The sequence below is a fragment of the Musca autumnalis genome, unplaced genomic scaffold, assembly GCF_047663935.1.
Source record: "Musca autumnalis isolate F117 unplaced genomic scaffold, ASM4766393v1 scaffold_4, whole genome shotgun sequence".
Lineage (NCBI taxonomy): Eukaryota > Metazoa > Arthropoda > Insecta > Diptera > Muscidae > Musca > Musca autumnalis.
The window spans coordinates 207,492,051-207,564,139 of NW_027411977.1; the positions used below are offsets into that span (position 1 = coordinate 207,492,051).

General features: G+C 38.1%; 1 protein-coding gene across 2 annotated transcripts; it reads right to left on the minus strand.

Annotated features, from left to right (window-relative positions):
• Window positions 1-5,577: 5,577 nt before the first annotated feature.
• Ent3 (equilibrative nucleoside transporter 3) lies at window positions 5,578-58,945 on the minus strand. Of its 2 annotated transcripts, none has more exons than XM_073983022.1 (5): window positions 58,198-58,945; window positions 51,226-52,147; window positions 20,147-20,430; window positions 19,724-20,010; window positions 5,578-8,091 (listed from the first exon to the last, which is right to left on the minus strand). In XM_073983022.1, exons 2-5 carry the CDS (start codon window positions 51,396-51,398, stop codon window positions 6,796-6,798), a joined length of 2,040 nt encoding a protein of 679 aa, XP_073839123.1. In that variant the 5' UTR covers window positions 51,399-52,147; window positions 58,198-58,945; the 3' UTR covers window positions 5,578-6,795. The 2 variants fall into 2 exon arrangements, with proteins under 2 accessions (XP_073839123.1, XP_073839124.1); XM_073983023.1 differs by having other exon boundaries at window positions 58,366-58,901.
• Between the last annotated feature and the right edge of the window lie 13,144 nt (window positions 58,946-72,089).

The following is a 72,089-nucleotide window of genomic DNA, read 5'->3' on the forward strand; positions in this document are numbered from 1 at the left end:
AAACACGCTATATAAGTCCGATTTCAATGATATTTGGAATGTGTGACTGAATTCGGTCTGGAAATAAATGTGCCAAATTATATCAAAATCGGTTAAGATCTTGATATAGCTCCGATTTATATTTTACATATTTACTGTGGTGTAGGGTATCATATAGTCGGCCCCGACCGACTTTGATCCTTTCCTTACTGGTTTTTTTTTTGTTTTGTCATTAACGTAGTTAGAAAGTTAGAAAACAAGTAAAAAGTTGTTATGTTCGGCCGGGCCGAACTTTTTATACCCTCCACCATAAAATAGTCTTAATTAAAATGGAATAATTAGGGTCCTTTCACAATTTTAGGTGGAACAACTTTTCGACAATGGATAGTCTCCTACTGCCTCCCACTATTACATAAATTACACTGTGAACACAAATGTTGGGGCAGAGATAATTCCTTTTGGAGATGAAAGCCCTTGGTGTGTGTATATGAAAAACCCCGAAGGACAGATGCTCCGTGAGTCGAACTTCCGCGTTATGGCGTGATTAAGTTTTTGCAAGAGACCCTGTAAGCCATCATGAATTAGCATTATATATTTGTTTGTTGTTTTTGTAAAGCACTTAAGCAACAGTGAACAAAGATATAACGCTAATTCCTGATGGCCCACAGGGTCTCTAACAAAAATCTCATCATGCCATAACGCGGAGTTCGACTCACGGCAGATCTGTCCTTCGGGGTTCATAATATACTCACCAAGGCCTTTCTTCCCCAAGAGGAATTTTCCGTGCCCCAGACTTTCACCTCCATTTTGGTGCACATTGTTATCTAATCTAAAAAAATGTGTTCAGATGGGTGAAAGGTACCACCTACGGGGCTATATCAAAGAGTCAACCAATCTTTAAATTTTTTGGCAGAAAAGTTTTATAGCTGCAGGGAACTTCAAGAGTCAAATTGAGGGCAGTTTCATCAAAACAATATAGACCCTCAAAAATGGACCCATGTTGACGAATTTTAGTGAAGAAATTTCGTGACCACTGAAAATTCCCGAATATTGGGAGGTACAAATATGGGGGGATATACCAAAACATGGACCTATGTTTATTGACGATTATCTTTGAATAGACAGCTAGTTCGGTTAAAAATTGCAGCTAAAATTCCAAAATACCGAAAATCGGGAGATACCGTTATATGGGGGCTATACCAAAACATGGACCTATGTTGACGATGTTTGGTGGAGATGTTTCATGACCACTGAGAACCTCAAATGGCATATTACAGCTAGTTCGGTAAAAAATTTTAGCTAAAATTCTCAAAATACCGAAAATCGGGAGGTACCTATATATGGGGCTATACAACAACATGGAGCTATGTTGACGATGTTTCGTGGAGATGTTTCATGACCACTGAGAACCTCAAATGGCAAATTACAGCTAGTTCGGTTAAAAATTTTAGCTAAAATTCTCAAAATACCGAAAATCGGGAGGTACCTATAAATGGGGCTATACAAAAACATGGACCTATGTTGACGATGTTTCGTGGAGATGTTTCATGACCACTGAGAACCTCAAATGTCAAATTACAGCTATTTTGGTTAAAAATTGTAACTAAAATGCTCAAAATACCGAAAATCGGGAGTTACGGTTATAAGGGGGCCATACCAAACCATGGATCTATGTTGTCGATGTTTTGTGGAGATGTTTCATGACCACTGAGAACCTCAAATGTCAAATTGCAGATAGTTCGATTACAAACTGTGGCTATAATTCTCAAAATACCGACAATCGGGAGGTATCGTTATATGGGGGCTATACCAAACCATGGACCTATGTTGACTTTGTTTCGTGGAAATGTTTCATGACCACTGAGAACCTCAAATGTCATATTACAGCTAGTTCGGTTAAAAATTGTAACTAAAATGCTCAAAATACCGAAAATCGGAAGGTACGGTTATAAGGGGGCCATACCAAAACATGAACCTATGTTGACGATGTTTTGTGGAGATGTTTTATGACCACTGAGAACCTCAAATGGCAAATTACAGCTAGTTCGGTTGAAAATTGTAGCTAAAATTCTCAAAATACCGAAAATCGGGAGGTACCGATATATGGGGGCTATACCAAAACATGGACCTATGTTGACGATGTTTGGTGGAGATGTTTCATGACCACTGAGAACCTCAAATGTCAAATTACAGCTAGTTCGGTTAAAAATTGTATCTTAAATGCTCAAAATACCGAAAATCGGGAGGTACGGTTATAAGGGGGCCATTCCAAAACATGGACCTATGTTGACGATGTTTTGTGGAGATGTTTCATGACCAGTGAGAACCTCAAATGTTAAATTGCAGATAGTTCGGTTAAAAATTGTGGCTAAAATTCTCAAAATACCGAAAATCGGGAGATACCGTTATATGGGGACTATACCAAAACATGGACCTATGCCCATATCCTTTGGGATATAAGTTTGTTGATCACTAGGAACCCTAAGTGCCAAATTATACCTAATTCGGTCCGCAAATGTGGCGAATAACGTCAAAATTCCTCAAATCGGGAGGTACCGTTATATGGGGGCTATACCAAAGAGTAGACCGATATAGCCCATCTACGAACTTGACCTGCCTATGGAAAAAAGACCCTCGGGTGCAAAATTTCAGCACTCTATCTCAATTATTGCGGACGCTAGAGTGATTACAACAGACGGACAGACGGACATAGCTAGATCGTCTTAGAATTTTATCCTGATCAAGAATATATACTGTATATACTTTATAGGGTCGCAAATGATTAGTTCGATGTGTTACAAACGGAATGACAAACTTAATATACCCTCCATACTATGGTGGAGGGTATAATAAGCACGGTAATGAGTGGCACGGTAATGATGGAAATGTGATTATTCTTGGATTTAAATGTGGAAATCTTCCAAATTTGTTACAAAATATAATATAATTCAATGAAGGCTTAAGAAATGAGTCCACCATTACCATAAATTTGGAAATTATAATATAAATAACGGAAAAAAATTCTCAGCACAGGAATGACAAACTTTCGGGAACATGCCCAAAGAACACTACAACAGTTCTCAAACAACTGGCAATATTTTTCACTTCTGTCGATTATCTTTAAAACTAACGGAAATTTTCGTTACATTGACAGATTGCATATAAACAAAAAACCGGTTTAAAGCATTTTTTTCTTATTAAACACATTGACACACGGGAATGACAAAAAATAGGGACCCGACTAAAATGTCTCAAAATCATTATTTAAACAAGTAAGAACAGACTATAGTCGGACGGGGCCGACCATGTGATACCCTATACCACTATCCCTGTGCACTAGCTTTCCGGGCTAGCTGTTATAAGATGTGCATTAGAAATTTTACCAATTTTCACACAAAAGTTTTGATCAATTTAACCCGCTAAATATTATCCGATCATACCGTTGACTTGCACGCTACTTCTTCATCTCAAACCAAAACTACGTTTAAAATTTCGCGCCGATCGGACTATTATTGCGACCTACAGAGCGGCTACAAAATCGAGCAAAAATTTTGTTTTTGGTCCATTTCATCCCTTTAACATTTCACGATCATCGCCAAAAACTAATCAGTTCTATTCTGGTCCAAACCCGACCTCCATACTAAATTTCGTGACAATCGGTCCATAATTGCGGCCTCTAGCTTGATTACAATTTTTAATGGACGGACAGACGGACGGACGGACGGACGGACACACATCGCTAAATCGCTTTATCTCGTCGAGATATGAAGTTTGGTATACCACATGAGGGGTCTACGACGAATATTTCGCGGCGTTACATGAATTTTTGGGAAAACAAACTTATTATACCCTTTTCCACATTGTGGTATAGGGTATAAAAATAAAATTATATTTATGAAATTAAAATAGACTTTATTTTTGCCTTATTAAGGCGAAGGTTATTTATAGTGAATTTTTATTTGTGAACATTGAAAAATGGGATTACCAAGCAGGACTATAGGAAAAGTTTGGAGTTTCAATTAACTGGCATAATTTTGCATATGCATTTATCTAATGAAGTGCGATATATATACTAGTTACCAAGCTTTGCCTTTGTCTGCCCCAAAAACAACATCCTAATACGCCTGAAGATCGGCTTAACCACCCGTGAAACGTAGCGTAATGGTTGGATGCGTGGGACTTCGGTAGACTCCTAATTTTTCAATGTATCTCTTAGGTCATGAAAGCTCAACTCGAAAGAGAATTAATTAATTAAATAAAATAGACTTTGTTCATTCTTCTAGAATAACTCGACGTACTATATTTATATAATACATTTTGAAATATTAATGAATATCAGTGTTTTTTGAGCACAAAACGACTGGAGACACGCACGGTAATGAGTATTTGCGCCTTGCGACCAATTTTTTTCACATAAATATGTAGAAAATTTTATTTTGATGTTCGAGCCTCGTTAAAGGACATTTTATCTTACTTATTCCGTTTCTAAGAATTAAATTTGTTTCAATATTTTTAACCTTAAATGCGTCGGTACACAGAAACAAGTCTCTTCGCAATATTCACCCATAAACGTTAATTATCTCCAACTTTAATTCTTCAGTCGTCGACGTCACGAGAGTAATCGCAATGATCCTATGCGATTCGATTGTCTCCTGTCAAATCGATAAATACTTATTCGATGAGTCATTAGAATATGAGTTCCTTGGCATCCGACCCCATGTTGGGCGCCATATTCATGAACTTTAAAAAAAAAATGCTTTCAAATATAAATCATTGCGAATTTGGAAAAAAACATATTTGACATTTAATGATCAATTTATATATTTTTGTTGGATATACATATGTATGTGTGTAGCGATTTTTGCTATCTTTGGTTTTGATTTGTTTTGGTTTTTTTTTTTGTAATTTTAATATTATAATAATTTGTTTTATTCTGCATAACATTGCTCTTATGGCCTAGAAAAAATACATTATAGATCAAACGCATTTGAAAACGAAATTCAAACATATTTCTAAAAGTTATATATTTACACACAGCAGTTGTTTTGACGGGGCTGGCTCCCGATTCTTGTTCTACGAAAATGTGAAGTGAAACATTAAAAAAAAGAATAAGAAAAGGCTTAATGGAAAGGGCTTTTAAGAAAATATCGTCACCATAAATGCCCAAAGACTGTTTTATGGAATATTAATCTTATGAAGGCGAGTATATGGGATATTATCGATCATATACGAAGGGGAATTAGTAGTGAAACCAAAACCGCTGAAGTGCTTAGTTTTGAGATCCTCCATATCAACAAAATCTGCAATATTATCCCATTTTCCGAAATGCCATTTCTTGAATAGCATCGTTGTTTTTGAACGTAGAAGCTTGAAATTTTGCCAGAGCATGTGTTTTAGCTTTATGTATCAGATTACGTCATAAAACGAATTTCAATTTTCATGTCGGTTACGTCTTCGGGCATTTATGGTGACGATATATTTCACTTCACTTTTTCAGAGAACAACAGCCTAGGGGCTTGGGTATGTCTTTATGAGGATCTTAGTGAACCCCTTGTGGCCCATATAATTTGTAAAGGTAGCACTGATGCAATTTCACTGTTGAATCAGCTGATTTTTGTAAAGGGAGGTTCACACTATTAGTTTTGAATGACACTTTGATCGATTTCTGACTCTGATTCTCCAACAACGAAAATATTCGTGAATATTTGACAAACATGAATGGTCACGCTGTCAAGCAAGCAGCGTTTGAACAATGAGTGAAGCATTCGACTTTGAAGCAACAACCACATGAAAATGTAATAAGTGATGCCAAGCTTTTTGAGAAAAACAATGAGCGTTAATCTGATTGACGCGGGTTATTTAAATATAATTTAACTTGTTGTGCGTCAACTCGTGACATGAAATGACACTCAATGGAGCCATTTTGGTATAGTATGTACCCACCGCTTAAATAGGGACATCTGGGGCACAATTCTGTTTCTATGAAAATGTGAAATAAAAACTTTTATAAAGGAAAAAACTGTAAAATGAAAACAATTAAAAAGAAAATACCTTTCATTTTAAATTTTCATAGAATGCGAATCCAGACCCTGAAGGCATAATTTATTGTGAAGAAGCCTGCGAAGAAATGAATTTTGGCAATCGAATATATGAAAGTCGTCCCCTCTGGGCATAAATTATTGACTTACATTGACTGTTAGGCATTTCTTCCTGATTTCGAGATTCATTCAAAGCATTCAGAACTACCTTAACAAATTTAATCAGCCACTTTACAAAACCTTAAACGCCAGTTACACTGGAGCTCATTGTCATGATTAATTGCTTTATCTTGATTTATTTAACTCTAAAATCTATGGAAATATAAATCAAGATAGAGCAATGCTCATGACAGATAATCTACGCTAATGAAAACGTAGCCTTATTTGCAAAAAAACTTAAAATTACAGTTTATTATTTGGATTTCTTTTAATAATATTTATTTTACCGTGTATCTCTGGTTTAAGACATGGACATTATACAACTAAGATTCTATATAAGTAGGTATAACTAACTCTCTCACGCTCTCTCTTTCTCATTCAATCACTCACTCACTCTCAGTCACGCAGGCATTCTAAGATTACAAAATTTTCTATTACATGTTCTCAAAAATAATAACAAACAAGTTCTCAATTGCACATTCACACTCTCTCTCACACAGAATCACACTCACTCAATCACTCCTTCTTTCTCTCTCTCTCTCTCTCTCAACATCTTTGTCTTTCTGGGCTTACAAATTAGTGTGGAAAACAAATCTAATAACAAAGCTCTAAATCAAATCTAAACCTTATTCATTAACTCCAAGGGTGTCTGAGGATCGCCTGTACTTGTACCGCCACCATTCATCAACTCCGAACTGAGATCATTTATCGTTGTCACCAGGGTATTAACAACGGTGTTCACCACATCGGGAATTGTGGCCACGGTGGCTGCCACTGTTGACAGCACTGCCAAAGTGGCCGTGGATGTGGTTGCCGCCACCACACTGGGAGCAGCTGTGGTAATCGGACCAATTGCCGCCACTGATGTTGAAGTACTCGCATTCAAAATCGCCAATAATGTTGAAGTTTCCACAGATGTAGTACTGGGTGTCGTGCTGGTGCTGACTATTCCTCCCGCCGCTGCTGGTGTCATTGTGGAAGTCAATATTGCCGAGGCAATAGCTGTGGCATTATTAAGCAGCGATGAACTAGTGGTGGTTGTGGTATAGTGTGGAAACGGCGCATGATCCATAATGTAAGGATACTTCGGGCATGGATTGGTGAGTTGTGCCCCCAGCATAGATTCAAAAACATAGCCAATAAATGAACCCACCGTGAGACCCACATTATACGACAAAGTCATCATATTACCCGTCACCTCGCGTAACGTTGCATTTACCTTGGCCGGAGCCAACATCATGGGAAGACTACCAGCCAAACCATTGCTCACCCCCAAGGCAATGGTAAAAATAAAGGCCGCCGTTTCTCCAGATATAACCGGTTGATGACGTGGAGCACAACACAGCAGCAGCAAGGGGACCAATACAATCCGCAATCCCGACATCAAAATCAATTGCCGCCTTGACCAGGGATATGGCACCCCAGCCAATGTCTTACCAATCAAATCGGAAGTATTAAAGGTAAACATCAACAACACCGGCATCCAGGTACCCAAACTGCATGACACAATTTCCGATTCTATGCCGGGGTACAGAGACAAGGTTACGCAATAGGCCAAGGCAATGCAAACCATGTAAGGATAAATAGATTGGGCCACCTGCCATCTTGAAGCAAAGCCGGTTTTTAAATCACTCAGTTTTCCGGGGGTACATGTGCCTGGAGTCAAAACATGTTCCACCTTAAAAGCAACTGTGGTAGGTGTTGCTGGTTCCTGGGGTGTTGTAGGTATATCGGGTAAATTATTCAGACCCTCTATGACACTTTCTCCGGCAGATGGATTCGACAATTCGTAAACAGGATTGCTAAAACTCAAGGCGGCCGGTGTGGTTTTATTCGGTATCGGTACTGTTGGACTGCTGGGTTCCAATGTCAGGACGCCGTATTTCGCTGTAGGTGTGGATCCATCAATTTCATTCTGCAAAAAAATTAAAGAATATATTAGAACACATTTATGGAAAAATTTCTAACCCCCACAATAAAAACCGACAATGCCCGATTCCCACCGATACTATATTCTGATGAACAAGGCACCAACGGCGTGTCAGAATCTAAGGATACCTAAAACGACGCAAAAGCGGCACCGAGAACAAAGAAAGACAAAACATACCGGAATCAGATTGCAGAGATTCTACCGGGCTGAATGTCAAAATTCCACAGACAATGGATAGCCAATTGTGAGGCCTAGTCGAAGAAAAGTTGCATCCGAAAGCCGTTTTTACAGTGTTTTATTTAACTTGAAACCTATTATCCTCAGTCGGGAAAGTATACTTCTATCGTAAACGGGGAAGTAAGGAATGCAATACCTAGCGGAATATGATTGTCGTGCCACATTCTAAATTTAAATATTTTGAATTTGAGTGAGTTTGACAGTGTCAGAATATGCCAAATGGAGGACGGTACAATATGCGGGGAATTTTAAAGTATTTCTAGGGTTTCTCTTCCATAGAAGACCCCTTCAAAGGTCTTCTATTCCATAAAGGAACTCTTCAGAGCTTTTCTATTCCACAGATAACTTTTTCAGAGGTCGTCTTTACTATAGAAAATCTCAGCAGAGGTCATATTTTCCAACCCCTTTCATAGGTCTTTTATTCCAAAGAGGACCTCATCAGAGGTCTTCTATTCCATAGACGACCCCTTGAGAATCCTCTATTATTCCATAGAAGTCATTTGTAGAGGTCTTCCATTCAATAGAGGACCTCTTCACGGGGTCTTCTATTTCATAGAGCAGATATTCTACTGGGTCGAATGTCAAAAATTCTGTACCGACAAGGAAGAGTCGAGGCCACATGCAGCAATATAATTCAGGAACAGCATTTGAGAGAATTGTTATAGAAGTAGCTGAAGCGAACCCAATAAAAGACCGGAGAATCATTTATGTTTTAGTGGCCACGACGGAAGTTCATGAAGGACCAGGCATAGCCAAATAGAAAACAGCAAGATGCTCCGTAGTAAATTATTAATACTTCCTCCACTTCCTCGGAAGCGACAAAGAGGAAGAACAGACCTCTGATAAACCATCACAGAAGAAAAAGAAGAGTTTTTCATCTGCCAAATGTCCCTCGTCAGACCCCATGCAAGTATCCTTTGGCAGGGGGGGATAAAGTGATCTCGGACATGAAGAGAATGAGCCCGACCACGGAATCTAATGGAATGACAGGGGGCTGGGAAAGGAAATTACGGATTTCCAGAAGAAGGAGATAACCAAGGTAGCCAATAAGCAGTACAGGTATGAGTTGTGTTATGCGGTGATCAACAGAGTACGTAAAAATACTTTAAATAAAATTTCCAATCGTTTCGTTTCGTATTTTCCATAGGAACAATACAAAACGAAACATAACCCTCGTTGGCCGAGCTCGCTGTTTAGTTTCGTTTTGTTTACATTCGTGAGTACGAACAAAACGAAAAGCGAAAAGTACTCAACTCCACAACAACAGATAGAAAACTAATTAGTACTTAACACATGTGAATAAATGAAAAACGTTTGGTGGTTGATAAAATTCACTGTGGTATGCTGATGCTAACTTATAGGGTTGTTAAGCAATCACATGTGTGTGTGTGTCTGACCATAACGCACGGCAAACGTTTCCTAAAAATACTTGTCGTTTCGGTGGTGAATGAAACAACTTGGCAAAGCATAGCCGAAGTTACATTTCACCAATCGTACGGTTTCCATCTTTTTACGTTGAAAAGTTTGTGTTTTTGTTTTGGTTGTGAGAATGAAACGATTCAGAGAAGCTGAAAAGTTTGTGGCGTTGTGTGATTGGTACGGGAATCGTTTTGTTTCTTTCCGTTCATTGGTGATCAACACCAGTATAGGACATGGTAGGCTATCCAAAGATCATCAGAAAGCCATCTAAAACGACAAACTGTTGTAATACATCAATAAAAATAATCGGCTCTGAGCTTAAGGGGGACCTCTTAGTGTAGCATTTGGACCCGCATTCGAACGCGGTCGCTCTCAGGAAGGTAGTCAGCAGTAGTATAGCAACACCTTTGGAAGCTGGGAACCAGCAGCTCGTCAGGAAGGACGACTCAATGGAGATTGGCTGCAAACTCGAGACGGAGTGCACACTAGAGATCTTTGGGAAACAAAATGCGGCTTTGCAAGTAAAGAGATGGGTAGCCTTTAACAGGGTGTAGAAAGAAGATGTCACACACACATTCAAAACAAAACAGCTAGGAGATTAAACCACCGAGCAACATACGAGAGGGAGCCGCCTTCCCAATGAGGTAATCTACAATATTCAAACTTCAAAAAATCTGCAACCTGGGCTGGATGAGTCCAGGTGAGTGGAGTTAGCTGAGCAGCTAAGCAAATGCAGCGCGTCGTGTGCAGGACATGTTTTGGGTATCATGCCATCAATTGGGACCCAATATGAATTAAGGCGGCGTCATCGTCCGGATCTTAACTGGGCTAAAATCTCTTGTATCTGCCCCAAGATCTGATGTTCTTCTGCTGTCTCCGAGTCAAAATTCACAATGTACCGCTGAATTGGCTGCGTAAATGCAACAGTATGAATGCTATTCAAGCCCGGCTGATAGGTTCGTTGATTTAGAGGTTCTCACTTATAACTTTTGGTCTCTCTCTCTCTTTCCAGATCATTAACATCTCTCCTAAAGTGCCTGGGTGGGAGAAGCCTGTCCTGTTGCAGTCCTCAAGGCGGAATTCTTCCACTGCGTAGCGCTAACATGTGTATCCCACACTAGAGCCGCATAGCTCACAACAACCTGACCTATTTTTTTTATAAGAGGTCAACAAGGTTTCTTTGCTGGAAAGTCACTTCAGAACCTTATTCCTAATTCTGATCTAGTCGCAAATCGCTGTGACTTGCGCGGAGGTTTAGCATGTATAAACGTTAGACCCAATATTTCAACCGTCAATGTGGTCAAAAATGTGGCAGTGGATTTACCGGCGGATATTTTCATGTTCCTCAGATGGCAGTAGACCCGACGTCAAGATTATACAATCATCCGCATACATTACCACCTCTAAAATATACAGCTTGAACTGTTCCGGAGATATCACCGCTCGCCCATGTTTTCGGTACACGTATATTTTGGTTGATGGGCAGTCGAAAATCGACAAAAACTCTCAAACTCCCTGACCTCTTCGGGTCAGTCACTATCGTTGAAAGTAACAGCCGTTCTATCATCCTTTTCTCGGATTCGAGAGTGCTTTAACAATTGCCCACAATTTAACTAATCCTTCAGGTACGTCCCCCACAAAAGTTCGAAAATGTTCGGAAAATTTGTGCCCACGATAACTATTGAAGGGAGTAACCGATTTGGTACATACTTTGCACATCGTGAAATGTGTACCAGACTTAGATAAGGTTTCAATATGGACTCAATCGGTCCACTCCTTCTGGTACCTCCCACACAAAATTTCGGAAAAGTTCAGTTTAAGGCCTGCTCTCGAATCGCTTTGATTTTTGTTGTAGCAACTTATATTTACTGCCCCCCATACGACGGTGCAAGTTTCATCAGGGGCAAGTCCATACTTCCTGAGAAAAAAACCTGAAAGGTGTAAAGAAACCCTATGACACCGTGTGTAGTGGTTGGAGCGTGCCCTTCGTAATATTTTGTGCAAACTTAGTTTAAATTCGAAGAAAAGCCATATTGGTCCACTCATACAGGTACCTCTCCCACAAAATTGTGCGCACAATAACTTTTGAAAGGAGTGATCGATTTGATCAATACTGTACACATCCTACCATATCTACCAGACATAGATCAGGTTTAAATAGGGACTATATTTGTCCACTCCTTCGGCTACCTACCACACAAAATTTCGGATAAGTTCACTTTAAGACCTTCTCTCGAGTCACTTTGATTTTTGTTGCATCCATTACGGCGGTAAAAGTTTTTTCAGGGCAAGTCCATATTTCTTGAGAGAACAACCCGAAAGGTGCAAAAACCCGTATGGCACCATATGTAGTGGCTGGAGATAACTCCCGAACTGAATAACCGATTTGGTCCAAAATTTGGCCGTCGTCATATTTTGTCCAAATTTAGTTTCGGTTCGAAGATGGACAATGCCGGTCCACAACTTCCGGTAATTTCAATTCGATCATGGGCTATACCGGTCCACAAATTCCGGTACTTCCACCCAGTATTTAAAAAATGTCACTCAAATGGTATGCACGATATCTCTTCAACGGGGCAACCAAGTTGGTCCACCCTTGGGATCTCCTAATATTTTGTCCAAATTTAGTTTAACTTCTAAGTTCAAAGGCAAGTTCAAATGTCCAAAACGGGCCACAATATTCTGAAAAGACCCTAAATACATTCGATCTGTCCTCAGATGAAAGTTTCATAGGCTGAGGGTATATCTGTGTCGGCAAAGCCGACTGAAACTTTTTTAGTTGTTTTTTCTTCCATTGACTTTTGCCATTAGCCATAGATTTTCGCATTGTTTATAGACTACCCTTAAGAAATTACTTCATGTCTGGACAAATGTCCTTCAAAACGCAGCAGAAAAGAAAAAAATCAACTCTTTTTAGCAATTCCAAAATGTGACGTGCATGAATGTGTCATTGTTTGCACTTTGGTCCTATCCACCTTGTAAGAGAAGCAGATTACAATTATCCGTAAAAGCTTTTTCTTTATACACATTCACATTCATTCACCCTCTCACATCTTCTTGAAAGGAACAAAGAAGATTACATACAAGACCACAACAAAATTCCTGCACTAGCAAAATAAAAAAAACGTCGACTGTTTAGAACACCCCCAAGGACTAAACATTAAACAACTACAACAACAATCAACCGACACCATTCACTCACTCATATGCAGAAGAAAACTGCCAAAGACAGCAAAAGCAACCAAAGCTAAACTGTTGATGTCCTTTTGTCGTTGAATACGCATTTGGCATTCTGTTTGTATTTGAAGAAGAAGAAGGGGAAGAAGGTGAAGAATTTTTAAAAGGATTTTGAGAACAAGTGCGAGATTTTCAAAACAAAAATTCTTTTTGAGTTATTTTAGAAGGAAATGAAGGAACAAAATGCGCGGAAACACACATGAAGAAAATAGTGAGAGAACTTCAGGTTGTGATATCCTCTTCATTGTTAAACTTGAAGTCGATTTTTCGGTATACTCCAGTGTGAATTTACGTGCAGTTTCGGTTTCATTGTTGTTTATGCGTTTACAGCCAGACCGTATAAACCAGGACGAGCCTGACATTTTACATCCATCCACTTTGATGGCGATAGCACTGAGAGAGTTCTTCAAAATTTACTAGGTTTTAATGGGACAGAGGCAGGTGCAGCATTAGCCAAGAAGTCATTTCAGTAAGATTTCGCTTAACTTCTTCAGGTTCCAGAATTTAAGTTCTTTTTTTCTTGTTGTTGTTTTTTTTTTTTTCTTCCATTGACCTTTGCCATTAGCTATAGAATTTCGCATGGTTTATAGACTGCCCTTAAGAAATTACTTCATGTTTGGACAAATGTCCTTCAAAACGAAGCAAACCGAAAAAAATCAACTCTTTTTCGCAACTGACCTGCCAGCGGATCAGTGAATGTAAAGTTACGTGTTTCAATATGTCATAATTGAGATCTTACTGGTCTTGATCTTAATGTCCATAAAGGTGGAGAAAGTGTATATTTCTTCAGCCCGCTGTTGGCCAGACTCTGCTGCAGAATACCCTTCCAAAATTAACTGTATTTACTATGGCATGAGTATATGCGAAATAAGCCGCGACAGAGGTTTTATATGATTCTCATCTTAACGGATATAACTTTTCAGCATGCACCATTGCATGGAAGCAGCTATACCATGCGTAAAACGCACCTTTGGGGTTACTTAGATAGCTCCTAGAGAGCGGTTACTCTCCACAGTACTTCTAGGTTTATACGGCAAGCACCAATTCGAAGATCCACCGTGTGGGCTTTACTTCCCTTTTGACAGGGGGAAGAGGTCCATCATTTACTAGAAAAATGTCTACGATCAGACTTCGAAATCGCAGCTACTACCAATTTTAGTTCCACACAAATCGGGACAGATCGTCCAGTATGCGTACGGATAGGTACGAGCAGTGAATAAGGAGAATAACAAAAACCGGGTCTATTCACATTTTCAGTTCTAGAACTGGCGACCGGCAACCTATATATATGTGAAAATGTCCCCCAACAGGTTCGTAAAGATCTGTGATGGTGTCGAGAGTTGAGATCCACCAAGTCTCTACCTTCTGTACAGACAACTGGTTGAATCTCGTTGATATCTGGCACACGCTACGAGTAGCGGACGTTCCGCTAGGAAGATCTTCCGTTTAATGTAAGTCCTTTGGTGAGGTACTCTATTTAGTAGAAGTCATTTAGGAAAGCCTTCGGTTCAATCGAATTGAGGTCTCCTGTCTAATAGATGTCCCCTCCCTAGAGGGAGGTTCAATTCGGTGCAATAGAAGACTTCTAGAAAGGTTTATGTTTTAATAGTCCTTCTATGACATAGAAGTTCTTAAGGCAGGTCTTTGGTTCAACAGAATTTCCATTATATTCTATAGAATTGCTTTAGGGAGGTCTTCGGTTCGATAGAATGCCTTTAGGAAAAGATTTGGCATATTTTTAATGAAGAGAAGTCCTATATTGTGGCCTTCGGTTCAATAGAAGCCCTCCAGGAAGATCTTTGGTTTAGTCGAAATTCCGTATTGGATATATTTTAATCCATACAAGTCCTCTATGATGGTCTTCAATTCAATAGAAGTCCCCTATAGATGACTTCGTTTCAATAGAAGTTCTCTAGGACGGTCTTGGATTCAATAGACGTAATGTAGGATGTCTTCTACTCCATAGAAGCCCTTTAGTAAAGTTTCTTACTCCATAGAAATTTTATAGAGACCTTTTACGCTAGGAAAATCTTCAGTTTAGTGTAAGTCCTTTGGAGAGGTTCCCTATTCAGTAAAAGTCATCTAGAAAAGTCTTCGGTTCAATAGAAGTGAGGTCTTCGGTCCAAAGAAGTCTTCTAGTGAGGTCTTCAGTGTAATATATGTCCTCTAGGGAATTCTTCGGCAGTATTCGGTTCAAGAGAAGTCTTCTAAGAAGTTTTTGGTTTCAATAGAAGTCCTCTAAATGTATAGCGTTCAATAGAATTCCTCTAGGAGGTCTTCGTTCAGTAATAGTCCTTCAAGGGATCTTCTTTTCCATAGAAGTTCTTTAGACAGGCCTTCGTTTCAATAAAATTCTTCTAGGAATTCTTCGGCTCAATAGGACTCCCCAAGGGAAATCTTCTATTCCATAGAATTCATTTGAGGATTCTTAGGTTAAATATTAAGCCTTTAGGGAAAGATGCGGTTCAATAGAGTTCTTTGAGATATAGCTTAATCGATAGAAATCATCCATGAACGTATTCGGTTTAATAGAAATCCTTTAGGGAGTTCTTCGGTCTAAAGAAGTCTTCTAGTGAGGTCTTCGGTCTAATGTCTTCTATGGAGGCTTTCAGTTCAATAGAAATCCTCCTAGGAAGGGTTTGGTTTCAATAGAAGTCCTTGAAGGAGGTCTCCCATACTACTGAAGTTCTTTAGGCAGGTCTTCGGTTCAATAGAATTCCCCTAGGAAGTCTTCGGCTCAATAGAACTCCCCAAACGAGATCTTCTATTCCATAAAATTCCTTCAGGGAGGTCTTCGGTCTTCGATAGAAAGCATTAAGGGAAAGATTTGAGAAATTTTTTGATCAATAGAAGTCCTCTATGATGTACTTCGTTTTAACAGAAGTCTTTGGTTCAACAGAAGAAGTCCTCTATTGAGTTTCCTACCCGAGCGAGATCTTCTATTCCCTTAAAGGAGGTCTTCGGTTCGATGGAAATCTTTTAGGAAAAGATTTGGAATATTTTTCAATCAATAGAAGTCCTCTATAATGGTCTTCGGTTCAATAGAAGTCCTCTATGATGGTCATCGGTTCAATAGAAGTCTTCTAGGGTGGTCTTCTGGTCAATCGAAGTTCCTTAGGTGATATATTTTATTCCATATTCCCAGAAATGTCCTTAGTTCAATAGAAGTCATTAAGGGAAGTCTTCGGTTCAATAGAAGTCATTTAGGGAGGCCTTCTACTCCATAGAAGTCCTCTATTGAGGACTTTCGTTTAGTAGAAATTCTCTAGGGACATCTTCTGTTCCCTCAAGAGAAGTCATCTACGGAGGTCTTCTATTCCAAATAAGTCTTCCAGAGATGTCATCTTCTCCAAACAAGAGAGGTCTTATACTGAAATAAGTCATCTAGGGAGGTACTATATTCCAAACAAGTCCTCCAGAGAGGTCTTCTACTCCAAAGAAATCCTTTAGAGATGTCTTCTACTTCAAAGATTTTCCTTTTGGGAGATCTTCGGCTCAATAGAAAGCCTTTAGGGAGGTCTTCGCTGCAATCGAAGTTTCGTAGGGAATATATTTTAATCCAAAGAAGTTCTCTATGATGGTCTTCGGTTTAATAGAAGTCCCCCATAAAGAGGTCTTTGTTTCAATAGAAGTCCTCTGGGACGGTCTTGGGTTCAATTCGAGTCTTTTAAGGAGTTGTTTGGTTCAGTAGAAGCCATTTAGGGGGTCTTCTACTCCATAGAAGTTTTCTAGTGAGATTTTTTAACTCCATAGAAGTCCTCTAGGGATGTCATTCGTTTAGAAGAAGTTCTCTAGGGACATATTCTGTTCCAATAAAGTCATCTAGGTACGTCTTCTATTCTAAACAAGTCTTCCAGACAGGACTTCTACTCCAAAGAAGCCCTCTATGGAAGATTTCTAGTCAAAATAGGTCCTCTAGGGTGGTCTTCTATTCTAAAGAAGTCTTATAGAGAAGCCTTCTACTTCAAAGAATTCATTTGGGGAAGTCTTCCTTTCCAAAAAAAGTCCTCTAGAGAGGTCTGCTATTTCAAAGAAGTCCTCTAGGGGTTATCCTATTTCAAAGCTGTCCTCTTTTGTAGATCTTTAAAGTTCAAAGAAGTCCTGTAGAGAGGCGTTCTATTCCAAATAAGTTCTGCAGAGAAGTCCTCTAGGCAGCTCTTCGGTTCAATTCAAGGCATTTAGGGGGTCTTCGGTTCAGTAGAAGTCATTTAGGGTGGTTTTTACTCCATAGAAATCCTCTAGAGAGGTCTTTCGTTTAGTAAAAGTTCTCTAGGGATATCTTCTGTTCAATGAAGTCCTCTAGGGATGTCATCAATTCCAAGGAAGTCATCTAGGGACATTTTCTATTCCAAACAAGTCTTCCAGAGAGGTCTCCCACTACAAAGAAGCCCTATAGTGAGGTCTTCTACCCCAACGATTTAATCTATGGAAGATTTCTATTCAAAATAGGTCCACTAGGGAGGTCTTCTATTCTAAAGAAGTCTTATAGAGAAATCTTCTACTTCAAAGGAGTCATTTGCGGAAGTCCTTCCCAAATAAGTCCTCTAGGGAGGTCTGCTATTTCAAAGAAGTCCTCTGGGGGTTATCCTATTCCATTCTAAAGAAGTCTTCTATTCTAAAGAAGTCTTATAGAGAAATCTTCTACTTCAAATAAGTCCTCTAGGAAGGTCTGCTATTTCAAAGAAGTCCTCTGGGGGTTATCCTATTCCAAAGCTGTCCTCTTTTGTAGATCTTTAAACTTCAAAGAAGTCCTGTAGAGAGGCCTTCTATTCCAAATAAGTTCTGCAGCGAAGGCCTCTAGGCAGCTCTTCGGTTCAATATAAGGCATTTAGCGGGTCTTCGGTTCAGTAGAAGTTATTTAGGGAGGTTTTTTACTCCATAGAAATCCTCTAGTGAGGTCTTTCGTTTAGTAAAAGTTCTCTAGGGATATCTTCTGTTCAATGAAGTCGTCTAGGGATGTCTTCAAATCCAAAGAAGTCCTCTGGGGAGGCGCTCTGTTCCAAATAAGTCTTCCAGAGATGTAATCTACTCCAAAATAGTCCTATAGTGAGGTCTTCTAATTCAAAGATTTCCTCTATGGCAGTTTTCTGTTGAAAATAACTCCTCTAGGGAGGTCTTCTATTCCAAAGCAGTCTTTCGGAGAAGGCGTCTACTTCAAATAAGAAGGCGTCCTTTCCAAACAAATCCACTAGGGAAGTCTGCCATTACAAAGAAGTCCTCTAGGGATTCATCTATTTCAATTAGAGTTGTACTTTTTAGCTCCTTTAGGTGATCGCTCTTTTTAGTTCAGCTCTTTTAAGTGAACTAGGTCGGTCTTTTAGTTCAATCGTTGGCGCAAACACATGTATTCCAAATAAGTCCTCTAGCGAGGTATTTTCCCCGTGAAGTCTTCTAGGTAGATCTTCAGTTCCAAAACTGGTATCTAGGAAAGTCTTCTCTCCCAAAGAAGTCCTCCAAAGGATCTTCTCCTTTAAACAATTCCTCAAGGGAGGTGTTTCGTTTAGAAAACTGACTGTAACAAAAAATATGGACCAGCCAGCAGCTCAAGCTCCTGCGTTACACAGCCACGAACTCTTTGTTGTGGACGGGGACGACATCTCGGAAGAGATTATTCCGAACGACATTTCGAAAAAATTTATCACTGATAGAAGAGGGCTAAGCTATGGACACCACAGTTATCCATGATTTCACCTCGAGTCAGGATTCTTTATCCCACAAGGATATTGAGCTGAACTGTTCCAATGATAGATCCGAGAAGACCTTTTTTCTTAGGCAAAAATGCATTGGAGGAGGAAGATGGTAAGACAGACTTATCCCTCAAAAATACGGATGCGTTGCAAATCAGCTCCGATCTCCAAAAATACAAAGTAAATGAAACAATGGAAAAATGAATATCGACGGGCGATGACTTTCTACAGAAATACATCGAAAAGGACCCAAAAATATCACTGAACAGCAATTTCACCTGATGAGATCGCACCTTTAGTTTGTTAGTATATTCGAAAGGAACTATCCTCATCTTGCTACAAGAGAACTTTCTATCAGCAAAATTTCCAAATCAAGAGCGAGGAGTGACCTTGCAAACGCAAACATGCGAAATTGGTCGGTAATACTTCCGACCCCCAAAAATGGCAAAGAAAAAAATCACTGGACAAAAAATCGTATCGTACGGTTCCACAAATATTACTGAATAGGAACTTCAGATGATAAGATAGCACTTCAAGTTTGTGAAGAAGTTCGAAAGAATATAAGTGGAAACTCCTGATCTACTGGCAGGATGGGTTCGAAGATAATGACACAATCGCAACCTCAAAAGTGAATCGGAAGGTGAAGGTACAGTCTCAACCTGTGAAGTTGTTAAAACCATACCCTCTCAACGCACAAGAGGAGACCATGAACAATGCGGCTGGGTCATAGTCTTCCAAAATGGTTGCGATGAAGCCGAGACGGTTTCGCTGGTCTCCTCTGCCATCTCCCTTAGAAAACACCGTACCAGACGACTAGTAGAGGTGAGACAGATGCTGGGCGTAGAAAACCAACAAACAAAGTTATAAAGGTGAACAATTCGAATATTGATGGGTCTGGGACAGCGTCGACTTCATCAGTAAACCAATATGAAACCACGACTAGTAGATAGATCTATGCTGTTTGGTCTATGCAACTCCAGGTTTACCTCATATCTATAAAAATATTAGAATCCCAAAAAACAACATCTCATACTTACCAAACGATCCTCATCCGGTCGCAGGACAATCTTGGCACACGCCTTCATGTGATAGCGTACAAACGGTGAATTGATGGTGGCCAAATGCAACAAATAACTGAATAAAATATACAATGTCGAAGTAAAGAAAAAAATCACTGTTGACACGCGGTCATTTTGTATCAACAGCTTTGTACCGACACGATTGGAAGACACCAAGAAACCGGCCAAACTTTCACCAGTCATCACCGCCTGAGTATAGCGTTTTGGAAACATGCTGGCAAAACCATAAAAACTTGATTGTTGTACTGCAATAAAAAAGAGAAAGGAAGAAGAACAAGAACAGGAAGAACATCAATTAATAACTTCACAGACACAATGTGGGCAAGCGACGCCCACCTTAAATGACACCACAACGCCACAATTATCTTTCACAAAACTTACCTGTACACCCAATCGCCACCAATGATACAGCTGCCAAATTGACCGTATAGGCTGTGTTGGCGGCAAACATATGCCAGGCCACCTCACACACGGCCACAAATACCAGCGTGGTAAACGAAACAATATAGCCGAACATGACGCGCACACGAAACGGTGCCAACGAAAGGAAAACATTATTTAGCAGGACAGTGCCAAATGCTACCACAATATACGTCATTGACATATCCAAAGCCACCGAGCGACCAGGAAAACGTGCCTGCCAATAGTCTGCAGCGATTATGAAACTGTAAGGACAAGAAGAAAAAAAGAAATACGAAATAAATAAATAATAAAAACAACAAGAATTGTATTGAATTTTTCATAATTGGCACCATGGCATTGGGCATGATTTATTATCCTAATCTGAATTGTGTAAAAATACATATACATTTCATAATTTTAACAGATATCCCAGCCTTTCCTTTTAATACGGCACCTAAGCTAGATTTCGGGCATTTCCTACATGAACTATTTCAGAGTTAGCTCAAGGTAGTTCATTTTAGTTGCCCACAAGGTATTATCGACAGAGAGTAAAGGGCTTAACTATATTGCGGACCCCAATCTAGCATATTACCAGGCTCTGCCTGCAGGTCTTCTTTTAAAGTGAAGATCTCCAAAGAACACATCTTTGTAACTGAAGACCTCCATAGAGGACTTATTTTTTTATTTATTTATTTATTTATTTATTTCGTCTATGGAATTCATTTCCTTACAGACTAAGAATATACAATAAATAATAACTTAAAATATATTAACAAATTATTTCAAAAGTCGTAATAACATTTGCTTAAATGCTTCTCTTGATACATTAAAGTCTACTGTTGAAAAACGATTTAAGGTATTAAAATTTTGCAAGGCTCCAATAAGTGGGCTATTAATTATATAATTTTGCCGAAAATGATCTATTGCAAACATATTGTATGCACGAAGATTGCGACTAGGAACGTTGAATGCTAATTTTGCCAGTATATCTGGACAATCAACATTATTATTTAATATGTCATACACATACATCATGGACTGCAACTTGCGCCTTTTTTCCAGAGTATCCATGCCGATAAGCAAACATCTTGACTCATATGTTGGAATAGGATTAGTAAAATTTAATGAACATAGCGCCATTTTCAAGAATTTTTTCTGAATCCTTTCTATTCTGTAAACATTGATCGCAGTATGTGGATTCCAAATCATCGCACAATATTCTAACCTTGATCTAACCATTGAGGTAAAAAGAGTTTTCAAAGTATAGGGGTCTTTGAATTCTCTGCCATGCCTTCTAATAAACGCCAACATAGAATAAGCTTTGGGAATTATCTTGTCAATATGAGGTGTGAAACATAACTTGTAATCAAAGATTACCCCTAAATCTTCAATTTCATTTACCTTTTGAATTTCTGTCGAAGTTAGACGAAAAGTATTATGCATTGGATCTCGTTTTCTGTGAAAAGTCACATGAAAGCATTTCTTTAAGTTTAATTGTAAATGATTGAGCTGACACCAATTCGTTAGCCTGCATAAATCAGATTGCAATCTGACCGAGTCCTCTAACGTTTTTGTACGTTGAAAAATTTTTAGGTCATCGGCATATAATAAAAAGTTGCTGTATAAAAAGCAGTCCTTAATATCATTTACGAAAATGTTGAAAAGCAGTGGCCCCAATACGCTTCCTTGGGGAACACCTGAAAACAAGAAATAAGGTTTAGATTCTGCCGATCCAATTCGAACTATACATTTTCTGCTTTGGAGATAAGAAGTTAACCATTTATGAATATTTGAATGAAATCCAAAAGCATATAATTTTTTTAATAAAATCGTATGCGATATTTTATCGAATGCTTTGGAAAAATCAGTATATATTGTTTCCACTTGAAAACCAGAAGCAAATGATGATAGACAAAAATCGGTAAACATAAATAAATTCGATGCGGTAGATCTACCTTTATGAAAACCATGTTGTTGGGGAAGCATAATCGATTTAATAGAAAAGTACAACTTTTCATGAACAATGTTTTCAAATATTTTGGATATAACACTCAATTTAGATATCGAACGATATGCATTCACAAACTCTTTCCGTCCTCCTTTAAAAATGGGATCAATGAAAGTCAACTTCCAACGGTCGGCAAAAACACCATCACTCAATGATTTATTGAACATGTATTTCAAAGGCAAAGAAATTGAAGAAAAACATTTTTTAATTAGGTTTGAGGAAATTCCATCGATATCCCTGGATTTCGAATCCTTTATATTATGAATGGCGTGAACAACATCATCACAGGAAAGCACTAGATCACCAAAATTAATAGCTGTTGAAATATTATTTACAATGTATTGAGAAGTCAAGGACAAATCAGACATTTCAAAATTGGATTTAAAGTATAATGCAAATAACTCGGCAATATCAGATGCGTTGCTTGCAACTTTATCTTCATACATCATAGTTGAAGGAATGTCCAGAGTCTGTTTCTTTGATTTTATATAATTCCAAAAACATTTAGAGTTGCCTTTAACTTGACTTTCAATTTTTAGCAAGTACTGCTTATAGAGAAATTTATTGAGAAAGTTAAATTCTTTCAAACATTGTTGATAAGTATGAAATGCTTCAGGACATGGTGCCGCTATATAACATTTATGTAATTTGTTCCTTTTATTTTTCAATCGACGCAATCCTCTTGTATACCATGGATGACTTTTTGGTTTGACAGCTATAATTGGAATGAATTCCTTGCAGGCTTCATTAAAATATCTAAGAAAAACGTCGTAGCAAATATTTATGTCACTGATATTAAGAATTCTTACCCAATCGACATTCAATAGAGCAGAGTTTAATGCATCAAAATTACCATGTTTTAGATCATACATATCTAATGAAACATTTTTGCAATCATTCAAAAAAACGTACATTTCAATTTCAACAATTATAGGTGAATGATAAACATTACTAGGTGAAAAGGAGTCAAAGCATTCAAATATACGATATTTCAAATCTTTGTGAATAAATATTAAATCCAATAAACGGTTCAATTTGTTAAACACACAATTAATTTGAATTAAATCCATATCTAACATACTATCAATAAGATTAATTTCAAATTCCTTATTAACATTCGTGGGTATCAAATCACCATCACATTTAGACCATACAATATTTTTCAAATTGAAATCACCAAAAATACAAAACTTCATTGCAGCATCGGAATTTTCATATAAAAACAAAAGATTATTTATATGCATTGCATATAAGTTCACATCACTGTTTGGAGGAATGTAAGATGCAGTAATACACAATTTTACTTTATCTAGTGGAATAATGACAACCAATTGGTCTAATAACGGATTTAATGTAATATTTGAATAATGAAATGCATTAAATTTCTTTTTAACCGCTATTAAAACACCACCTCCTCGCGAACAGCCAGTCACTTCTGCATTTCTGTCCTTTCGAAATACAGAAAAAATCGACAAATCAAAGAATTCTTCATCGTAGAAATCTGGAGTTAACCATGTTTCCACAATAACATAAACATCATAATCTTGTTGGGATGAAAACATAAACAGATTTTCAAATTTTGAGCGCATACCACCAACATTTTGATAAAATACTCTCAAACCACAAGACACATTTATAGCATAGCCGACCAAGAAGAGCGAGCGCTTAAATTGTTTATGTGTGGGTAAAATTACACTGACAGAACAGGGTGATGATTTTCATATTGAGTGTGAAATGAAAAATATATTGTTGGCGCGTTCGCTTTGTATGACTTAAATTAAAAATAATATAAATAACTTCATAATTTGAAAAGTATTTTTCTTCATATGTTAATTTTTTTGAGAGAAAAAACAAATTGTATATAAAAATGATTTTTTAAGACTTTCTAAGCATACATAAATTTTTTATTGTTGCATTGCAGACGAGGCATTCTGCGTCATTAAAAATATTAATACAAAACAAAAATCATTTTCAAATTCTTCCCTCCACATATTTGCTGTACAACTGCAAAATCTTTTCGGTGTACTCAAAAATAAACAAATAAAGCGGCATCAACCTGCTTGCATGAAATTCAGTACAAGACTGAAGTAAAAAAATCAAAACATTTGCTCTCTTACTTTGCGTTCGGGTCGCGTGTGTGTGATTTGCCGAAAAACTTCGTAACCAAATCAATACCCACGAACGGGTTCGATTTATAGTTTGGGTAAAGCCGCTGCTCTCCTTTCGAAAAAAACAAACGGTCTTATCTTAACATCAATAGGCCAGAGAGATGGTTTTGTCAGAGCTTCATAGAAAGCTGAAGGCACACCAATTTTAAAATTAACGTGTTTGAGAGTACTGATATCTACATCTTTCTTCACCAGCACGTTGCATTCAATATGTTGTCTATCAATTTCAGCATTCTTCTCAATATGAGCAATAATTTGTTCAGCCGTAACACATGTTTGAAACGAAGAAATGTGTACATACTTCTTTCTGGCTACAACAGGAAGATTAATCGTGTCATTCTCTCCTACAGCAATCACACGATTTCGTCTTTTTCGGCTTCGAACACTAGTCCAATCACGTATGTTTGATCGAACCTCCGATGGTGCAGTGGGGTATGATAGGGAAGAAGAGGCATCACAATCAGCATGTTGATGTAGCGAAGCAGTAGAAGGCAAAGCATTAGAATTTAAGGCATTAGAAATGCCGATATGTTGTTTTTGCTGTTGCTTGTTTTGATTTTCAAGGCCTTTGACTAGGTCATCGAACTTCTTTGTTAAACCACTCACATCTCCCATTAACTGCATGAGCACACTCTCCTTCATTTCCCTTATGTTCTGGGATAAAGAAGAGAGGACTGAAAACATTCCCTCAGAAACATGTAAACAATCGTCGCAGTTAAAAACGATGTTTTTATTTTCAATAAATGTAGCTCCACATTTTTCACTGTCAATGTTTGCACACAAAAAATGATATTTTGCCTTACAAATATGGCAAGAAATATAGTTGGATTTGGCAGAGTTAAAGCACTTCGCACAGAGTGTTTTTGGTGGAGTCGACATTATGCACGTCTTAATGGTTTAACAATCAGCGGCCAAGTATATATCAGTTACCAAGTATTTTTAAAGTGGATTGTTGATAAAAATTATTTTTCGTTTTAGAAATATTAATTTAATTTAAAATAAAGTAGTGTTTTATAAAAAAATTACGAATTTCAATTTGGAAAGCAAGACTTTCAATGATGACTTCTTTGAAGTAGAAGACTTTTTTGGAAGACTTCTTTGGAATAGAAGACATTCTTAGGTGACGTCTTTGGAGCTGACCTCCCTAGAGGACTTCATTGGGACGAAAAATCTTCCTAGAGGATTTCTATGGAGTAAAAATCATCACTAAGGACTTATATTGAACCGAAGACCTTCATAGAGAACTTCTATTGATTCAAGTATATCCCAAAACGATTCTATTGAAAGGATTTCTATTGAATCGAAGAATTCCCAAAGAATTCAATGGAATAGAAAATCTTCCTTGGGGAGTCCTATTGAACCGGAGACTTCCTAGAGGAATTCTATTGAACGGAAGACCTGCCAAAAGAACTACTATGGAATAGAAGACATTGATTGAAAGAAATACGGAAGATATATGACTTATGACTTTGGATGCCACCGTGGTGCAATGGTATGCACACCCGCCTTGCACGCTGAAGGTCGTAGTTTCGATTCCACGGCCAAGCAACATCAAACAATTTTCAACGGTGGCAAAATACCCCTTAGTAATGTTGGCAACATTTTCCTAAGTATTTCAGCCATGTAAAACTTCTCTACAAGTGGTGTCTTAAGACACGCCGTTCGGATTCGGCGATAAACAGTAGGTCCCATATCGTTGAGCTAATATGAATCGGGGTGCACTCATTGATATGAGAGAAGTCTCCCCATTCCCATCTGGTATGCTTGTGGAACAATTATTTGACTTATGTATATTGAATCCAAAAGCTTTCTAGAAAACTTCTATTGAACGGAATACTGCCCTAGAGGATTTCTATTGAACCGAAAAGGACATCTATTAGACTGAAGACATCACTTCAATTGGACCGAAGACCTCACTACGATTGAACCGTAGACTTTCCTAGATGACTTCTATTGATTAGAGTACTCCACCAAGGACTTACACTATGCCGAAGCCCTTCATAGAGTACTTCTGTTGACCAGAAGGCCTTCCTAGATGACTTCTTCTGAATAGAGTCCTCCAAAGGACTTACACTAAACCGAAGATCTTCCTAGAGGAAAGTCTGTTACAGAAAACGAGCTTAACGACCCCGCGGATACGACGATAACTCGATTACGAGATTCTACCAGACGATCTTTTTTTGGTAAGGTAGGTGGTGTAGAGAATTGGAAGATCCCAACACTCCACACTGTTTGGGACTCTTTCACACATATATAGGTTGCCGTTTGCCAGTTTCAGAGTGGAAGAGATGAATAGGTCTTGCTTCCAACAGTGAAAAAGCTACTTCCATTGTAGTTATTAGACTGATCCATCAGTGTAACACTGGTGTTATATTCTCCCTATTCACTCTCTATGCACTCTGGACGACCAGTCCGGATTTGTATAGAACTAAAACTGTTGGTAGTGCCGATTACAAAGTCTGATCGGAGACTTTTTTACTGAGAAGGACAGACCTCATCCCCCAAGCCCATACTGTGAAGCTTCGAATTGGTGCATGCGATGTAGACCTGATAGTTTTATGGTGAGCAACCGCTCTTTGGGAGCTCTCTAAAGGTACTTCGCAAAGGTACATTGGCCTACACATGGTATCACTACACCCGTTGAATGGTGCACCATGCATAAGGCTTTCGAGACGAGAAGCATGTACGTTATCGTTCTTTTCTGAAGGGTATTCTACAAATAAATCCAGCAGTGCTTCACAGTAGGGGCTTTCTGATCTGCATCTTACTCCAGGAAACCCATATAATTGCTCTTCGAATTGTTGCCTGTGGGATAGACGTAGAACATCTGTGTGGGCAGCCACACTTTAGGAGCTGTCTAAATAATCCCAAGAGGGTACTGGCCGATGCATGGTAAAGCTACTCCCATGCAATAGTGCAACATGGTCCATCAAATCGAGAATGATGTAAAATCTTTTGGATTCATGTGCAGTCTGCTTTCACAAATACCAATGTCATTCCGTCCTTATAGGCATTAAGATCAAGACAGGTAAGATCTTAGTGATAAATTTTCCCAAATGTTGTTTAGGATATTCTCTTCCGGGTTGTCGTCTCCGCCCACAATTACAGTCCAGGGCTGTGTCACGCAATGGCTTGAGCTGTTGGCTACAGTAGTAAGATATTTGCTGTCATTGTTTGGAGGAGAACATCTCCTTGGAGGACTTCTTTGTAATAGAAGACATGCCTAGTTAGCCTTTTTGGAACTGAAGACCTTCTTAGGGGTCTACGCTGGAAAAGAAGACCTCCTTTGAGGACTTATTTTGAATAGAAGACTTCCATAGAGAAAATCTTTATAATAGAAGACCTCCTTATAGGACTTCTTTGGAGTGGAAAACCCCTTTGGAAGATTACCTTGGAGGACTTCTTTGAAATAGAAGACATCCCTAGATAGCCCTTTTGGAACTGAAGACCTCCCTGGGGGTCTACACGGGAAAAGAAGACTTCCCGAAGTACTTATACTTCCATAGAGGAAATCTTTGGAGTAGAAGACCTCCCATAGGACTTCCTTGGGGGAGAAGACCTTTCTGGAGGACTTCTTTGGAGTAGAAAACCTTCCAAGATTACTTCATTGGAATATAAGTATTTCCTAGAGGATTTACTTGGTATAGAGGACCTCCCTAGATGACTTCTTTGGAATTGAAGACATCCCTAGAGGACTTCTATGGAGTAAAAGACCTCCACATATGACTTTAATTGAACAGAAGACATCCCTAGAGGACTTCTATTGAACCAAAGACCTCTCCAAAGTACTTATTTTGAATAGAAGACTTCCACAGAGGAAATTTTTGAAGTAGAAGACCTCCCTATTATACTCCTTTGGGGTACAAAACCTCTCTGAAAGACTTGTTCGGAATGGAATACTTTCCAAGATGACTTCATTGCAATATAAGACTTTCCTAGAGGACTTGACTATTGCATTAAGAGAGTAATCTGGTGGTTTTAAGACCTCCCTATAGGACTCCTTTGGGATAGAAAACCTCTGCGATATAAGACATTCCTAGAGGACTTGACTATTGCATTAAGAGAGTAATCTGGTGGTTTTAACAGCTTCCTAACCTTCACAGGTTGCGAGGGATTATGCGATGGCCTTGATATCTCCTCAAACTACCCAGGTGGCGATTGTGTTATTACCTTCAAATGCGTCCTGACAGCAGGTTTTTACAGAACAGCAGGTTTTTACAGTCGTCACCTCCATAGGAGTCTCGTCAGGGGGTCACTCCTACTCTTGATGTGGAAATTTCAGTGATAGAAATTTCTCTTGCAGCAAGATGAGGGTGGTTTCTTTCTACTTTACTCACAAATCAGAGGTGCGATCTCATCAGGTGAAATTCCTGTTCAGTGATATTTTTTGAGGCTGGAGCTTCCATCTTCCTCCTCCAATGCTTTCTGACTAAGGAGCAATGGGTTGTCGGATCTATCATTGGAACTGGTCAGTTCAACATCCTTTCCGACCGTTTTGGTATAAAGTATATGAAAACATGGATAAGTGTAGTGCCCATCAGTATAACCTCTTCAGTTAGTGATAATTTTTTCAAATGTCGTTCGGGATAACTTCTTCCGAAATATCGTCCCCGTCCGCAACTGCAGCCCGTGGTTGCGTCATGCAGGAGCTTGAGCTGCTGGCTACAATATTAGGATATTCGCTGTCAATTTCCGTTTTTTATTGCAGTCAGAGGAATTTTTTAGAGGAGAAGATCTCTCTGAAGATCTCCTTTGTAATAGAAGACTTCCCTAGAGGTGAAAACATGGATAACTGTATTGCCCATTGGTTCAACCTCTTCAGTCCGCGATAATTTTTTCAAATGTCGTTCAGGATAACTTCTTCCGAAATATCGTCCCCGTCCGCAACTGCAGCCCGTGGTTGCGTCATGCAGGAGCTTGAGCTGCTGGCTACAATATTAGGATATTCGCTGTCAATTTCCGTTGTTTATTACAGTCAGAGGAATTTTTTGGAGAAGAAGATTTCTCTGAAGAACTTCTTTGGAATAGAAGACTTCCCTAGTTAGCCATTTTGGAACTGAAAACCTCCCTGGAGGTCTTCACTGGAAAATAAGATTTCGCTAGAGGACTTAATTATAATAGAAGGACTCCCTTCAGGACTTCTTTCGTATTGAAGATCTCCAAAAAAAGAGACCCTTGGAACTGAAGACCTGCCTAGGAGACTTCTCTAGGCTTTTTTGAAGTAGAAGACTTCTCTGCAAAACTTAATTGGAAGAGAAGACCTCCCGAGAGGAATTCTTTGGAATAGAAGACCTCCCTAGGGTAACTCTTAGGAATGAAATACTTCTCTAGACGACTTCTTTGAAGTATAAGACTTCCCAGGAAGACTTGTTTGGAATAGAGGACATTCCTAGATGACTGCTTGGAAACTGAAGACCTCCCTAGAGTACTTCATTGGAACAGAGGATTTATTTGGAATATAACGCCTCCCCAGAGGACTTCTTTAGAACAGAAGATGTCCCTAAAGGACTTCTACTAAACGAAAGACCTCCCTAGAGGATTTCTATGGAGTAAAACAAAATTCACTAGAGGACTTCTATGGATTGTGACTTCTATTGAACCGAAAACCTAACAAGAGGACTTCTTTTGAACCGGAGATATTTATAGAGGACTTCTATTGATTAAAATGCATCCCAAATGAACTCTGTTGAAGGAAGACTACCCTAGAAGAATTCTTTGAAGAGAAAGACTTCTCTGGAAAACATCATTGAAATAGAAAATCTGCGTAGAGGATTTCTTTCGAATGTCAGACCTCTCTAAAGGACTTCTTTAGAATAGAAGACATCTCTAGAGGATTTATTTGGAGTAGAAGACCTCTTTGGAAGAGTTGTTTGGATAGAAGACCTTCCTAGATGATTTTTTTGGAACTGTTGACCTCCCTGGAGGACTTCATTGGAATAGACGACTTAATTGGAATTGAAGACCACCCCAGAGGACTTCATTGGAACAAAATATATCCCTAGAGGACTTCTACTGAACGAAAGACCTCCCTAGAGGATTTCTATGGAGTAAAAAACCTCCCTAAATGACTTCTACTGAACCGAAGACCCCCTAAATGCCTTGAATTGAACTGAAGAGCGCCCTAGAGGACTTTGCTGCAGGACTTGTTTGGAATAGAAGGCCTCCCTACAGGACTTCTTTGAAGTATAAAGACCTCCAAAATAGGACAGCTTTGGAATAGGATAACCCCTAGAGCACTTCTTTGAAATAGCAGACCTCCCTAGAGGGATTATTTGGAAAGGAAGACTTCCCCAAATTACTCCTTTGAAGTAGAAGATTTCTCTATAAGACTTCCTTAGAACAAAGAACTCTATTGAAGGAAGACTACCCTAGAAGAATTCTTTGAAGTGAAAAACTTCTCTGGAAGACTTCATTCGAATAGAAAATCTGCCTAGAGTATTTCTTTCGAATGTCAGACCTATCTAAAGGACTTCTATGGAATAGAAGACATCAATAGCGGATTTCTTTGGAGTAAAACTATTTCTATGGAGTAACAATCCTCACAAGATAACGTCTATGAAGTGTGCCTTCTATTGAACCGAAGACCTCCCTAAATGACTTCTATTAAACCAGAAACCTTCATAGAGGACTTTGGACTAGAGGACTATGGATAAAAATAAACTCCCAAAAGGACTCTATTAAACCGTATCTTTCCCTAAAGGCTTTCTATTGAACCGAAATGTCCCCGAAGGAATTCAATGGAATTGAAGATCTTCCTTGGGTATTTCTATCGATCCGGAGACTTCATAGAAGAATTATATTGAACCGAAGGACTGCCTAAAGAACTTCTATGGAATAGAAGACCTCCTTGAAGGCCTTCTATTGAAGGAAAGACTTCCTAGAGAACTTCTATTGAAACCAAAAGCTTCCTGGAAACTTCTATGGAACCGAACAATATCCTAGGAGATTTCTAATGAACTGAAAACCGCCATAGAGGACTTCTATTGAACCGAAGAGCTCTATTGGGATTTCAATTGTAGCGAAGACCATCACAGAGGACTTCTATGGATTAAAATATATCGCATATAGAACTTCGATTGAACCGAAGACCTCCCTAGAAGTATTCTATTGAATTCAATGCCTAAAGGCTTGCTATTGAACCGAAGAATCCCCAGAGAAATTCAATGGTATAGAAGATTTTCCTTGGGGAATTCTATTGAGCTGGAGACTTCTTTGAGGAATTCTATTGAATTGAAGACCTGCCTAAAGAGCTTCTATAGAATACAAGACTTCCTTGAAGGCCTTCTATTGAACGAAAGACCTCCTAGAGGACTTCTATCGAAACCAAAAGATTCCTAGAAAATTTCTATTGAACCAAATATAGAACCAAAGACATCCCTAGAGGACATCTATTAGACTGAAAACCTCACTAGAAAACTTATATTGGCCCGATGACCTCATTTCGATGGAACCGAAGGCTTTCCTAGATGACGTCTACTAGATAAATTACCCCCACCAAAGGACTTACACTAAACGGAATACATTCATATAGATCTTCTACGAGGGGGAAGGCTCGATACCTTTCTGACCTCATAATGAAAATGCAAATATTTACCATCGAAAATAGTTTTATTGTTTTTCAAGGTATGCTTCAGAATGATTTATATACATTTGCATGCGCTCAAACCAATCGTTGAAGCACTTTTTCCACTCCGAATGAGACACCTCCAGACCATTGTTTATGAACGCATCAACAGCAAAATCTGGCGACGTAAATCGTTGGCCACAACTTTTTTCTTGATTTGGGGGAATCAAAAGAAGTCATTGAGTTCCACGTCAGGGCTGTACGGCAAATGGCCAATCAATTCCACGTTTTGTCCCGTCATTTTCCTTGGGAAGTTATATTGAGCTGGAGACTTCCTATTGAATCGAAGAGCTGCCTAAAGAACTTCTATATAATGCAAGACCTTCTTGAAGGCCTTCTATTGAACATAAGTCCTCCTAGGGACTTATATGGAAACCAAAAGATTCTTAGACAATTTCTATTGAACCGAAGACTTCCCTAGAGGACAACTATTAGACTGAAAACCTCACTAGAAAACTTCTACTGGCCCGATGACCTCATTTCGATTGAGCCGAAGGCTTTCCTAGATGATGTCTACTAAATAGATTACCCCCACCAAAGGACTTGCACTAAATCGAATACATTCATAGAGGTCTTCAACGAGGGTAGCTCGATAATTTTTTGGTCCAATAATGAAAATGCAAATATTTACCATCGAAAATAGTTTTATTGTTTTTCAAAGTATTCATCAGAATGATTTATACACGTTTGCACGCGCTCAAACTAATCGTCGAAGCACTTTTTCCACTCCGAATGATACACCTCCAGAACATGATTTATGAACGCATCAACAGCAAAATCTGGCGACGTAAATCGTTGGCCACAACTTTTTTCTTGATTTGGGGGAATCAAAAGAAGTCATTGAGTGCCAAGTCAGGGCTGTACGGCAAATGACCAATCAATTCCACGTTTTGTTCCGTCAAAAAGACAGTGTTTTGAATCGAAGTGTGAGTTCTGATTCGTCTTCTCTTGTTCGTTTTTCGAATGTCTCCGAAGTCTTCAGGCAAACAAATTGCCGTGTATCATTCAGACTTTACCGTCCTACGTTCCTCAAGCCTTATAGTTGCCACATGATCAGTTTAGCCGAACATACTGGCGACCATTTGCTTCGAAGTGTTTTTTCCATAAACAACGTTCTTTGGTACCTTCGGTACCTCCAGATTTTCGGCATTTTGAAGGTTGTGGCCAAAATGGCAAAAATTTGGTATATAATCTACGTTGGGGGTACAAAACTTTCCACCTGAAATTTTTCGGTATAGGTCCACGTCCTCGTATAGCCCCCATAGAACGGTACCTCCCGATTTTCGGCATTTTGAAGGTTGTGTCCTCTTTATCTCACCGAAATGTCTAAAATTTGGTATTTAGTCCTCGTAAGTGGTACAAAACTTTCTATCTGAAATTTTTCAGTATGGGTCCACGCTTTCATATATCCCCCATAGAACGGTACCTACCGATTTTCGGTATTTTGAAGGTTTTGTCCTCTTTATCTCACCGAAATGTCTGAAATGTGTTTTTTAGTCTTCGTTAGGGGTATAAAACTGTTCGCCTGAAATTTGTCGGTATAGGTCCACACCTTGAAATAGCCACCATAGAACGGTACCTCCCGATTTTTGGAATTTAGAAGGTTGTGGGCTCTATATCCCAACAAAATGTCTAAAATTCGGTTTTTAGTCTTCTTTGGGGGTAAAAAATGTCCACCCGAAAATGGTGGTATAGGTCCACACCTTCAGATAGACCCCATAGAACGATATATACATCGATTTTCGGAATTTTGAAGGTTGTGGCCTCAATATCCCACCAAAATGTCTGAAATTTGGTATTAAGTCTTCCTTGGGGGTATAAAAGTTTCCACCTGAAATTTGTCGGTATATGTCCACGTCCTCATATAGCCCCCATAGAACGATACATCCCGATTTTCGGTATTTTAAACGTTGTGGCGTCAATATCCCACCGAAATGACTGAAATTTCGTATTAAGTCTTCGTTGGGGTATAAAAGTTTCCATCTGAAATTTGTCGATATAGGTCCACGTCCTTATACAGCCCCCATAGAACGATACATACCGATTTTCGAAATGTCTGAAATTTGGTATTTAGTCTTCAAGGAGGTACAAAATTTCTGACCTGAACTTTTTCGATATAGGTCCATCCTTTATATAGCCCCCATAGAACGGCATCTCCCGATTTGAAGGTTGTGGCCCCAATATCCCACAGAAATGGCTGAAATTTCGTATTTAATTTTCGTTGTGTGGAACGGTACTTCCTGATTTTCGGTATTTTTAAGGTTGTAGCTTGCTTTTCCATTGATTTTTTTTTTTTTAATTTCCCATAACAATATTTTATTTATATAACAAATTAAATGTATAATAAGCCATAATAATAACAATGTTTCACATGATCTTACTTCTTTAAACAATCTAAATGTTCACTTTTAAGTTGACTTTTATTCTATCACGACGTAAAGACAAGGTCGGCGCTATATCTTAGTTCCCAATTGCGTTCAGCAAACTATCTGTCTTCTATTGCCAGTAAATCGTTTTGTCGTCTATGTTTAGCAGTCATACTTCAAGTTAATTAATTGCGCAAAGCAACTACTCACGTTGTTGCTTTTTAAAATACTTGATGCTATTTTGATAACGTTTTTGTTGTTCGTCCACCAAATCTCCACAATGAAATTTTCTACAATTTTTTGCTACTACACCAACTCCTCCTATATGAACAGGCTTGGGTCGGGGCGTTGGACGATGCTTTTGATGATGCTTTCTATTATGATTGTGAGCTAATATCTCTGGAGAATATATTTGTATAGTCAGCAAGAGGATGAGAAGAAACAGCTTCCAAGTATGAACCCACATCATGACGGCCTTTTATAAACGAACTGCTAATAATTACAAAATAATAATGGACTTTTATATGTTTGGACGTAGCTACTAGATTTGTAGATTATTTTTATACACATTTTATTTTAATATTCTGAATTCTGATTCATATCACATAGCAACCAGTAAAACATTTTGCGGTTTTCTTTTATAGAAACAAATGTTTCAATTTATACAATATTTTATTTAAATATCATGTGATCTAAATAAAAGAAATCATCATAGCATATATTCACCACCTAGGTATTTTGAGGTTTTATTTAAGAAAAAATATTTTAATTTTATACTTTGATAATTTCATAATGTTATATCATCATTGTAATTTAGGGATTAAATACCAAGCAATTTCGGTGGGATATTGGGCCCACAACCTTCAAAATTCTAAAAATCGGGTGGTAGCGTTCTATAAAGGCTATATGAAAGTGTGAACCTATAAGTTTTATCCCCATGGAAGACTAAATACCAAATTTCTGCCATTTCGGTGTGATATTGACTGCAGAACCTTTAAAATACCGAAAATCAATAGGTACCGCTCTATGGGAACTATACGAAGGCGTGGACTTATACCAACAAATTTCAAGTTGAAAATTGTATACCCCCAACGAAGTCTAATTAACAAATTTCAGACATTTCGGTGGGGTATTGAGGCCACAACCTTCAAAATACCGAACATTTAGAGGTAAAGTTTTATGAGGGATATTTGAAGGCGTGAGCATAAACCGACAAATTTCACTTGGAAAGTTTTGTAAACCCAGCTTAGATTAAATAAAAAATTTCAGCCATTTCGGTGGGATATTACCGTCACAACCGAAAATCGGGAGTTACCGTTCTGTGGGGACTATATGAAGGCGTGGCTCTATACCTACAAATTGCTGGAATGTTTAGTACCCCCAACGAAGATTTAATATGAAATTTCAGCCATTTCAGTGTGATAAAGGGGCCACAGCCATTTCGGTAGGGTATTGAGGCCATAACCTTCAAAATACCGAAAATCGGGAGGTATCGTTCTATGGGGGCTATATGAAGGCGTGGACCTATACCGACAAATTTCTGTAGGAAAGTATTTTACCCCCAACGAAGATTAAATACAAAATTTCAGTCATTTCGGTGGGATATTACCGCCACAACCTTCAAAATACCGAAAATCCGGAGTTACAGTTCTGTGGGGACTATATGACAAAGTTCAGGTGGAAAGTTGTACATCCCCAACCAGACTAAATACTAAATGTCAGGCATTTCGGTACTATATTCAGGTAACAACCTTCAAAATGCCGAAAATCTAAACCGTTCTGTGGGGGCTATTGGAAGGCGTGGACCTATACCGACAAATTGCTGGTGGAAAGTTTTGTACCCCCAAGGGAGATTTAATATGAAATTTGAGCCATTTCAGTGTGATAAAGGGCCACAGCCATTTCGGTGGGGTATTGAAGCCACAACCTTCAAAATACCGAAAATCGGGAGGTATCGCTCTATGGGGGCTATATGAGGATGTGGACCTATACCGACAAATTTCAGGTGGAAAGTGTTGTTCAGCCGTATCGGTGGGATATTGAGGCCACAACCTTCAAAATTCAGAAAATCGGAAAGTATAGTTCTATGGGGGCTATATGAGGACGAGTACCAATACCGACAAATTTCAGGTGGAAAGTTTTGTACCCCCCCCCCCCCCCCCCCAAAGATGATTAAATTCCAAATTTCAGCCTTTCCGGTGTGAACAACAATGAACTGGTAAAATTTTCTCATCATATTGGACAATAAATGTTGCCGTTAGGGCAATTTCGTGAAAAGTCAAGCTTTAAGGCCCCGGTGCACAGTGCACACTGGTCCCAAAAATCGATATCAACAAATGGAAGTTTTAGTACAAGGTTTTCTGATTGCTTTTACATAAAAATTTTTACACATTATTCGCATAAAATGTGCTGGAAATAACATTTCTTATAATACTTTTTTGTGGATTTTTTTCCAAGTCTTTAAAGTTGAATTGAGTTTTACTAACTTCGCCATCCTTTGTCACTCTCCAATTTTTTGAAGAATTTTCGAAATAGTGTCATGTTTACAAAATAATTGGTTCCAGCTGCATATATTTACATTTCCGTGTGTGACATTAAAAATACTGACGATGTCTCTGGTAGTTTCAGTGAATATGCCGTATTACTGTATTTACGGTTTTTGACCATTGGGAACCCCAAATACCAAAGTACAGCCAATTAGGACCGAAAATATAGATAAAAGTTTTAAAATACGTGAAATCGGGTGGTACCGCTACATTGGGGCTATAGGAAAAACTGGACCCATATTGATGATTTTTTGGCTAAAGTATTTTTTACTTATTTTTAGCATATACTGAAAAAATCAGATTGATCCGATGATTATAAATATTTTGTCGTACCTTCCCATACAAGTGGGACCACTGTGCAGTGATGGCACTTACATGTAAAGGTATGACAAAAATACTTCTAGATACTATATCGAACTGAAATGTTTATCAATGGGTCCCAATGGTCTAAAAAACACTCTAACAAAAACATTGTATTCCTATTTCCAAGTTTTCGCGTGGTTCCCATGTAACGAATCATCCCGAATTGAATTATATTACTGTTACCAACACATTGTTCAATCGAATTTGCTGTAATCAGGTACCAGGAGTATACACCCATATGATTAATATCTCGATTTATTTCGGCAGATGTTAACCAAATATTCAAACCCAATGGGTTTTTATACCCTCCACCATAGTATGGAGGGTATATTAAGTTTGTCATTCTGTTTGTAACACATCGAACTAATCATTTGCGACCCTATAAAGTATATATATTCTTGATCAGGATAAAATTCTAAGACGATCTAGCCATGTCCGTCTGTCCGTCTGTTGTAATCACTCTAGCGTCCGCAATAATTGAGATAGAGTGCTGAGGGTCTTTTTTCCATAGGCAAGTCAAGTTCGAAGATGGGCTATATAGGTCCACTCTTTGGTATAGCCCCCATATAACGGTACCTCCGGATTTCAGGTATTTTGACGTTCTTCGCCACATTTGCAGACCGAATTAGCTATAATTTGGCACTTAGGGTTCCTAGTGATCAACAAACTTATATCCCAAAGGATATGGGCATAGGTCCATTTTTCGGCATAGTCCCCATATAACGGTACCTCCCGATTTTCGGTATTTTGAGAATTTTAGCTACAGTTTTTAACCGAAATATCTGTAATTTGACATTTGAAGTTCTCAGTGGTCATAAAACATCTCCAACGAAACATCGTCAACATAGGTCCATGTTTTGGTATAGCCCCCATATAACGGTATCTCCCGATTTTCGGTATTTTGAGAATTTTAGCTGCAATTTTTAACCGAACTAGCTGTAATGATCGGTATTTTGAGAATTTAGCTACAATTTTGTCTATTCAAAAATAATCGTCAATATAGGTCCATGTTTTGGTATATCCCCCCATATAACTGTACCTCCCGATTTTCGGGTATTTTCAGTGGTCACTAAATTTCTTCACTAAAATTCGTCAACATTGGCCCATTTTTGAGGGTCTACATTGTTTTGATGAAACTACCCTCAATTTGACTCTTGAAGTTCCCTGCAGCCATAAAAATTTTCCGCCAAAAAATTTAAACATAGGTTGACTCTTGGATATAGCCCCGTAGGTGGTACCGTTCACCTAGCTGAACACATTTTTATACCCTACACCACTATGTATAAAGGGGTATTATGTGTTAGTGCATTTGTATGTAACATACAAAAGGAAGCGAGATAGACCCATAGTTCCTTCTAGGGATATACATAGAATCACTTTCTGAGTCGATTTATGCATGTCCGTCCGTCCGTCCGTCCGTCCGTCCGTCCGTTCGCAACATACAGGTCGCATTTGTTGACCGATTTCGCTGAAAATTAGGGAATACAATTTTTTTAAGAGGAAGATCAAGTTCGAAGATTCGATATATCGGTCCACGTTTTGGTATAGCCCCCATATAACGGTACCCCCCGATTTACGGTATTTTGACGTTTTCAGCTACATTTTCAAACCGATTTGGCTATAATTTGACATTTAGGGTTCTTAAGTGTCAATAAACATATATAACAAAACTTTTGGACATAGGTCCACGTTTTGGTATAGCCCCCATATAACGGTACCCCCCGATTTGCGGTATTTTGACGTTTTTAGCTACATTTTCAGACCGATTTAGCTATAACTTGACATTTAGGGTTCTTAAGTATAAATAAATTTATATCACAAAAGTTGTGGACATAGGTCCACGTTTTGGTATAGCCCCCATATAACGGTACCCCCCAATTTACGGTATTTTGACGTTTTTAGCTACATTTTCAGACCGATGTAGCTATAATTTAACATCTAGGGTTCTTAAGTGTCAATAAACTTATATAACAAAAGTTGTGGACATAGGTCCCCGTTTTGGTATAGCCCTCATATAACGGTGCCCCCCGATTTACGGTGTTTTGATGTTTTTAGCTACATTTTCAGACCGATATAGCTATAATTGACATTTAGGATTCTTAAGTGTCAATAAACTTATACAACAAAAGTTGTGGACATAGGTCCACGTTTTGGTATAGCCCCCATATAACGGTACCCTCCGATTTCGATTTGCGGTACTTTGACGCTTTTAGCTACATTTTCAGACCGATGTAGCTATAATTTAACATTTAGGGTTCTTAAGTGTCAATAAACTTATATAACAAAAGTTGTGGACATAGGTTCCCGTTTTGGTATAGCCCCCATATAACGGTGCCCCCCGATTTACGGTGTTTTGATGTTTTTAGCTACATTTTCAGACCGATATAGCTATAATTTGACATTTAGGGTTCTTAAGTGTCAATAAACTTATACAACAAAAGTTGTGGACATAAGTCCACGTTTTGGTATAGCCCCCATATAACGGTACCCTCCGATTTGCGGTACTCTGACGCTTTTAGCTACATTTTCAGACCGATGTAGCTATAATTTAACATTTAGGGTTCTTAAGTGTCAATAAACTTATATAACAAAAGTTTTGGACATAGGTCCCCGTTTTGGTATAGCCCCCATATATCGGTGCCCCCCGATTTACGGTGTTTTGATGTTTTTAACTACATTTTCAGACCGATATAGCTATAATTTGACATTTAGGGTTCTTAAGTGTCAATAAACTTATACAACAAAAGTTATGGACATAGGTCCACGTTTTGGTATAGCCCCCATATAACGGTACCCTCCGATTTGCGGTACTTTGACGCTTTTAGCTACATTTTCAGACCGATGTAGCTATAATTTAACATTTAGGGTTCTTAAGTGTCAATAAACTTATATAACAAAAGTTGTGGACATAGGTCCCCGTTTTGGTATAGCCCCCATATAACGGTGCCCCCCGATTTACGGTGTTTTGATGTTTTTAGCTACATTTTCAGACTGATATAGCTATAATTTGACATTTAGGGTTCTTAAGTGTCAATAAAGTTATATAACAAAAGTTGTGGACATAGGTCTACGTTTTGGTATAGCCCCCATATAACGGTACCCTCCGATTTGCGGTACTTTGACGCTTTTAGCTACATTTTCAGACCGATGTAGCTATAATTTAACATTTAGGGTTCTTAAGTGTCAATAAACTTATATAACAAAAGTTGTGGACATAGGTCCCCGTTTTGGTATAGCCCCCATATAACGGTGCCCCCCGATTTACGGTGTTTTGATGTTTTTAGCTACATTTTCAGACTGATATAGCTATAATTTGACATTTAGGGTTCTTAAGTGTCAATAAAGTTATATAACAAAAGTTGTGGACATAGGTCTACGTTTTGGTATAGCCCCCATATAACGGTACCCTCCGATTTGCGGTACTTTGACGCTTTTAGCTACATTTTCAGACCGATGTAGCTATAATTTAACATTTAGGGTTCTTAAGTGTCAATAAACTTATATAACAAAAGTTGTGGACATAGGTCCCCGTTTTGGTATAGCCCCCATATAACGGTGCCCCCCGATTTACGGTGTTTTGATGTTTTTAGCTACATTTTCAGACCGATATAGCTATAATTTGACATTTAGGGTTCTTAAGTGTCAATAAACTTATATAACAAAAGTTGTGGACATAGGTCCACGTTTTGGTATAGCCCCCATATAACGGTACCCTCCGATTTGCGGTATTTTGACGTTTTTAGCTACATTTTCAGACCGATGTAGCTATAATTTGACATTTATGGTTCTAAAATGTCAATAAACTTATATAACAAAAGTTGTGGACATAGGTCCACGTTTCGGTATAGCCCCCATATAACGGTACCCCCCGATTTACGGTAGTTTGACAGTTTTAGCTACATTTTCAGACCGATTTAGCTATATTTTAACACTTAGGGTTCTTAAGTGTCAATAAACCTATATAACAAAACTTGTGGACATAGGTCCACGTTTTGGTATAGCCCCCATATAACGGTACCCCCGATTTGCGGTGTTTTGACGTTTGTAGCTACATTTTCAGACAGATGTAGCTATAATTTGACATTTAAAGTTCTTAAATGTCAATAAACTTATATGACAAAACTTGTGGACATAGGTCCACGTTTTGGTATAGCCCCCATATAACGGTTCATTTAAGTTCATATTTTCGTATAGCCCAGATACCTCCGAACTAGCTGTTAATGACATTTGAAGTTCCCACGTTATGTACCGATTTTCGATATTTTGAAGATTCTAGCTAAATTTTTTAACCGAATTAGGAGTTATTTGACATTAAAAGCTCCCATCAAAAACTGTCAACATAGGCCCATGTTTTATTATAACCCCTATATAACAGTACCTCCCAATTTCTAGCCAAAAATTGTCAACATACATAGTTAGATATAGGCACCATAAAAAAGGGCCTCCCGAATGAAGCATAAATGTACATAAACATTATCTGACATTTTAACGTACCCACTTAAAGTTGGGGACAGGAATGAAAAGTAATTATTCCATTTTAGTTCAGAATATTTTATGGTGGAGGGTATGAAAAGTTCGGCCCGGCCGAACTTAATGCTTTTTTACTTGTTTTAGGTTAGATTAGATAACACTGTCCAACAAAATGGAAGTGAAAGTCTGGGGCACGGAATATTCCTCTTGGGGAAGAAAGGCCTTGGCGAGTATATTATGAACCCCGAAGGACAGATCCGCCGTGAGTCGAACTACGCGTTATGGCGTGATGAAATTTTTGTTAGAGACGCTGTGGGCCATCAGGAATTAGCGTTATATCTTTGTTTACTGTTGCTTAAGTGCTCTACAAAAAACAACAAACAAAGATATAATGCTAATTCATGATGGCTTACAGGGTCTCTTGCAAAAACTTCATCACGCCATAACGCGGAAGTTCGACTCACGGCGCATCTGTCCTTCGCGGTTTTTAATATACACACACCAAGGGCTTTCATCTCCAAAAGGAATTATCTCTGCCCCAACATTTGTGATCACAGTGTAATTTAAGCAATAGTGGGAGGCAGTAAATTTGTAAAAGGACCCTAAGTATTCCCTAATTTATGGTGGAGGGTATAAAAAGTTCGGCCCGGCCGAACATAACGACTTTTTACTTGTTATAATTAATTTAGAGTTCAGAAAACCACCTTATAAAGTAATATGATATCATTCCACTTTTGACCACAGCCTCCATATAGGGTTACCATTCATTTTTCGGTACTTTATACGATTTAATCACCTTTTTCTGCAAAGAAGTATCTTTAATAACGTATTTTTGGTGCTCAGTGTGGGGAAAATTTCCACTTCTTTGCTTGTTGCAACATTATGGTGTCCCATACAAGAAAAATATTTATTAAAGTGTATACCCCCTTCTATTTTTCTTTCACGTGTTTTCAGTGCGGCTCCAAGTTACCATGATAAAAGACATCACTAGTAGCACAAACAACATTATATTGAACATAAAAATATAAATATAAATTCAGCACATAAAAACTTTTGGTCATAACTGCTAAAATCGAAAATTTCCACAAAAAGTCTAACCAGTTTTAAAATCTACAGACCCTTGGCTTTATTTTGGTGCTAGTGGCGATTTTTGTATATGCTTGGAAAGTAACTAAAACTATAAGGAAATCCAATATTTTCATTTTGACCTATATTATAACTAAAATATTTGGTAACCCTTGCAAATTAAAGCAATTGTTATATCGACACCTCCAAATAATAGTATGCTAAGTCTAAAAAGTGAGTTTTACAGGAGAAGCTCTCAAAGTTTGGAATTTTTTTTTTTTTTTGGAACTTCAGTACTATGCTAAGTCAATATTTGTTTATAACTTCTGTTCGGATTGACCGATCATTACCAAAATTAGACAGAATTTAAGTTAAAGGACGTTCGACACCTCCAAATAATAGTTTGCTAATTCTGAAAAGCGAGTTTTGCAGGACAAGCTCTAAAAGTTTGGAAATTTCTTTGACCTTCAGTACTATGCTCAGTAAATATTTGTTTATAACTTCTGTTCGGATTGTCCGATCATTACCAAAATTTGACAGAATTTAAGTTAAAGGACGTTAAATATAAAAATGTAAAGAACTTGAAAACATGCTAAGTCGACTTAGCATACTATTGTTTGGAGGCGTCGATATGTAGGAAAACGAAGGAGATATGAAGGAGATTTACTAAATCATTCACCTTATCTCAAGGCGTGAATAATAGTCCTTTATTTCAGAAACTCGCTTATAATATGACAATTTTTTCTAATTTTAAAATATTTTTTTCTCCATGTTTATAAATGTTTTTCTCCTTAAGAACCGCGAAAAATTGCAAAAAAAATGAGTTTCGAAAAATTTGAAATGTTTAGAAGCGATTTACATCTTTAAATTTTACAAATGGTGACATAATTTTGTTTTTATTTTTGTCATTGGTTGCATCCACTGTGCACAGTGGCACGTGTTAACATATTCCGATTGTGTTCAAACTTTGGCAATCTTAAAATCTAACAAAACTAAACACTTATTTAAAACCACCCTTGTGTTCATAAAACGTCTCCACCAAAAATTGTTACCGTAGGTCAATGTTTTGGTATATCCCCATATAACAGTATCTCCCTATTTTCGGTATTTTGAGGATTTTAGCTACTTTTTTTGGCCGAACTACCAGTAATTTAACATTTGAGGTCCCAGTAGTCACAAAACTTCTCCTCCAAAAATTGCCAACATAGATCAATGTTTTGCTATAGCCCCCATATAAAGTACCTCCCGATTTTCGGTACTTTTAGGGTTTAAGCTAAATTTGTTGACTGGGCTACCAGTAATTTAACATTTGACGTCTCCACCAAAAATTACCGACATTGGTCCAGGTTTTGGTGTAGCCTCCATATAACGGTACCTTCAGATTGTTGGTATTTTGAGGATTTTAGGTACATTTTTTATCGAAATACCTGTAACATAACATGTGACGTTCCCAGTGCTCACAAAACTTCTTCACAAAACTTTGTCAACACAGGTATAGCCCACATATAACGGTACCTTCCGATTTACGGTATGTTGAGGATGTTAACTACGTTATTTGACCGAACTACCTTTAATTTAAAATTTAGATTCCCAGTGGTCACCAGTGGGTGACGTAGGGGATGAATGATACCAAGGAACGGTCCTGACCGGGTTAGTAACGTTCCCCTAGGAAAAACAGCCTACTATGAAAAAATGAAAGAAAAGAAAAACAAATCCCTCCAAAGTTGACGACCCCCGCAAACGTTTTAAGGACCATGATCTGCGATGGAATGTTCGCACTCTTTATAGAGAAGGTGCAGTTTATGCTTTGGCAGATGTACTGGAAAAGTACAAGGCCAATATTACTGCCATACAGGAAATACGATGGAACGGGAAAGGCGTCAAACAACACCTAAAGGTGACCACTGTATTATAGCTTCCATGACATATAGCATGAGTTTGGTTGCGGATTTGTAGTTGGTCGGACGTTAAAACACCTGGTCTCCAGCTTCACACCAGTGAATGAAAGACTTGCTACAATTCGAATAAAAGCAAAATTCTTCAACATCAGCTTTATTTGCGCTCATGCACCCACTGAAGACAAGGACGAACTGACCAAAGATATATTTTATGAGCGCTTAGAAGAAACATATGACCGTTGTCCTGCCCATGACATTAAAATTATTCTAGGCGATTTTAATGCCCCAACAGTCGGAAAATTCAGTCTCCACAGTGAAACATCTGATAATGGTATGAGGCTGATAGACTTCGCAGCGGCGAAAAACATGGTAGTTAGCAGCACCAGATTTCAACATCTCGACATCCATAAGGGCACCTGGCTGTCTCCAGATCAGAAAACAAGAAATCAAATTGATCACGTTGTGATAGATGGAAGACATTTATCGAGCGTGTTGAATGTGCGTTCGTTCCGAGGAGCAAACATAGACTCGGACCACTACCTTGTTGCAGCAAAGGTACGCACCCGGTTAAACGTAGGAAACAAAGTACGAACAGACACAACACGAAAGTTAGACATCGGTAAGCTGCAATCACAACAGATAGTCACAGCATATTCCACTCAACTAGCCCAATTGCTTAATCAAAGCACTCATCATCCCGATAACATATCAGAGCAATGGCAAACTATTGCCCACTCCATGCAAACCGCCGCAAAATCCATACTTGGATACCAGAGACCTCCACCAAGGAATCCATGGTATGATCAGGAGTGTCGTGCTGTTACCGAAGAGAAAATGCGGCATATAGGGCTACTTTACAATCCGTAGCAACGCGTAGGGCACGAGAGAGGTATCGGGAGAAAAGGAGAGAGGAGAAACGTCTTTTCCGCAGGAAAAAGACAGATATGTAAAACCGGGAGTGTGAAAAAATCGAGATGTATATGAACCAGAATGAATTCCGAAAATTCTACCAAAGAGTCAAGCAACAAACTGATGGTGACAGGCACATTCTCCTGTACTCGTAGAGACCAGCAAGGTGATTTGGTAACTGATACAGATATTGTGCTCAGGATATGGAAAGAACATTTTTCAATACTGTTGGTATCCAATAGCAGCAAAGACGACGAAGATACCACAGACCCAATCCCAGAAGATGGTATTGAATGTATACCGCCCAGCCAAGATGAGGTAAAGACAGCAATAAATCGGCTGAAGAATAATAAGGCAGCAAGAGCCGATGGCTTATGCTAAGTTTACATTTACGAAATCCACTCGATTTCATCTGTCAATTCCATAGCTCAAACGTCAAATGAAATCTCATCTGAAATCCATTGGATTTCATTTGACGTTTAACCTATGGATTTGACAGATGAAATCGAGTGGATTTCGTAAATGTAAACATAGCATTACCAGCCGAGCTGTTCAAAACCGGAGGCGACACGCTGACAAGGTGTATCATCAGCGAGTTAGCACCATCTGGCATGAAGAACGAGTACCCGACGATTGGAACCTGAGTATCCTGTGCCCAGTCCACAAGAAGGGAGGTAAGACTGTATGCTCTAACTATAGGGGCATTAGTCTGCTCCCTATTGCCTACAAGATCGTGTCGGGTATATTGTGCGAACGACTAAAGCCTATGGTCAACGAGATAATTGGATCATACCAATGCGGCTTTAGACCTGGCAAGTCCACCATTGACCAGATATTTACCCTGCGGCAAATCCTGGAGAAGACCCAAGAGATGCAGATCGACACCTACCACCTTTTTGTCGATTATAAAGCAGCCTTCGACAGCCCACTGCGTTCAAAGGTATTCCAAGCCATTTCTGAATTTCGTATCCCCGCAAAGCTCATGCGCCTTTGTAAAATGACTTTAACTGACCCAAGGTCCTCAGTTAAAATAGGAAAGAACCTCTCAGAAGTGTTTAGTACCAAAAGAGGTTTCAGACAAGAAGACAGCCTTTCGTGTTGTCTCTTCAACATCCTGCTTGAAAAGGTTATACGAGAGGCAAACGTCAAAAAAAGTGGCACAATCTACACCAATAGCCACATGTTACTTGCTTATGCTGATGATATAGACATCATGGGACGATCAGTAAAAGAAGTAACTGATACCTTTATGATGGCCGAAGGAGAATCTGCTAAAGTGGGTCTGGCGGTAAACGGTGAGAAGACAATGTTAATGGTGTCGAAGCGCAATGCGTCCATTGTGTTTGGACCAACTGTGGAAGTTGGTTCCTATAATTTTGAGGTAGTAAAAGACTTCGTCTACCTTGGCACCTCCGTAAACACAACAAACCACATCAGTTGTGAAATAAAAAGAAAATTATATTGGCCAACAGATGCTACTTTGGTTTAAGTAAGCAGTTTAAAAGGAAAGCCACATCTCGTCAAACAAAAATAACGCTCTACAAAACACTAATACTAGCCGTGCTGATGTATGCCTCCGAAGCCTGGGTACTTGCGCAAGCAGAATTGCGCAGAAAATTCTTCGAAAGATCTACGGACCAATCTGCATTGACGGTTAATGTCGACGTCGCATGAACCACGAGCTGTATCTGCTATACAACTACATCAATATAGTTAAACGTATTGAGATGCAGCGATTGCGTTGGGTAGGCCATATCACAAGAATGAATGAGCGATGATGAACCCGCTAAAAAGGTGTATAATTACGGACCGCTTGGCGGTGCACGCTGAATTGGCAGGCCAAGGAATAGGTGGCTCAAACAAGTGGATGAAGAGATAAAAAGACGCGGTATTCCAGAGTGCGAAGCAACAAATGGAGAGAAATGGAAATCTTTTCTTAGTTCGGCCTATGGAACAAATGTTCTGTAATGGGCCAGATAAGTAAGTAAGAGCACCGTGAATTTGTATGGGTGAAAGGAGAATTTTCACGAAAATGTTCTAAAGGCCACATTTATTGTCCAATCGATGAGAAAAATTTTACCAGTTCCTACAAAAAATTGCGAAAATCGGCTGGATTTTATTATTAGGCTATATTATAGGGCCCCAACTGGCCAGGATTTTTTTCTAGCCACTGCAATAAACTGTTAAAATTTTCTCATCGATTGTACAATAAATTTTGCCTTTAGGGCATATTCCGATTGTGCTCAAACTTTGGCAATCTTAAAAAATCCGGCAATCTAAAAAATCCACAAAACATATCCACCAAAAATTGCTAACATAGGTCCATGTTTTGGTATAGTTCCCATATAACGCTACCTTCCAGATTTTCGTTTTTTTTAAGATTTTAGCTACAATTTTTAACAGAATTAGCTGTAACTTAACATTTAAAGTTCCCAGTGGTCACAAAACATTTCCACCAAATATCGTGACATAGGTCCATATTTTGGTACAGCCCCCTTATAACGGTACCTTCAGATTTTCGGTATTTTGAGGAATTTAACTACAGTATTTAACCGAACTACCTGTAATTTCATATTTGAGGTTTTCTGCAGTCTAAACACATCTCCACCAAAAATTGTATGTTCTAGGTCTATGTTTATAACGGTACTTCCCGATTTTTATTATACCCTCCACCATAGTATGGAGGGTATATTAATTTTGTCATTCCGTTTGTAACACATCGAACTAATCATTTGCGACCCTATAAAGTATATACATATATTCTTGATCAGGATAAAATTCTAAGACGATCTAGCCATGTCCGTCTGTCCGTCTGTTGTAATCACTCTAGCGTCCGCAATAATTGAGATAGAGTGCTGAAATTTTGCACCCGAGGGTCTTTTTTCCATAGGCAGGTTCGAAGATGGGCTATATCGGTCCACTCTTTGGTATAGCCCCCATATAACGGTACCTCCGGATTTGAGGTATTTTGACGTTATTCGCCACATTTGCAGACCGAACTAGCTAAAATTTGGCACTTAGGGTTCCTAGTGATCAACAAACTTATACCCCAAAGGATATGGGCATAGGTCCATGTTTTGGTATAGTCCCCATATAACGGTACCTCCCGATTTTCGGTATTTTGAGAATTTTAGCCACAATTTTTAACCGAACTATCTGCAATTTAAAATTTGAGGTTCTCAGTGGTCATGAAATATCTCCACCAAACATCGTCAACATAGGTCCATGTTTTGGTATAGCCCCCATATGTCGGTACCTCCCGATTTTCGGTATTTTGAGAATTATAGCCACAGTTTGTAACCGAACTAACCGCAAGTTGACATTTGAGGTTCTCAGTGGTCATGAAACATCTCTACCAAACATCGTCAACATAGGTCCATGTTTTGGTATGGCCCCCTTATAACCGTACCTCCCGATTTTCGGTATTTGGAGCATTTTAGTTAAAATTTTTAACCAAACTAGCTGTAATTAGACATTTTAGGTTCTCAGTGGTCATGAAATATCTCCACCGAACATCGTCAACATAGGTCCATGTTTTGGTATAGCCCCCATATAACGGTACCTCCAGATTTTCGGTATTTTGAGAATTATAGCCACAGTTTGTAACCGAACTAACCGCAAGTTGACATTTGAGGTTCTCAGTGGTCATGAAACATCTCTACCAAACATCGTCAACATAGGTCCATGTTTTGGTATAGCCCCCATATAACGGTACCTCCAGATTTTCGGTATTTTGAGAATTATAGCCACAGTTTGTAACCGAACTAACTGCAAGTTGACATTTGAGGTTCACAGTGGTCATAAAACATCTCCAATGAAACATTGTCAATATAGGTCCATGTTTTGGTATAGCCCCATATAACTGTATCTCCCGATTTTCGGTATTTTGAGAATTTTAGCTGCAATTTTAAACCGAACTAGCTGTAATGATCGGTATTTTGAGAATTTTAGCTACAGTTTTGTCTATTCAAAAATAATTGTCAATATACATAGGTCCATGTTTTGGTATATCCCCCCATATAACTGTACCTCCCGATTTTCGGCAATTTTCAGTGGTCACGAAATTTCTTCACTAAAATTCGTAAACATGGGTCCATTTTTGAGGGTCTACATTGTTTTGATGAAACTACCCTCAATTTGACTCTTGAAGTTCCCTGCAGCTATAAAACTTTTCCCCCAAAAAATTTAAAGATCGGTTGACTCTTTGATATAGCCTCGTAGGTGGTACCTTTCACCTAGCTGAACCCATTTTTTTAGATTAGATTAGATAACACTGTGCAACAAAATTGAGGTGAAAGTCTGGGGCACGGAAAATTCCTCTTGGGGAAGAAAGGCCTTAGTGAGTATATTATAAACTCCGAAGGACAGATGCGCCGTTAAGTTCGGCCCGGCCGAACTTAACTACTTTTTACTTGTTTACAATTTTTACATTTAAATTTTTGACCGAAACATCTGTAATTTGATATTTGAGATTCCAAGTGGTCGCAACCAGGGATGCCAACTGTTTCGAGGTAAAAATCGCTACAGCCACATACGCACCATAGGTCTGTGGCGATTTTTACCTTAAAACAGTTGACATTCCTGCTTAAACGGTGGTTTTTGTACGTCAAAAATCACCACAAGTAGCGGGAAAACCACCAACTTGGCACCCCTGGTCGCAACACTTTCTCACCAAAAACTGTCTTTATATGACCATGTTTTGTTATAGGCCCCATATAACGCTACCTTCCGATTTTCGGTTTTAGATACATTTTTGTGACTAAACTACCCGTAGTTTGATATTTGATCGTCCCAGTAGTCAAAAAACTTCTCCACAAAAATATTAGTCACATTAACCACTGTGCCAAACAGGGGTGCCAAGTTGGTGGTTTTCCCGCTACTTGTGGTGATTTTTGACGTACAAAAACCACCGTTTAAGCAGGAATGTCAACTGTTTTAAGGTAAAAATCGCCACAGACCTATGGTGCGTATGTGGCTGTAGCGATTTTTACCTCGAAACAGTTGGCATCCCTGGTGCCAAACACTTTAATAAAAGATTAATATTTCAACTCGCCCCTCCCTGCCTTACCCATCATTACATGAATGGTTTTGCATGTTATGTGAAAATTAAATAATTCTGCTATAACAAATTATTATTAAATATTAGACTATCATCCCCAAAAAAACGAAATACTATTCTGCATTGCCATTATCCACCCTTGCTTGGCACATACTTATGGAACTGTTTCCCCCTTCAGATAAACGATGACCGCTAGACACAAGACATTAGCACGCAAGTGTATAAACAACAACAATAAAGCTGGCTGGCTGCCTACATAGTGGCGAACAATAAAAATATTTAAATGTTGAAATAAAAAGACTAGGTAGGCGATTGATAAATGTTGGCAAATTTAAATAATATACCCCCTTCCATTGGGTTAAGTTTGTGTGCACTCGACTACAGCAGGCGAATGCACAACAACAATCGCACTGACCTATTCCAAAAGGCCCACAAGAAAAAAATGTAAATAATTTGCATATAAATTTTAGGAACCATGAACTCTGGCGAGTTGATTCGCGCAAATACATGTACGAGTATACGCAAATTGACTGCTTTTAATCTAAAGTTGTTCGAACGGTTCGATTCTACATTATTACTCACCTATTGTAGGGTAGCACAAAACCAATACCGGCCGCCAACATGGCCAAATAGACCATATGTTTTTGATCCTTTGGAGCACGTATATCATTCTCTGGACTATCCATGGGTTCATGACGTATGCCGGAACTTCGACCCTCTAGCGGTTCATAAGTGGTTGATTGTGCGGATTCCATGTTGTTGTTGTTATTTTTTTTTTCTTTTTGCTGTTTCGTAGTTTGGTTCCTTTTTCCTTTCGTTCTTTATGGTGTTTTAACCACTCTCAAATTTATTGTTTGTGTTTATTTTCTCTATGAGTGTGTATGTATGTTTTAAGCTAGAAGAGGACCTGCCCAATGAATTTGTATTTGTGCGGGCTTAATGTTGTACACTGACACACACAGGACACACTTGCCACAATTTTAAACACAGGATATTCGAGCAGCGTACACGTCCAACAAGACACTTTATAAATGATGTTACGTGCAGCAGTAGTACTTAAAACCGGATATTATGCACAACAACACCACCACTACTACTACCACAACGCATCATATTAAGTATACGCACGTACACACTCTCTGCTAACTCAGTCGTCGTCATTTACGAAATCCGGTAATTAAAGGAAGAAGTTCGTCGAGCACAACACAGGGAGACAACACCAACGAACCGCAACAATTGAAATATTTTAATGGAGAGAATAACGACAATTGAGAGAGAGAGTCTGAGAAAACTTTTATTATGTTACCGTTCTTTTTTTATTGTCAAAGCACTATTTATCATCCATCAATCGACAGCAACAACTACACAGAAAGTGGTGTTTTTTCTTTAGTTTTTTTCTTCTTCTTTACAATTTCTTTCTTTTTTGTTTGTTTGTTTTTCTTTTTGTATTTTCTTTTCACAAAGTCAATGCTAAACAAAATCGCCTGTTTCAGACTTTAAGGCGCTGCAATTGACAAATTTGTTAGCCCTCATCCCTCTTTTCACAACAAATTATAACAACAATGGGAGCGAGAAAGAGAGACAGCGTGTGTAAAAATAGGAAAAATAGGAAAACAAAACAAATGATACAGATCTCTGAGAGTTAAGTAGGGTTTGGGCTTGCCAGATGGGGGATTTTTGTTAAAAATATGGGGAAATGTGATTTTTGATTTATTTCGTATATATTTTATATATCTGAACTAAAACCGGTGGAGGAACCGTTATATGGGAGCTATACCAAAACATGGACCTATATTGACAATTTTTGATGGAGAAGTTTCGTGACCGCAGGGAACCTCAAATGGGAAAAGTCATCTCCGGTGAACTTTTGTATAAAAAAGTCATATCCGGTGAACTTTTGTATAGGAAAAGCCATCTCCGGTGAACTTTTGTATAGGAAAAGTCATCTCCGGTGAACTTTTGTATAGAAAAAGTCATCTCCGGTGAACTTTGGAAAAGGAAAAGTCGTCTCCGGTGAACTTTTCTATAGGAAAAGTCATCTTCGGTGAAAAAATGTAGCTAAAATTCTCAAAATACCTAAAATCGGGAGGTAGACTTATTGGGGTCTATACCAAAACATGGACATATGTTGGCAATTTTTGTTGGCGAATTTTTGTGACCGCAGGGAACCTCAAATGTGAAATTACTGGTATTTCAGTCAAAAAATATATGGGGGCTATTCCAAAACACACTCCTATGTTGAAATTTTTTCTGTGTAGAATTTTTGTGACCACTGTGAACCTCAAATGTCAAATTACAGGTAGTTCGTTCAAAGAAATATCCGAAAATCCTCAAAATACCGAAAATCGGGAGTTGCCGTTATATAGGGCCTACATCGAAACATTGGCACATGTTAAATATTTGCCAAATTACGGCTAGCACTGTCAAAAAATTTAGCTAAAATCTTCAAAATGCCGAATGTCGGGAGGTACTGTTATATGGGGCTATACCTAAACATGGACCTATGCCAACAAATTTTTTGATGAAGAAGTTTCGAGACTGCAGGGTACCTCAAATGTAAAATTACGGCTGTCAAATTCTAATCAAATTTAGCTAAAATGCTCAAAATAGCTAAAATTAGAAGTTATGTGGGGGCCATATCAAAATATGGAGCCCAATTTCGCCGCAGGATTCATCATCGTCGTCGAAATACTAGAGACCCCCAAAGTCAGCGAAATTGTAGATTTTATAAATCGTTCGGTGCGATCCAGGAAACAAAGCTCACTGTCACTTGTAGCTTGCAACGTTGCGGTAGTCACAACATTTTGCGGAAGGAGGGATCGTAGAAGAAGCGGAAGAGGAGGACTTGCCTTCCTTATACACCACTTTATGCAGTGTCAGTAAAGTGCGGTACTGCCAAAGTTAAAGTGTTTAATATGAACACAACGGCGATGAAAGCTGGGCCTTGTGTTATATGCTTGACATTAGTTAGTTTTGGAGTGCTCATCATTAGCCTCGGAAATCTGCCCTAGGCAATGTCCAGAGGGGTACAGCTTTGACCTAGCAAATTAAAAGCCTCACATTTTGAACGGTACACAAAGATGCTCCTACTAGAATAAGAGAATATTATCGCAGCTCGCCAGACGTTACCATTGTGGCGTCCAGTGTGATAAATGACGTGTCCTGGCAATCCGTCATTTCCCTTGGTCCAAACCATCTTCCGATCATCGTCTCCGTAAACAGACCACCCGATTTCATAATCTCTAACCGCCGCACTTTTTACGTAAAAGTTGACAGAGTAGTTCCACCACTGAAGCCAGACAAAGATGCCAGCAGTGGCTAATCGTACAAGTCGATTTCCCTCCTGTCGCCAGTAGCGAAGATTCTAGAGGGACTACTGCTCCCCATGATGAGAAGCTGTTTCCCAGTTACCCAAATTCAGCATGGATTTCAAAAAATGCACAGTACCACAACAGTATTACACATCATATCTACACATATCAGTCGAGGATTGTACCAAAACAGGCCATACTCCCGAACAGTTATGGTGGCTCTTGTCCTATCGAGGACCCAGAGGCCTCGGATAATTAGAAATTTGACATTCTAGCTTAAGTAATTATTGATAAAAGAATAAGGAACGGCGCAGCCAAATTCAAACTATGTAACCAGGCCTTGAGATACCGTTAAATATGCCAAGCTGTTCGAGAAGAAAGCAATTGAGGCACATCTTTTTCCTAGCTATCAATTTTTGTCTTTCGCACTCTGTTTTGCACATCTGACAACTTTGGGTTATTGTTGAGCCACTCGTTGCTGTCAACTTTTGAACTTCATTTACTGCTTCCAATGATTCGAAGCGACACTTTAGGCATTTCATAAAATTATCCATTGTTGGATGGACTGCTTATACAAAACATGGGTCGTCTTGTCCATTCTTTTTTCAAGATATGGATTAAGAGCGTATCACAATCGTTGGCGTTTACTCCAAGGTCCTCCACTGCCAACAATGAGTCATGGAGGCTGCTAATAAAGGTCCTAAACTAGCCTGCAATCGCCTGTCATGTTGGGTAAGTTCAGAATCCTCTCAAGTATAGATGACACTTGGGCTCTTTTACTGTTATATTTCTTGTTGAGCGTTTTCCAAGATATGTCATAATTTGCCTCACTCAACTTCAAGTGACATATCAGTTATCCCGCGTACCCCGTCACATTTGAGGTCGGGTCCTATTGTCGTGTTTAAGACGTCCGCGCAAGTCACAAAAACAAAGTCCTCAAGTCATTTGAGATGCACACAAAGAAATCTTGCGGACCCTGTGTTGTATTAGCGCTTCGCAGTGGAAGAATACTTAAAAACTGTCGATCTGTAGTGCGATTCTCTTACCCCTTTGTTTGAGTTACCGACAACAATCGCTAACAATAAAACTCACAATTATGAATAATAGGTTCAAATAAATTTTGACAACACTGTTGGCAAAACTTTACCACTACTTTCTATTGGTCGCTAACTTACCGAATAATATCGTTTATTACCGAAATTATAAGCATTTTAGTTTTACGGATTTGTTCGGTAACGCAAAAATTGAGTTAGAGAATCGCACTACAGAGCACTACAAAATGGTGCCTCCTCATGACACCAGTGACCATGAGATGACGAAGAGATGACGAAGATTTTACTGGTGTATTAGCACAAAAACATGTTCTCGGAGCAGTACCTACTTGGATGTTATGGCCTTGAACATCCCTACCACATTCTTGTGGGAGGCACATTTTTGATCGTGTCAAACTTTTACGGTTTGGCACAAAGTCCAAATTCCATAAATCTTTCTTAGAATGAGGGATAGTTAAGTCGACTTTCGATTAATCCAAAATCAAAAGTCTAAAAACCGAAGTCGACTTTTGTCTTGAGGGAAAGTCGAAAAATCGATTATCTTGTGATCAATTTTCGAATTTGCCCATAGATTGTTGACATGGCGGTTTTACAGTTTACAGCGTTAAGACTTTTGTGTACGTTTTTACATTGTGACTTCCAGAGCCAATTTTCTCTCCTGACCACCAGATGGAAATTAGTAAATAGGAAACTTTTTTCTACCAAAAACTGACTTGGAACACATGGAGTATACCAAAATGGTCGTGAGGACTCCCTGTTTCATTTGGAGTTGGGACTTTTGTGTATGTTTTTATATTGGGGCTTCCAGAGCCAATTTTCTGTACTGAGCACCAGTTGGAAACCAGAAAATTGGAAACTTTGTTCTGCAAAAAACTGACTTGGAACTCATGGAGTATACCAAAATGCTCGTGAGGACTCCTTCCTTCATTTGGCGTTGAGACTTTTGTGTACGTTTTTACATTGTGGCTTCCAGAGCCAATATTCTCTCCTGACCACCAGTAAATCAGTAAATTGGAAACTTTGTTCTACCAAAAACTGACTTGGAACACATGGAGTATACCAAAATGCTCGTGAGGACTCCCTCTTTCATTTGGCGTTTAGACTTTTGTGCATGTTTTTATATTGTGGCTTCCAGAGCCAATTTTCTGTACAGAGCACCAGTTGGAAACCAGAAAATTGGAAACTTTGTTCTGCAAAAAACTGACTTGGAACTCATGGAGTATACCAAAATGCTCGTGAGGACTCCTTCCTTCATTTGGCGTTGAGAATTTTGTGTACGTTTTTATATTGTGGCTTCCAGAGCCAAATTTCTGTACTGACCAACAGTTGGAAACCAGAAAATTGGAAACTTTGTTCTGCAAAAAACTGACTTGGAACACATGGAGTACACCAAAGTTCTCGTGAGGTCTCCCGCTTTCATATTCCGTTTAAACTTTTGTGTACGTATTTATATTGTGGCTTCCAGAGCCAATTTTCTGTACTGACCAACAGTTGGAAACCAGATAATTGGAAACTTTGTTCTGCAAAAAACTGACCTGGAACATATAGAGTATGCCAAAATGCCTGTGAGAACTCCCCCTTTAATTTTATGCATAGTATGTCGTGTACGTATGTAAATTGGAGCTTATTTTTTAATTAATAAATGAGTTAAATTTTTTTATTCGTAGCTATTTTTCGTTCCCACAGTTGGAAAAAACGACCCTCTGTTTTTCGATAAATTTTGTTATCGTTGCTAACTTTCGTTTCTATATTGGGGTACACACGATCAGTTTTGACTGTCAGTTTTGCTCAAGTAATCGGTTGCTTGTCAGTGTGGCCGTTCATTTTTGTCAGTCATCAGGCAACCACAAAATATTTTGTGGTTGCTGGACAGTTTGACATTTATCGACATTTCCGAAAAATCGGCAAGCAACCAATTATTTGAGCAAAACTGATCGTGTGTACCCCACTTAACTATCGTTGCTAACTTCACACAGGTTCAAAAGAAAACTCGAAAATCGACGAATAATCGATTGGTTGATGTTATGAAAAAACGAAAGTCGATTTTTAGTACAACTAAAGTGGGGTGCACACGATCAGTTGCTTGCCAGTGTGGCCGTTCTTTTTTGTCAGTCATCAGACAACCACAAACTGCTGGGCTGTTTGACACTTATCGATATTTCCGAAAAATCGACAGTCAAAACTGATCGTGTGTACCCCACTTAAAATAATCGCCATACCGAAAAATCGCATCTAATTTCTACTTCTGGGATATTCCTATCAAAAGAATCACACTACAGTCGTCTGCATATGACATAAGGCTTATATTGGGTGGTGGGCTTTGACCACATAAAGGTACAAAGTAGTGGGGATAGCGGCGATCCTTTGCTTGTTTCTCCTTTGTTTTAATTTGGTCCCTCTAAACCAGCGACGACCACAGAAATACAACCAAAGCGAAGACATGTATGAACGTATGAGTGAAAAAAGCAACAACCACATTATGTTTCTGTTTGTTTTCATTAATTTACACTGTACGTGAGAGAGAGAAGCAAATGCAAAAACAACTCAGTGGGCGCCCTCACTATACGATCTAAGCAAAGAAGCTCGTCCCTGCTCTAAACTCAACCTAGGACTGTCGTCCAGCCAAGTAGTTTGCAACCTATCTCTTCAACGAGTTTGGAAGAGTGGCAGACTGTATCGAAGGCCTTTAACAGGTCCATGGGCAATATTTTGTGAAATATTTTACTATTGGGATATAATAATATCCTCCGATTGACTTATTTATAATATGTTTACATTAGAGCTTTTTATCGGATTTACCTCATGTAAGATGATTTATTTGACGTATATACAAGGGAATTGTCAATTTAAGTCCACTGTATTAAAAAATCTAAACTTACTAACATTTACGAAATCCACTCGATTTCAACGTTCAATTCCATTGCTTAAACTTCCAATGAAATCCAATGGATTTCAGATGAGATTTCATTTGACGTATACACAAAGCAATTGACAGTTGAAATTGAGTGGATTTAGTAAATGTAAACTTAGCATAAGTTCCTTTAGTGTCTTTTGTTTATATGAGGGAATTTCGTGGGTATTTTCTGTCTATTCCATCACAACAATCTGGCAAGCCCTCTAATGGGTAAACCACTAGCTTATGTACATAACCTAAACGTTGTTGAGAACAGGGATGAGAGCATAATTATTACCGAATAAAAAATATGAGTGTCGATTCCTCCTTACAGGAAAAATAGACAACAAATGATGGCGAGAAGGTAGTCGTTTTTCACAATTTGTATTATTTTCATAAAACAAAAACTTTAAAAAAAATTAATTTTGCTCAAAATGTATCGATTCAAGCAACGATTTTCCTTTACACATTCTTTTATAAAACGGAATATCCTTTATCCTTTTTTAGTGGGTTATGCATTAACACTTTTCTTTTTCACATTCCAAAAGGCGTTTCTCTATTCACAAAATATTGATATTTTCATTGGTACTGCTGTGGAGGAGAATGCTTTTTTTTCATTGCCGTCATCCAAGAACACAAACACTTGTTTTTCTTTCTTTCAAATTTATAATTTTGTAACGTTTTTATTTATTTCCTTCGCATATAGCTCCAGCACAGATTTTTTCTTTTGGAATTTTAAATCTTTTTCAATAAAAAACCAAAATTTCTGGTATTAAAAATTTCTTTGTAATATGTTTTTTTTTCTGTAGTACACCGCCGAGTCGAGAGTATCCGTGTGTATTTTTCTTCTTATTCTTAGGTTCGATTATATTTGCGCATGTTTTTCTACTGAAATCAAAAATTGATTTTCCCTTCTTATTTTGCTAGAATTTGTCGTTGTCCAACTTTGTGTCATCGCACGTAGATGTGTCCGCTATTGTTGTGCTCTCTGTTTATTTATTTAATATGCGATTCTCCCATTAAGGTGGTTTATCTAGCTGTCAAATGTAAGTGAGATTTGTGTATGTTTCACATTTTGGGGATGATGACATTCAAATGGCGTAATTTTAGGAAGCACACACACAGCAACATGAGCGAATACAAAAGGGGTGTGTATGAATAATCAATGAAAGCTTTTTAACGGTGTCACCCTGTGTCAGTTGTATGGCCAAACACAGTAAATGGGATTAAAAATGTGATGAAATGAAATTTTCATTTAAGAATACATCCCCATTCACTGAATGTAAAACGGCGTTTCCATTAGAGCGTTTTGTCGGGTTAACCTTCTTTATAAGGATTTATTTGACGTTTGCACTGTGGAATTGACATTTGAAACCCAGTGAGGTTTATTAAATCCGGTTAAGTGCAAACAGGTTATTATAACAAAACTACGACAGACCTCAATGAAAGGGGTGTGTGTGACCAAAATTGTGAAAGCTGTCATCGAGTCATCATGTGGTTTATGTCTTGGCTAAACATTAAAATATGAAAATGCATAACTGCAATGGTGTTGCCATGCATTAAAACTGTAGTAATAGGTTTTTACCACAACGAATTCAGAACAACCGCCCAGCAAAAAAATTGGAAGTTACTGCCTGATTTGATGCAGTAAACGGCGTTTGCACTGCAGTTTTTTGCAGGGTTAACCTTCTTTATGAGGATTTATTTGACATTTGCGCTATTGGAAATGACATTTGAAACCCAGTGGTTTTGTTAAATCCGGTAAAATGCAAACGGGGTTCAAAAAGCGGACTCGTGAAAATTACACTCCATCACCAACGTATTTATTCATTTAGGGGGCCACTAGACCAAATACGACCCGGTAAAAAAGTTTGGAGGTAGTGCAATGCAGAGATATGATTTCACAACATCTTTCGATGCAATCCACTCGGAGTTATGATAAATGCACTCCGTTCGATACATTTTAGAAGCACTCGCTTAAATATCCCTACAAGCACAAGCCAATTTGTTGACCCCTACAAAAGATGTCGCAGTCTTTTTTCACATTAAAAAAAGAGTGTCTAAAATTCTTTGTTTAAAAAAGAAAGAAAGTTGCGAACAATGCGGTAATTCAAGAGACGGAAATTAGTTTTGGAGTGGAATTGGAGTTAATTTCGAAATCTGAGGTGGAGAGGGAGGACAATATGAAGCAAACCCAATTGCGGTAGCATAAAATGCAGAGCAGAGGAAGTAAATGTGAGAACACAGTCAGCTCTTAGCTTAATTTTCCTGCTTAGCTTATTTCTTCACTGACCGCTTATTTCTTGGTATCACACATCGAAAGGTAAAAATCATGGGCGCTACAAACATAATTATTTCAATATATCAAATAAAATAAAATTAAATTTTTTAATATGAATTGTTCGTGCTAATTTCATTAATTTTCATCCTAACCGTTTAATAAAAATTACCTACGAGAGTTCTGAATGCGTTATACTTACATATTGATTAAAATTTGTTCTATTTTAGAGGATTTTCAAAATGTATTTATGTTTTTCCTGAAAAAATTTTTGGAACTACCCTTTATTCAATATTTTCTTTAACAAAATAATGGGAAAGTTTCGTATGAAAGTTTCGGCGTGTGGCTTTAGAGCAATTAATTTTCAATAACAACAATGTTGTTTTTGTAAATTTGTTTGTTGTTGTAATTCATGCATATACCTTATATAAATTTGCCTCGGCACCGAACATAAAAATTGCAGACAAACTCTATTTTTATACCCTCCACCATAGTATGGAGGGTATATTAAGTTTGTTTTTCCGTTTGTAACGCATTGAAATACTCATTTGCGACCCTATAAAGTATATATATTCTTGATCAGGGTAAAATTCTAAGTCGATCTGAGCACGTCCGTCCGTCCGTCCGTCCGTCTGTGGTAATCACTCTAGCATCCACAAAAATGGAGATAGGACGCTGAAATTTTGGGAAAATGCGTCTTTTGTTTGCAGGCAGGTCAAGTTCGATGATGGGCTATATCGGTCCACGTTTTGGTATAGCCCCCATATAACGGTACCCCCCGATTTACGGTATTTTGACGTTTTTAGCTACATTTTTAGACCGATTTGGCTATAATTTGACTATTAGGGTTCTTAAGTGTCAATAAACTTATATAACAAAAAATGTGGACATAGGTCCACGTTTTGGTATAGCCCCCATATAACGGTACCCCCCCGATATACGGTATTTTGACGTTTTTAGCTACATTATCAGACCGATGTAGCTATAATTTGACATTTAGGGTTCTTAAGTGTTAATAAACTTATATATTAGAAGTTGTGGACATAGGTCCACGTTTTGGTATAGCCCCCATATAACGGTACCCCCCGATTTACGGTATTTTGACGTTTTTAGCTACATTTTCAGACCGATATAGCTATAATTTGACATTCAGGGTTCTTAAGTGTAACTAAACTTATATAACAAAAGTTGTGGACCTAGGTCCACGTTCTGGTATAGCCCCCATATAATGGTACCCCCGATTTACGGCATTTTGACGTTTTTAGCTACATTTTCAGACCGATATAGCTATAATTTGACATTTAGGGTTCTTAAGTGTTAATAAGCTTATATATTAGAAGTTGTGGACATAGGTCCACGTTTTGGTATAGCCCCCATATAACGGTAACCCCGATTTACGGTATTTTGACGTTTTTAGCTACATTTTCAGACCGATATAGCTATAATTTGACATATAGGGTTCTTAAGTGTAACTAAACTTATATAACAAAAGTTGTGGACCTAGGTCCACGTTTTGGTATAGCCCCCATATAACGGTACCCCCGATATACGGCATTTTGACGTTTTTATCTACATTTTCAGACCGATTTAGCTATCAGTTGACATTTAGGGTTCTTAAATGTCAATAAACCTTTATAACTATTGGACATAGGTCCATGTTTTGGAATAGCCCCCATATAACGTTACCGCCCGATTTCAGGTATTTTGAGAATTTTACCTACAAGTTTTAACCGAATTATCTGTAATTTGAACATTTGACATTTTAAATTCTTAGTGGTCACCACACCTCTCCACCAAAAATTGTCAAGAAAGCCCCCATATAACGGTACCTCCCGATTTTCAGTAATTTGATGATTTTACCTACAATATAAAACCGAACTAGCAGTAATTTGACATTTGAAGTTCTTAGTGGTCACAACACCTCTCCATCAAAAATTGCCAACATAGGTCCATGTTCGGATATAGCTTCCATGTAACGGTACCTCCCAATTTTCTGTAATTTGGCAATTTTAGCTACAATTTTTAACAGAACTAACTATAATTTGACATTTGAAGGTTGTAGTGGTCACCACACATCTGCATCAACAATTTTCAACATAGCCCCAATATAACGATACTTCCCGATTTTCGGTACTTTGAGGATTTTACTTAAAATGTTTAACCGAACGTAGGTCCATGTTTTTGTATAGCCACAAAACAAACCTCCCGATTTTCCGTACCTTAGCTTTATTTTTTGGACGAACTTTCTGTAATTTGTTCATTTAAGTTCATATGTATTTTCATATAGCCCAGATACCTCCGAACTAGCTGTTAATGACATTTGAAGTTCCCACGATATGTACCGATTTTCGATATTTTGAGGATTCTAGCTAAATTTTTTAACCGAATTAGGAGCTATTTGACATTAAAGGCTCCCATCAAAAACTGTCAACATAGGCCCATGTTTTATTATAACCCCTATATAACAGTACCTCCCAATTTCTAGCCCACCAAAAATTGTCAGCAGTTAGATATAGGCACCATAAAAAAGGACCTCCCGAATGAAGCATTTTATGTACATTATCTGACATTTTAACGTACTCACTTAAAGTTGGGGACAGGAATGAATATTTTATGGTGGAGGGTATGAAAAGTTCGGCCCGGCCGAACTTAATGCTTTTTTACTTGTTTAGATTGAACACGTGTTTATATCAAATTGAATGTCGAAACGGAATGTCAAAAACGAAGCCAGACGAAGTATTCAAAAGTTCAACAATTTTCAACTTTGTGGCCTGACGCCTCGCTTCGTTGTGGTCTGTCCTATTGAAAACAGTACAATTTCACTTTTGCGCTTTGAACAAAAGAAGACTTGTAATAATGGGGGTTAATGTAATAAAGTTCTTAATATTAGGTCTGTCTGGTTACTTTCCCAGCAAGAATTGTCTAGCAAGAACTTTCTCAGAGATTTCGGAGTTTTTATACATATTCTTTGCAAGAAAATTGTAAAAAGTAAACAGACACTTTCCCAGCAAAAACCAGCAAGCAAACAGCTGACTTGCCAAAACAGAAAAATTTGTCCGCCAATAAAGAAACCAAAGGAAGCAAACACTTTGTATTTTATTAAAAATAAAAAAGAAAATGACTTAAAAAGGATTTTTTCCACTTTGCAACTTTGTTATCAATGGCTTATATTTTTATGGCATCTTTAGACTGCATTTAAATTAAATCCAAAAGACTGCATCAAATGCAGTGATTTGGATCGAAAATGGAGTGCATCCCAGCTGTGTGCTGTTGAAGCAAAATGGAGTGCATCCTAGATGTGCGCTCTCTTGTAAAATTTATAAGTGAATTCATAGAAAAAGATGTACTCCAACGGCACTTGTACTGATTAAACTGCATCCACTGAAAATTTTTGCTGGGGACTTTTTGCAGTTCCCAGAAAAAAGTTTGCAACCGCGGATGCAGTTGAATCACTACAAGTGTACGGTACATTTGCGTTGGAGTACATCTTTTCCTATGAATTCACTTATGAATTTTACAAGAAAGCGCGCAGCTAGGATGCACTCCATTTTGCTTCCACAGCACACTGCTAGGATGCACTCCATTTTCGATCCAAATCACAGCTTTTGATGTAGTGTTTTGGATTGAATTTAAAGGCACTCTTCGGATTGCATTTTTAATCAGTCTAAAGATGCAATTAAAATGCAAGCCATTGCGAAATATCCCAAAATAAATAAAATGCATTTATTATTTGTGTAAAACAAGAACACAAAGAACTTCATTATATAAACACAAATTAAACAAGTAAGAAAAGCGTTAAGTTCGGTCGGGCCGAACTTTTAATACCCTCCACCACAAATTTCAGTCATTTCGGTGGATTAATGTGGCCACAACCTTCAAAATACTAGAGTTGGGCAATCTAGTTCACTGAACGGTTCGATCTTTCTCGTTCCTTTTATCAAAAGGAACTAGTTCTGTAATATCGTTCCTTCGTTCCATATATGTAGTTCCTTCGTTCGTTTGACATTTAACTCAAATATTCTTTTTGGATAAATCACTCCTTTTGATCAATCGTTTGTTCATATGCTATTTAGCCGTTCTTTTAGTGTTAAGCGAATAAAAAACATTTGTTTATACTGTTTTTTATTATTATTTTGAAGTGTAGTAAGCAATATTTGTAAATTTTTATAATTGATAAAGGCGCATTATTTAAGGAACGATCTTTTGCAAACCCTAAATTTTCTTATTTTTGGCCATTTTAAAAATTTTGCTCTTTTTACGGGAACAAACACTTGTTTTCTATTGAAAATCTATTTTATTTTCCTATACATTTTGATAGTTAAACGCAAAATCTATTTAGTTTCATCATGGTTAAAGGCGGCACAATATTTCACATACATACGCATAAAAACACGCGTCGTCAATAACAAACAAAACAAAATAAAAAACGTTTGAATCCGATGAACAGAAACAACGAGATGAGCGAATAGAACGAGATGGACAAAAGGAACGAGATGAACGAAAGGAACTATGTAAACGAACGAGTCGGATATCGTTCCGATCGTTCCAGTCTCGGAATAGTTCCAATGAACTAGTTCGTTCCGGTACTACACAACTCTACAAAATACCGAAATTCGGAAGGTACCGTTCTATGGGGGCTATATGATGGCGTGGACCTATACCTACAAATTTCTGGGGGAAAGTTTTGTACGCCTAAAGAAGACTAAATACCAAATTTCAGCCATATCGGTGTGATAATGAGGCTAAAACGTTCAAAATATCGAAAATCGGGAGATATTGTATTATGGGGGCTATATCAACACGTGGACCTATATAAATATTTTATGGTAGAAATGTTTCTTAGCCTCTGGAAACACAAAATACAAAGTTACAACCGATTCTTTGGTCAAATGGGTCTAATACATTTAAAATATATTAAAATGACGCGTACTTTATATGGGGCCTTATATGGGGGCTATACCAAAACGTGGACCTATATTACCCAACTTTGGTAGGAATATTTTTGGGCCTCTGGAGACACAAAGTACCAAATTACAACCAATTCTGTGGTCAAATGGGTCTAATACATTCAAAATATATTAAAATGACGCGTACTTTATATGGGGCCTCATATGGGGGCTATACCAAAACGTGGACCTATATTACCCAACTTTGGTAGGAATATTTTCTGGCCTCTGGAGACACAAACTACCAAATTACAACCAATTCGGTGGTAAAATGGGCCAAATATCTTAAAAATTCCTTAAAACGACGACGCGTCACGCGTCATTTTGTATGGGGGCTATACGAAAGCGTGGACCTACATAGCCCGCTTTCAATACCAAAAGTCCTACGTAAATATAACATATTTTCCCAAAATTTCATCAACCTACGTCAATCCGTTCGGACGCTAGAGTGATTTCCACAGACGGACAGACAGACAGACGGACGGACATGGCTATATCGATGTAGAATTGCACGCTGATCAAGAATATATATACTTTGTGGGGTCTACAATGATTATTTCGAGTAGTTACAAACGTAGTGACAAACTTAATATACCCCCATCCTATGGTGGAGGGTATAAAAAAGTTTCCATTAAATTCAATCATATTTGAGTTTACTTCCTCCATTCTCGATTTATGGAATTAGAAGCTAAACTGTCTAAATTTTATTGTTTTGGCGAATGTCTCTGGGCGTCTGAGAAATATTTTAGAGAAAGAGAAATAATTTTTTGGGAGTTAAATGTCGTTATATAAGGTCAGGCTTCCTTTATACCTCGTTAAAGCTGACCCTGGGTTAATTCTTTGCGTTTTTAGGTATTGTGCTTTATAAAAAGCACAAAATTAGTGTCAGATTGCAAATCTTGAGACTCTAGAAACCTTTGAAGTTGTTTTTGTGCATAGTACACCTTCCTGGACGCCGATAAATGCACGTTTTTCCTCAGATTGCTCAGAAAGTTCATAAATTCCGCGGAATTCTTGGCGCAAGTTACATACTGAAGGCCTTGAATTGACTTGTAATATGTTCGGATACAATCCTTGGGCATCAATTGCTCTGTTCAAAACTTACAAGAAGCTACTATTTTTTACTACGGTAACATTTTTTCCTTTATGTTATCGGCAAAAATAGTAAAAATTAGTAGATTCTTGGAGTTCTGGAACAGACCAATAAAATTATAATTGTTCCACAAACATCCCCGGCGGGGCAAGGGAGAGTTCTCTCATAGAGTAAGAGTAAGTCAGTTAAACGGATTTCGGAAAATATGTATACTACATTTGGTATATTCCAATTATAATAATGGTAAATCCGACAGAGAAATCGCTAAAATCGCCTCTCATAAGCTGAGAACTGTATACATTATTATATACCGCAGCGAGAGAGAAGGCAGCCTCAAACTAAAAACGTTACATGGCATGCCCAAAAAAGTAACTCCAAGAATTAACCGGATAATGATTAAAGAAATTGACGAAAGATGCAGCACCAGAAAATAGTTTTTTTTTTCTAATTAAAAAGATTTTGGAGTAAGTGTGTCGCGTGGAAAAGTCAGAAAAGTGCTACAGGTAAAAACCATTGCCCTCCCAGCACAATGTATAGAAACTATTCAGACTTGTTACAGACAACTTTTTACGCCATCTTTAGTATTGGGATGACGTTATATTTTCCGATGAGACTAAAATTATGTTGTACTATCACGATGGGCCAAAAAAGTATTGCGAAACCCCTTTACAACCATGGAAAACAAAAATGTATTACACACCGTAAAGTTCGGAAAACTGTCAGTTATGGTATGGGGTTGTATACGAAGCAGTGACGATGGTGACATCCAGATTTTGTAGGAAACAATGGAAGAGGAGGTTTATTCAGATGTTATAAAAATTATTTAACCAAGAAGGTCAAGAAATTTGGACCTGTTGATCCTGAAAATTCAAACAAATTGCAATATACAGTGAATACCAGTCAAAAGTATCCACTTCAATTTCTTTCATTAAAGCTGCGATTGCTAATAGTAAATTAATGATAGCGATTTCATTATATTTGATATGTTTACATTAGTGTCTTAACGTAAAAATAATATAAAAAAACAAGTAAAAAAGCATTAAGTTCGGCCGGGCCGAACTTTTCATACCCTCCACCATAAAATATTCTGAACTAATATGGAATAATTACTTTTCAATCCTGTCCCCAACTTTAAGTGGGTACGTTAAAATGTCAGATAATGTTTATGAACATTTATGCTTCATTCGGGAGGCCCATTTTTATGGTGCCTATATCTAACTATGTATGTTGACAATTTTTGGTGGGCTAGAAATTGGGAGGTACTGTTATATAGGGGTTATAATAAAACATGGGCCTATGTTGACAGTTTTTGATGGGAGCCTTTAATGTCAAATAACTCCTAATTCGGTTAAAAAATTTAGCTAGAATCTTCAAAATATCGAAAATCGGTACATAACGTGGGAACTTCAAATGTCATTAACAGCTAGTTCGGAGGTATCTGGGCTATACGAAAATATGAACTTAAATGAACCGTTATATGGGGGCTATACCAAAACTTGGACCTATGTCCACAATTTTTGTCATATAAGTTTATTGACATTTAAGAACTTTAAATGTCAAATTATAGCTAAATCGGTCTGAAAATGTAGGTAAAACTGTCAAAATACCGTAAATCGGGGGGGTGCCGTTATATGGGGGCTATACCGAAACGTGGACCTATGTCCACAACTTTTGTTATATAAGTTTTTTGACATTTAAGAACCCTAAATGTCTAATTATAGCTACATCGGTCTGAAAATGTAGCTAAAAACGTCAAAATACCGCAAATCGGAGGGTACCGTTATATGGGGGCTATACCAAAACGTGGACCTATGTCCACAACTTTTGTTATATAAGTTTATTGACACTTAAGAACCCTAAATGTTAAATTATAGCTACATCGGTCTGAAAATGTAGCTAAAAACGTCAAAATACCGCAAATCGGAGGGTACCGTTATATGGGGGCTATACCAAAACGTGGACCTATGTCCACAACTTTTGTTATATAAGTTTATTGACACTTAAGAACCCTAAATGTCAAATTATAGCTATATCGGTCTGAAAATGTAGCTAAAAACATCAAAACACCGTAAATCGGGGGGCACCGTTATATGGGGTCTATACCAAAACGGGGACATATGTCCACAACTTTTGTTATATAAGTTTATTGATACATAAGAACCCTAAATGTCAAATTATAGCCAAATCGGTCTGAAAATGTAGCTATAAACGTCAAAATACCGCAAATCGGAGGGTACCGTTATATGGGGGCTATACCAAAACGTGGACCTATGTCCACAACTTTTGTTATATAAGTTTATTGATACATAAGAACCCTAAATGTCAAGTTATAGCTAAATCGATCTGAAAATGTAGCTAAAAACGTCAAAATACCGCAAATCGGGGGGCACCGTTATATGGGGGCTATATCAAAACGTGGACCTATGTCCACAAGTTTTGTTATATATGTTTATTGACACTTAAGAACCCTAAATGTCAAATTATAGCCAAATCGGTCTGAAAATGTAGCTGAAAACGTCAAAATACCGTAAATCGGGGGGTACCGTTATATGGGGGCTATACCAAAACGTAGACCGATATATCCCATCTTCGAACTTGATCTTCCGACGGCTAAAAAAATGGTATTCCCCAATTTTCAGCGAAATCGGTCAACAAATGCGACCTGTATGTTGCGAACGGACGGACGGACGGACGGACATGCATAAATCGACTCAGAAAGTGATTCTATGTATATCCCTAGAAGGAACTATGGGTCTATCTCGCTTCCTTTTGTATGTTACATACAAATGCACTAACACATAATACCCCTTACCACATAGTGGTGTAGGGTATAACAATTAACGAAATTCGGGTAAATTTAGATAAAACAAGTAAAAAAGCATTAAGTTCGGCCGGGCCGAACTTTTCATACCCTCCACCATAAAATATTCATTCCTGTCCCCAACTTTAAGCGAGTACGTTAAAATGTCAGATAATGTACATAAAATGCTTCATTCGGGAGGCCCTGTTTTATGGTGCCTATATCTAACTGTTGACAATTTTTGGTGGACTAGAAATTGGGAGGTACTGTTATATAGGGGTTATAATAAAACATGGGCCTATGTTGACAGTTTTTGACGGGAGCCTTTAATGTCAAATAACTCCTAATTCGGTCAAAAATTTAGCTAGAATCCTCAAAATATCGAAAATCGGTACATAACGTGGGAAATTCAAATGTCATTAACAGCTAGTTCGGAGGTATCTGGGCTATACGAAAATATGAACTTAAATGAACAATTTTTGTTGCAGAATTTTTGGTGACATTTAAATTTCAAATTACAGAAAGTTCGTCCAAAAAATAAAGCTAAGGTACGGAAAATCGGGAGGTTTGTTTTGGGGCTATACAAAAACATGGACCTACGTTCGGTTAAACATTTTAAGTAAAATCCTCAAAGTACCGAAAATAGGGAAGTATCGTTATATTGGGGCTATGTTGAAAATTGTTGATGCAGATGTGTGGTGACCACTACAACCTTCAAATGTCAAATTACAGTTAGTTCTGTTAAAAATTGTAGCTAAAATTGCCAAATTACTGAAAATTGGGAGGTACCGTTACATGGGAGCTATATCCGAACATGGACCTATGTTAACAATTTTTGATGGAGAGGTGTTGTGACCACTAAGAACTTCAAATGTCAAATTGCTGCTTGTTCGGTTTAATATTGTAGATAAAATCATCAAATTACTGAAAATCGGGAGGTACCGTTATATGGGGGCTATTCCAAAACATGGACCTATGTCCACTAGTTATATAAGTTTATTGACATTTAAGAACCCTAAATGTCAATTGATAGCTAAATCGGTCTGAAAATGTAGATAAAAACGTCAAAATGCCGTAAATCGGGGGTACCGTTATATGGGGGCTATACCAAAACTTGGACCTAGGTCCACAACTTTTGTTATATAAGTTTAGTTACACTTAAGAACCCTAAATGTCAAATTATAGCTATATCGGTCTGAAAATGTAGCTAAAAACGTCAAAATACCGTAAATCGGGAGGTACCGTTATATGGGGGCTATACCAAAACGTGGAACTATGTCCACAAGTTTTGTCACATAAGTTTATTGACATTTAAGAACTTCAAATGTCAAATTATAGCTAAATCGGTCTGAAAATGTAGCTAAACCCGTCAAAATACCGTAAATCGGGGGGTACCGTTATATGGGGGCTATACCAATACGTGGACCTATGTCCACAACTTTTGTTATATACGTTTATTGACTTTTAAGAACCCTAAATGTCAAATTATAGCTAAATCGGCCTGAAAATGTAGCTAAACCCGTCAAAATACAGCAAATCGGGGGGTACCGTTATATGGGGGCTATACCAATACGTGGACCTATGTCCACAACTTTTGTTATATAAGTTTATTGACTTTTAAGAACCCCAAATGTCAAATTATAGCTACTTCGGTCTGAAAATGTAGCTAAAAACGTCAAAATACCGCAAGTCGGGGGGTACCGTTATATGGGGGCTATACCAAAACGTGGACCTATGTCCACAACTTCTAATTTATAAGTTTATTAACACTTAAGAACCCTAAATGTCAAATTATAGCTACATCGGTCTGATAATGTAGCTAAAAACGTCAAAATACCGTATATCGGGGTGTACCGTTATATGGGGGCTATACCAAAACGTGGACCTATGTCCACAACTTTTGTTATATAAGTTTATTGATACTTAAGAACCCTAAATTTCAAATTATAGCTAAATCGGTCTAAAAATGTAGCTAAAAACGTCAAAATACCGCAAATCGGGGGGTACCGTTATATGGGGGCTATACCAAAAAGTGGACCTATGTCCACAAGTTTTGTTATATATGTTTGTTGACACTTAAGAACCCTAAATGTCAAATTATAGCCAAATTGGTCTGAAAATGTAGCTAAACACGTCAAAATACCGTAAATCGGGGGGTACCGTTATATGGGGGCTATACCAAAACGTGGACCGATATAGCCCATCATCGAACTTGACCTGCCTGCAAACAAAAGACGCATTTTCCCAAAATTTCAGCGTCATATCTCTATTTTTGTGGATGCTAGAGTGATTACCACAGACGGACGGACGGACGGACGGACGGACGTGCTCAGATCGACTTAGAATTTTACCCTGATCAAGAATATATATACTTTATAGGGTCGCAAATGAGTATTTCAATGCGTTACAAACGGAAAAACAAACTTAATATACCCTCCATACTATGGTGGAGGGTATAAAAATAAAATTGTTAAACATCATCGATTTCTACCTCACAGTGAAAAGTATCCACTCTAAAAGTTTATGAAACACAAAGGATTTCTTAGGGTTTTAGCACTTGGTATGACATCCTTTGTTAACCTTTATAGCTTTTAGCCTTTTTGGCAAAGATATAACTAAATTGTCGGTGCACGATATCTGAATTTTCCCCCATTCTCCTTGCAAGGCATTCTTCAGGGTTCCTATACTTTAGATGTTATGATTTCTTATACATTTTTGTCTCCAAAATACTCCATAAATTGCCCATAGTATCCGTGGATCGGGGAGGTGTTTGAATCATTTTTGGACAGTTATGTATATGGCATCCCTTCTCGAAAAATGTGCAAATTATGCTTGGGGTCATATCTTGATAAAATTGGAATGTCCCAAATCCCATTTTTTCAGCGCCACATTTCAAATTATCCTACAGAATGTTTAAATAATATATCTTATCCTTATTTCCTTCGATAAAAACAAGATTCCCTACACCGGAAGCACTCATACAACCCCATACCATAACAGTGTCTCTTCTGTGCTTTACGGTTGGAATTGTGTGTTTAGGGCCCAAGACCCTTAGTTACAGAATTCCGCTACT

What these genes read in the sequence shown, in the direction of transcription:
- Ent3 (XM_073983022.1), bottom strand. Translation starts at nt 51,398, where the DNA reads ATGGAATCCGCACAATCAACCACTTATGAACCGCTAGAGGGTCGAAGT. An exon ending in TTTGTGCTACCCTACAATAG is followed by an intron (nt 20,431 to 51,225) that starts GTGAGTAATAAT and finishes TTGTCCTTACAG; the next exon opens with TTTCATAATCGCTGCAGACT. An exon ending in GACCGGATGAGGATCGTTTG is followed by an intron (nt 8,092 to 19,723) that starts GTAAGTATGAGA and finishes ATTTTTTTGCAG; the next exon opens with AATGAAATTGATGGATCCAC.